The following is a 72,089-nucleotide window of genomic DNA, read 5'->3' on the forward strand; positions in this document are numbered from 1 at the left end:
TACATGGCCATATAAAATTAAAAAAATGCTCCAGCGAACTATAAGCAAACAAATCAATGTTGGCCCTGTTCAAAGGCAGACATATGACTGTTCTCATAATAGTTGGAGGAAACAAAATTATTTTTTATTTTATTGCAGTTTTTACACATTACACATTTTTTATGACGGACATTAACGGTCCCTCACTAAAACAGGCCATGAAAGGATTGAATTATAATAAAATATTGATAAAAGTACTCATTATTCATTAGAAGACACCTAACCCTAAGCAACAAAAATATGTATATTGTAATACATATTTTAACTTTATCATGGTGGTGTCATTTCTAACAGGATCTGAGGGTTAAGATGAGTTTTGGTCCCCAGCGTAGTATAACCTCAATAAAATATTAATCATTATTTCAAGAGCTGCAGCGTTATATATTTTTTTTATGAGGAACTTAACGTTACCTGCGGTCGAGTCGGTCGCTGTGCTGGAGGCTGGACTGCGTGTAGCTGCTGCCAGTAGCTGCTTGTTAGCCTAGCCTAGCTGATTAGCCTCAGGCTAGCTCCGTTCGGTGCGGTTAATTTGAGTTCAGTGGGCAGGATCTCGGTCCGTTGACCCGTTGCGTCATCGCCTCTCCTCCAAATATGGAAAATACACGCCCACTAAAATCCAAGATGGCGCAGTCCTAATGCCCATAGTAGAGGCACAAAACACACTCCCCCAAACCAATGGTTGACGTCACGGGTGCTACGTCCATTCTTTTTACAGTCTATGCTCTCGACATGCCCAAGTTGTGAGCAGCACAGATCCCACATAGTTTGAGACTCAGAGATGTGTCTGGTATCATTGGAAAGGAAACACTCTCAGGATTCTTGTAAAAGTGTCTGTGTGATTCTGTGACTTACTGACAAAGAGTGGCAGAGGTTACAATGATGGGGTTGTTTACTCGCCCATAGGTTAGCCTTTACAATGACATGTGTACAGACATTCAGGGACCTCTCAGCAGGATAGAGACACAATGAGGCCACAGCCACAGGTCTTGGCTTCATGCAGTCCAAATTTGGAGTCAAAAGACCAAAAGATGAATTTTTCAGAATTATTTTTCAACAGGTATGTCCATGCGTTTTCCTCAGGTCCTTTTTGGAGACTCCAAATGGACACTTGGTTACCATGGTTACCAAAGCTGTATAACCACAATCAAACACCTATAACTTCACATCCCCTTTGCCTACAATCAAAATCCTGGTCTCTAATGAAAGCTGACACCATATTATTATTATTATTAATATTATTATTATATATTATATTATTATATATAACCATTTTTTTTGTTTGGCCATATCTATCTATCTATTCATCTATTCATCCATCCATCTATCCATCTATCTATCTGACTGACTGACTAACTAACTGTCCATCTATCTATCTATCTATCTATCTACCTGTTTATTTTGGTATAAGTCATATGTTAAGTCGAAGAAGAACCAACCGTGTACCAAAATGCCGAGTGCGTAATGATATATGGTTCAACTCTTTTACGCACCGGGCGCACGCTGGTTACGCTTGGAGTTTGTTTATGGACAGCCAAACCTGATAGCTTAGTGTCATACACTGTTGGAAACCTCTGACTATTGGCTAAAAGGTTATCAACTTCATTTCACCGAATATTTCCATAGGCTGGAACAGCAGTCAATCAAAGCCATGTCGTCATTGTTGTCGGTCACATGTCCTCATTGGCTTTGGAGACATGTACTGCCTAATCCTAAACACCGATTGGCTTGTGTGTGGTGTCGTCAGAAGCAGGAGAGGCTCACGGTCGTAAACATCTAGTCACGTGTACTCTGAGATGGACGTGCAGGTCAGGAAATGACGTAAACGGACCGTATATGGTTTGTTATTTGTGTTATTACGTTACGTGTTGGACTAAATACATGTTGACATATTGAGGAAAGTATTTTAGTTTTATGGAAACAGATTTCATATTTCACAAGAACGGATACTTGGCGAGCTGTACAGAAAGTCCTGAGTCATAAGATGATCGTTGTGGATAAAGAGAAGACTTTGAAGGTATGTAGCAATATAGCTTTTCTCACTTAGCTGAGTGGCTAGCCGAGCTAATCACTAATACTATTACGGCTGTGAGCAACCATATAAGTCGTGAGTGGTCTTGAATGAATCAGGAGAATCTAAGCTTTCCAACGATGTACGGCATGAATATATATGTTTAAGGGTTGGTGTTTAAAACATTCAGAAGAACGTGTGGCTACCTCCTAACATCCGTCCCGTCCCGCAGACGGAACAGCGTGCGTTAAGATGTTAAACACAAATATTAAAGGTAGGGTTGGTAATGTTGGAAAGCTAGCAAGAGAGCTAGCAAGATTTGAAAATAGCACCTCCTCCTGCCTCCTCTAAGCTCAACCCCGCTGCTCCCCCTCCCGTCAGTGAGTCCGTCCAAGCCACGCCCCCACAAACTGGAACGTGCACACTGCTGCAGGGAGGAGAGAAGAGCTACGAGCTAGCCATTTCCAAGTATTTTGGACAACAACCAAACAGTCTCATGTCTCATTTACCTGTAAGTAAACTATACTATTATGTTTTTTATTTGTTTTATAGCACATCAGTCTGTGCAGATTCAGATCCGGGACCCGGGTCTGAATCTGCTGAATCTCCCCAAGGATACGGCTGGATTCAGACCCATCAGCTAAATTACATTGTAATAATTGTTACGTGTTTTTCACTGACAAACGTGTATTTTATGTTTTTATTAGTCACGTAGCATATCTGCTATGTTTTTTATTGACAATTATGCAGGGTGATGCAGAAGTGTTAGGAAAGTCAATTTGGGCCAATATCTCAATTTTACTATAAAACTTAGACACTTATGCTACTAGGCTAACGCTATGTTTGTTGTTTCATTGTTAGAGGTTACATGATGAGAGCACTGGCTCAGACCCGAGCTACAGTCCTGAACCGAGCACGTCTTCAGCTCCAAGGGGACGCGGTCGTGCTAGAGCCAGAGGAGGCCGTGCTAGAGGGGGTGCAAGGGGCAGAGGCCGAGGAACTTGAGGTCAAGGACGTGGAGCAAGCCGGACTGCGACCGGAGAGCTTTTACAAGATGAGGATATTCAACGAGTGGAGAATCTGCAAGCTCAAAGAATTGCAGATGAGCAGGTAGCCTTTCTAAAATAGCCTCTTTTTTCCTGATCTCAACATTATCAAGAACTGTAAACAATGACCTGCCATTTACTGTGAACACAACACTTCTGAGTTTATTGTCATTCATAAACTGTTAAAGAATATAATACTATAATATAAACACATGAAACTTTTAACTCTGGTCCGGCAACATACCAAAAATATAATAAATGAAATTACAATATTAGTAATAATAAAGGACAAGATGGTGAGAGTCTAATCTTCTTGATGAACTATTTTTTACAGGCTAGAATTGAACGACTGAGATTGGAAGAATCTCATCAGTTGCTTCAGATCAAGAGACCCAACCGAGATAGCAAAATTCTTTTGGCCCATATCTGGCCCACACCTGACATGTTCATCCGGCCCACATACAGCATGGAATGATGGCACTTGGGCGGTCCGCTCATGTTTGCCAAAAGTGGGCCATAACCAAGCCATCACAATGCCAGATGTCAACCAAAAACACACCAAATAAACCAGTTCGGCCAAGACTGGCCCAAATATGTTTCAACAAAGGTGGGCCAAGTATGTTTCCTTATATGTGGGCCTCTTTAGGCTCGCATCCGGATTAGTCATTGCCATACTTGCCATATTTCGGCCAAAGATGGGCCATATTGGTTTTGTGATATTTGGCCCAAATGTATGGGCCAGTTTAGGTTCACGTCTGTTTTGTCCGGGCCAGAAGAATGCCTACAGTGCCGGATCATTGCCTCAAGTGGCCCACATTCGCATGCTATCTGGGAAGCCTCATGTTTGATGTCCCGCAGATGCTCCTCCACCAGGCCCTCCAGCTCCACGTCTACCTACATGGTGTGTGTGCAGGAAGTGCTGTGAGATGCCCACAGATCTAGAAAAAAGTGCTGTGGGCAACAACCTGCTTCCTAACCCTCACCTGGAAGTATACATTTTACATTTTAAATTTGGTCTTTTATTTATATTTTGTCAGTTTTTAATAAAAATTTGAAAATGATGAATGCCTTTCATTTGACTATTTCTGCAACAGAAGCGATATATTTTCTCACCACCACATTAAAAATAAGTGATTACAGAATAATTACAACAAAATTGGTATAACCCTTTTTATTGTTACATAAATAATCTGTACATTTTCAACATGAGTGTATCTACACATTGGAAAAGGTGTTTCCAGGTAAGGTAGACAGGTCAGGCTGTGTAGGGAGTATTTGTCAGCGGTGGTGATCTACTCCTTTGGCAGTGATTTACCTTTAGGAAGAATATCACAATTACACATCTGACAATAATGAATACATTTTTGAGATAATCAAAGAATAAGAATACTTAGAGCTTTATTTCCCATTTATTTTGCACATAATTATGTTAGAACTTCTTCATCAAACTACAATATTGTAAGAAAACTCACCTAGGCCTCTGCTGAGTTGGGTCTGCAAAAGCTGTATGCTTTTGAGCTTAGTGGGGGTAGCATACTAGAGGTGTCAACGAGGGGGGTAGCTGCAGTAATGGCTGGGCTGGGGGAGGGACAGATGTCTGCTCAAACCAGTTGAAGAATTAACATCATCTCATCACGTCATCTCTGTGAAGATTACAAAATTAGAAAATACTGTCAACATACATTTACCCTTCATTCATAGAGGACAAAACACAGAACTTTTTATATGTAGAAATAGTCTTGGGTTTGGCAGTTGGACCAAAGGAGCATAAAGATTGATATAAACTGTTGAGAAGATCCTCAGTTTGTTCCTATCCTCTCTGCATAGCATCTACCAGAGTATAGTCCATAGACAAGCTTGTAGCATGATCAATTACTCCACCAACACCACACACAGTTAGAGGTACAACTTATGCTAGCTGTGTTTTATTTTAGTGTTGATGGTTGTTGTTGTTGATGTTAACAACTCAGTGTGAAGTGCTGGACCTCCTAAGGTGAAGGACAGGTTTTATCCTCAGGCCATCACTAACATTTACTCAATGTCTGTATAATGATATAGCAGATATCACTGATAACACACATATGTACAATAATGCTGTTTTCTGAAGTACCTCAAATGGCACTTTGAGGCACATAAAACAGAAAAAGCTAGATATGAAAGACAGATATTTATATCCCAAAGACATATTCATAGCAGCAGCAGCAGCAAGTTGAACTCACCGGTCGGACAGAGACTCAGAAACAATAGTTGAACTGGAGGGAGAGTAGGTCTCATCAATCCGTGTTTAGACGGCGTCGAGGTTGATCGGTCCTTCACATGGCTATGAAAACATAGATGAGCTACATCACCACAGTTGTAACGTGTAAAAGCCAATAGCCGTAGGTCTTTTTATCACAATAATAATGCAGACACTGAAGACTAGGGTAGAGTAATATCTTTAAAATGAATATACTAGTATAATCTATTCAATACTGGCGTCACCGACCCGTTTTAAACACACAGCAAAGCTAATATTAGCATTACGCTAATACAAGCTACAAAAGTAGCTACGTTAGCATAACTTACATATATATAACAAATCCTCCCCGAAGCAAAACAAATCATTACCTGTCCAACAGACAGAGAGCAACCTCGGCATCACTGTTCAGGTCCTTCAGATCCCTCAGTTGTCTCCACCGCTCAAATGCTACTCCGATGTTGATTCTTGTTTGACCTCTTGCTTTATCCAGAGCCTTTTTATTAGCAGTCCTTTCATCCTCCGGCTTCTCTTTCTTCCCCTTTTCTCTGGACGAGCCGTTACAAGTAGACGTGCAAGTGGTATTTTCTCAGCCATTGCTCTTAAATAAATATTACATCCCTATTCGGTAGTTCTGCAGAGAGGTGTGCTGGTTTTTCTGGCAACAGCGACAGGTGAAGACTGTGCACGCGCCATAGACTGTATATAAGAAATGGACGTAACATCCGTGACGTCACCCATTGGTTTGTGGACTGCTGCTCGGAAGCCAATAGTATCGAATGTAGGCAGCGCCATCTTGAAAATTTCAGGTGCATTCTGGGAAAAAATGAACACGGATTCTACTTATATGGGCATGAGGCGGAGTCATGAACGGACGTATGGGCGGGACCAACGGCGGAGCGGGGAGGCTGCGATTGGTTGCGAGGGCTGGATCTCAAGGACATTGGTCAATCAACCTGTCAATCACAACGTAGCCACGTAGCCTGCTTTATCGTCAAATATAAAATCAGGGAGGCCAAAATTTCACAAATGAGCACCATACTGCATTGAAGAAGGCTTTAAACTAGCGATTAAGACCATAAACACATTTTGAAAACGTTTACTGAGGTTAGAAATCAAGTGAGAAGTTGGTGAATTCTCCACTGACTTGTATAGAGCCGGAAGTCTTTCTGAACACAAAACGATTGCCCCCTGGTGGCCTTTTGATAGAATGCAGCTCTAAATTACTTCCGCATTGGCTTCTTTTCAGAGGACAGGAACTCCCCGCCTGGCACGCGCGCAGTAGGCAGGGAGAGAGGGGGCGGGGCGTAGACTGTATGCGGAAGCAAAACTAGACATGAAGGCACCTGATTGGTTTTTTCTGTTCGCACCGAACGGCTCGGATTGGTCGGGGTTTTATCAGTCCTGTGGCTGCTACAGAGCTCTGATTTTTTCCGTTCCTTTTTCTAAAGACATAATGTATTGATACCTTTCATAATAGAAGGACCATTTCTCCCAGTATAACAAAAAGTGTTTCTGAACAGGATTACCAACCCTACCTTTAAGCATTAAAGCTCAAGTTTTTAGTCACGTTTTACTAAAAATTGTAAAAATTCTCACAACAGTGTTTCTGTTTCCTGACCTTTCCAGGGTGTCCATGGAACCTTTGAAAGTCTTTACCAGTAAATGTTTTTTTTCAAATGTGCTAAATCATATGTCTATGTCTTACCTTTACTAACAGTAAAACTCTAATATGTAGATAATTATCTACTTGCATGAGAAATCTCTCCACATGATTAACTGATTTTAATAAGGTTTAAGATGCATGTTATACATCTAGTTTTAAGAAAGTCTGAAAAAGAACATTTCTGATTATCTGTGACAACAGGTGGCAGGAAGATGCTGAGTTCACGCTCAATACAGATTTTATTGAAAGCACAGGGGAGGATTGGGGCTGGAGAGCAGGGTCCAGTTCTGTCTCCTCATGCTGACGACTCACTTGTCCAGCCTGTCCGGATCACCTAGAGGGAAACTTTTAAAATGACACATATAGGTGCTCAGCAACTTATAGATCAGAGGTCACAAACCTTTATGATACTAAGAGCTATTTGAGGATATGGAGTAATAAAAAGGGCGTTGCTTGATAAAAAGTTCCTAAATAACAAAGTTACACAGTTCACCTTTAATAATAATACCAACAATGAATATAATAAAAGAAATATATATTGTATTTATTTTAGGGATGTCCGATATTGGCTTTTTTGCCGATATCCGATATGCCGATATTGTCCAACTCTCAATTTTCGATACCGATATCAGCCGATACCGATGTCGATATGTGGGTTATTTTTCCTCAAAACTAATTTAGGTAACATCACATATCTCCTGTTGTGGAATTAACACAACATGCTTAATGTTATTGTGATGCCCCACTGTATGCATTCTCGAATGCAACAAGGCTTTCCAAATGTTAACATTGTCGGTGCAAAATAAGAAAAATACTTCAACTTAATTTAGGGAAAAAGTGCCATGTTTATTTATTTTTTTAAATTGTCTCAAACAACAGTTTGGATTACACTCTACCTGAGATAATCTTGACAATGCCCACAACAAATAGGGCAAATTTGACTTCTTCACAAATGAAGATAAAACATACATAAAACATACTTCAGGCTTGAGGTGAAGAACAAAAAATGAAACATTTTAAGGTGTACAAATCTAAGCAGCCTGTGTCCCTAGCCCATTACTTGGGCTAATGCAATCATTGAAATTATAAACTGGGCTCAATCAGCACTGCTCTACATGAGCAACAACAAAGAGATGCAACATTAAGGTAGTGTGCAATAAGAACAAGGAAGGCACAAAGTTTCAGTCCAGACCTTCCAGAGTAGTAAACAAAGTCCTCCTTTAGTATTAGTCCAATGAACGGGGCTAAAAGACTGACTGGCCTTCATAACGGGCCATACCCACAATCATTAAAATATAAACATACACTGGGCCACCCTGCTCTTTCGTATGAGTAACAACAACATGTGCAAATAAAAACAAGAAAGGCACAAAAAATAAAAACAGCTTGAGTCCAGACTAGTAAACATAACCCTCCTTTAAAGTGGAACAAATGAGGCTAAAAGACTGATGCTGACTCGACTATATGACTGGTCTAATTTGAGTTTGTGAGAGGTAGATTTTTCTGAATGAAAATAAGCATCTCAGCATTGTGGCAGTGTATGCGATTTCTCTTCTCGTCTATGACATTGGAGACGGCGCTGAACAGCCGCTCGCTGTCTACGCTGGTACAGGGTGTAGTGAGGTACTTGCGTGCAACTCGGGCAAGTGCAGGGAAGCGGACTTGGGTGGAGCTCCAGTACTTGAAAGGGCATGCTGTCTTGAGGATGGTGGCTTCTCCCAGGTATGCATGCACCTGAATAAAAAGTAAAAACAAAACAGAAAAGTCTACTTACTTTTCTTCAAAGCACAGACAGGCGTATGTTTATTTGATTCACTTTATGAACATTTTCATGTGAAGCACTCAACAAATCTGCTGATAAAGTTTATTATTTACTCACCTGTGATGCTGTTTCGCCTGTAGTTGCTTGTTTGGCGACATCATTCTCTGTGAGGATTTCTTGGTACATGTCCTGCAGGCTCCCAGTTCGGGCCCTCTTAGGTGGGGGGTCCTGGTCCTCCTGGCCTGGATCACCTGCACTGGCACCAGCAGCGTCTTCTTGCTGATCATTGCCCACACTGGCCATTTCATCCACAACTTTCAGCAGCATATTCCGTGCTTCCTCCTTCTTATCCGGGTCAAAATAACGGTCTTTGTAGCGAGCATCAACCATAGTTGCAATTGCATAAAGAGGTTCAGTTTGCACACCATTAAAGCGTTTACTGACAGCTTCCAATAGAGTATGTTTGGCTGTTTGCACACCTTTGTCTGATTCATCCATCTTGGCAAGCAGCCGTGTCAGGGACACCACACCAGGGATGACATCTGCAGCAGTGGCCTCTGCAGAGCTGATGTCCCTGGTTAGCTGCTCAAAGGGTTTCAGGAGGGTGATCATCTTCTCCATAATCCCCCACTGAGTTGCTGTCAATGTTGTGGGGAGTTCATAATCAGCAGCATATGCACTTAAAACCCTCTTCTGCTCCACCAGGCTCTGCATCATATAATAGGTGGAATTCCACCTGGTGGAAACGTCTTGTTGCAGCTTTTTCACGGGCATATTGAGTTCTTTTTGTATGTCTTCAAAACGACTGCAAGCAAGTGGTGAATGCTTGAAGTGTCCCACCACTCGCCTCCCCACAGCCAGAGCATCTGCAATACTGCGCTGAGACAGGGCACCTCCATTCACTGCGAGCTGCAAGGTATGTGCCATGCAGGGCAGACTTGGGACACCAAACTCCGACGTAGCTTTAGCCATGTTGCGTGCGTTGTCTCTGACCACTACGTGCACATTCTCCTTGGGGATTGTCCACGTCTCGAACATCCCTTCAAAAGCAGATGCGATTGCTTCTGCCGTATGAGACCCGCGGCACTCTTGGGAATGAAGCACAGACTTCTTCAGCACAAAGTCTTTATCTAGCCATTGAGCAGTCAAGCTCAACATGCTAACCTGGCAAACGCTTGAAGACCAGATATCTGTTGTGAAGCTAATGGATGTAGCATCAGCAATTAGCTTCTCGACATGACTGTAAACAACACTGTACAACTCGGGTAAACAAACATCTGATAAATACTTGCGATTGGGCATGGTAAAGCGTGGCTCGAGGAACTCCACAAGTTTGGTGAATCCGGCATCTTGCACGATTGAAAAGGGCTGGTTATCCAGTGCAATACACTCAATTATTTTCCGATTGATGGCTTTTGCCCTGGGGTGGTCCGTGGCGTATTTTTGTTTTTTCTCGGTGGACTCTTTGAGCGTCAACTGTGTGTTTTTTTTCAGTGCTGCCTGTCCCTGTTGCTTCTTCTCATTGCTTTGCTGCACAAATGCCGCGTAACTCTCTGAATGATTCATCCTGAGGTGGGAGATTAAATTGGAAGTGTTGAAGGAAGAAATCTTGGTTCCGCCTCGCATAACTGACGCTTTGCAGTCATTGCAAATCACAAGTTTAACGTCCGAAGGAGACACTTGAAAATAATTCCAAACCACAGACATAACGATGAAACCGAGCGAGCAAGTTACCGCAGCCATCCACGCTTGTTTATACGCTTCAAGACGTGATGAGGTCATGATCTGTGCGCCGGTAAACGCTTCAGGAGCGCATAGGCACTATTTCTTATATACAGCCTATGGGTGTAACGCAAGCATTATTTTATCGGTTTTAAAGCAAAACAAATCCGATACCGATATTTACAGATATTACATTTTTATGCTAATATCGGGCCGATAATATCGGTGGGCCGATATTATCGGACATCTCTAATTTATTTATGAGTGCTCTGATCTTGTTTTTGAACATGATTAACGATTTCTGAAATCAGTATCACCAATACAACACAGATCACACATTCTCTGAATTACAAGCTTGCTTTTTGCAGTGTGGCATTAATTAGGCTATTAATTTATTCATCTAAGTTACTCTTGACACTGTATATAAGTATTATTAAATGAAAGATAATACAGAACATTATATATATTCTATATTATATCCCACATTAAACGGACTGAGAGCACAAAACACACTGCAACAGCAGCTAACATTAGCTGCTCTGGTCATCTGTCATAAAGTCATTATACAGTGCCAAAATCCAGGTAAAATATATGTTATACAGTCTATGGGTAAAATAGTACTACGGTTTACTCACCGAAAAAACTGCAACACAGAATCCTTTGTTGGTCGGTTAGTACAATCAACAGCACAACACGCCATATTGCCAGAAAAAAAACTACCCGAAAATAGGCAAACAAACACGGACACCGCAGCGCCTGTCAACTGCTGGATGTAGCCGCGGACCTCTGGGTGTAGCCTAGCCTAGCCTAGCCTAGCCCAGCCGATGCTTTAGCATAGAGCTAACTGCTGGCAACTGTCTGTGAACCTGTCACTCAACGTAACCACGCCCTAATTTATGCCATTTTAAGCCTAAATGACACTTAAACGGTTGTGGTACAAAAAAATTCAACCCCCCCCCCCCCCCCCCCCATAGTGTTAACTGAGCTGGAAACTATCGGTAACGACCAAAAAAATAAAAGGGACCAGGCTTTTAAATATGTTTTTTTAAGCTGTAAAGTCGGCTATTTTAACATGGGGCTCAATGGGAAATTACTCCCTTCTGGTGCCAGCCCCCAGAGGCCGCGGCGGAGACTGCAGCTTTTTGAACGCGGAAGTGGTCTTCACTCGGAGAACCCACAACTCCCCCCTTGGTCCAGACCAGCTGCTCCGTGGCACAGGCAGTGGTCCCTACCAATAGGGTCTCTAAAGATACTGGTCATGACCAGCTGCTCCATGGTGCGTGAAGTGTTCCTCGTGGTCTGTATGTAAAACTGACCACCATTTATCCAGACACTGTCAACATTGGTAAAACTTCTTTCATGACATTTTAATGTGCAATATGCTAGCTCTTATAATCACCCCAGAGGCTTTGCTGTCCCTCATGTTTATAGACTTACACATAATTTGTCATTGTTCACTTTCAGAACAATCGCATTGAGAGGATTTGGCCAGAGGTTTGTACTTTGACACAGTAGTTTTTCCCTCTGTTTGTTTGTATGAAAGCCTTCACTTCACAAGTACAATATGATCAGTTTATGAGCAGCCTCTTTGTGTGAACTATTCAGTATTGTCTTGAGACTACCAGATACACGGTCACCCATAAAGTTGGAATAATTTTGTTTTCAGACACATTCCTCTTTTTATTTTCTATTACACATCAGTAATCATCTTTGACCTGGTGCAATGAGATTGATCAATACAATTTTAGGAATATATACACTTTATCTATCAAGATTAAATCACATTGCCACAATCATTTCATGGAAAGAGGTAAGAAATATTTTTATTCCAACTTTATGGGCAACCATGTATATCAATTTAGAAATTGAACAACAAAATATAATTTCATGCATTGTTTTGTAGGTAAATAATCGAGTCAACTATCCAATCAAAGCCTGCCTGACACATATGATGGATCAAGAACTCATCAATATGAATGACGACCATACAATTCTGTGCGTCATCCTTGGTGTGCCAAGTTGCCAGTGTCGGTATGAACCACTTTGTGGAATCGTGGAATGCCCACAGAGTTCCAGGTGTTAAAATTCTTACACACTTCTCTCTCTCTCTGTGTCTTTCTGTTTGTTTTTGTATGTATGTAATAACAGCATTTAATTAGATTAGACACCTTCATAAAAGATGATGTATTTCTGCCTGTGGTAACATATTTTATAATTGGTATTTTACAGATAGTAAATGATTATTTGCAAAAATATGTGTATATGTGTGGGTAACAACACATAAATTATTAGCCTATATATTTGTGCATAGGAACCATGTAAGTGTCACTACAAATCATGAAACTGACGTACTGTATATAGAGTTTATAGATTGCTAGTTTCGAAGTCTTGTCCATTGTTGGACTTTTATGTATACGGTATGATCAATATCATTTTGTTGTGTCATTTGTGTCGTTCTGGCTTCAGGTGGCTGTCCAGTCAAGCTGACTGAGGACATACTTCCCTGTGTCTCTGAAGCAGCTGACTGGTACGACAATAAGAGATGGTCATCATTGACCAGAGTTTCAGTTTTTTCAGTTTTTGGAACTGATCCTTTTGCCTCTGTAGAAGAGAGAGACAATGCAAAACAGCGTTTGGTGATCTCTCTATACTTTTTGATAACGCAGTAAACAACAACCCTGGACCATTGCAGGATGCTGTACAGCATCTTATCTGTGTTTCAACCTAACATAAGTAACATACAAGATATTACAATACCATTTTTATTCAGGTAGTAGTTGAGATAATGTTAATATTTCCTTAAAACAAAGGTGAAATTGAACTTTGTCCTAAAGGTGGCGTTTGATGATGACTGTTATGTTATTGTCATTACAGCTGAGATGGAAGGTTCTGTGTTGGCCCTGTGCTGCCGCAGCCTTATTGGCTGTGGTCTATTTTAAGACATAGAGGGTTAAATGTTTACAATGGACAAATGTAATTACCAAAGGTATAAGAAGCATTTCCCCCTATTGCTCCTTTGGCTTCAAAAGACACAGACAGACAGCTGGCAGTCACCAGCACATACCTTAGTTCTCATGTCAGGGGTACTGTTGCTTTGATGATTGCCCTGTGACAGTGTAAATCTGCATTGAGGATGAAAAAGAGTTGAAGGCAACAGTAGAATTCGGGACGAGGCACCAAGACAAGCGTTTTAAAAACAATATCCTGGGAAGCACGGAAGAAGAATTGCGGACATGACAATGAACTACTCAGCCTTCAGAAGATGCTTGATGAGAAAACCCATGCACCAGATGAGGTTCTTCAAAAAGTGTTCATGCACCCTAAAGGAGTTCTTCTTTGGTCCAGAAGGAGCATTGATGTTTTCAAGCAGCAATGCATTGAGGAAATTGTTTACTTAGATGCTACAGATAGCATCATGAAGAATAGCAAAAACTCTGCATGGTACTATGTTTATGACTGGTTTCAAGCCGTTGCAGTCCCGACTGCTAGCTGAGGTTAGCTAGTTATTAACAAGCTAGCAAGATAGCTAACCACGTAACTCTACCCCACACTTTCTTAGCTAACGTTAGCTATGTGTTCACTGGTAACGTGACTTATTTCTTTGTACTGTGTCACTGGACACGTGATGTTGGACGGCAAAGGACCCTCACTGTGTTCTACAAAAGACCTGGGCTTTCTAGCAAATTCAGTGGGCAAGTGACATTTGAAAGACAGACGTGTTTCTGACAACTGATTTACTTTAACGGATGGCAAGCGGCATCCAACCTGGCCTTTGCTGCCTGCCCACAGCTCTAGGAGCTTTCTTGTGACTCCAAGAAAGACAAGATGCATATAATCATGAGGAAACATAGACCCCATTCCAATGCCAGTCTCAGTAAGTGGGAAGATGTTTCTGTGATGTTCCTCATCCATCATAAGTCTGAAACTCTCGTCTGTTCTAGTAGGGCTTTTGAAATCTGGAAAGGTCATTCTGCCATCTGTATGAACCCCATGTGTTGTGCACTTATCACTGCCTGCATATCCAGTTTTTTTACACAAAACTCCTGCAGTAACTCCAAAATTTTACATTACTGCTCCCCTGAACTCTTAAAAAGAGGGAGTCCATCAAAATTGAGTTGCAATTTGATCGTATGCCAATCTGAAATTTTCATCCAAGTCTTGTTCAAGAAACTTGACAGAGCATTTACAATCCCAAAGTAAAAGTATGCACCACTTGCAACTTGTTTGTAAGTGTACAGTGGTTTCTGTTGGTATGGAGAAGTGTCTTGGCATCCTTTGGTAGGGATGGGTGATAAGGCCAAAACACTGACAACAAAGCAGTTAGTGCAACCAAAGTTATACCATACTCCATGGCCCAGTTCATCAAGCTAGTAGTTAGAGTTGGCTGTTGAGTTTCGTCGTCACTCTCAAACACATTTTCACAGTCACCCACAGTCTCGGTATAGGCCTCTGCTGTACATTCAGTGGCCATAATTGTCTCCATATCATTTTCAACATGATCACCACACCCTGCAATTTTCTTCCTAGATTGGATGATTTAATGTAGTCAGAGTAACTCTCAGTCATAATGGCCAAAGGGTAGAGGGTACTTGGAAAACTTTAAGAAGACCAGCTGACAGCAGCAGAACTTCAGATGATGACTTTAGTGCAAACACTGAAAATATGCAAAATAGCTGGACACATACATCCCAAACACAGAGCAGTTCTAAAAGCAACGTTTTAGCTAGCTAGATTAAAGTCTTCTGAATTTACAGTCAGTTCTATCCATTTGAATATGTAAACATGTTTTAGATGTGTATCACTCTTTTTGCACTTTTGCAGGTTACTGGCACATACTCTTGTCAGAGGAAGACATTGGCCCATGGTGGTGTTTTTCACCATGCAGCTTACAATGCAATGGTGGTGTGGATGGAGGTGAGTCCAGGATGGACGCAGGGGAAATATTTCAAGAGGCGGCCATTCCTGGAGGAGTTGGGGAAAGCCATGCTAGCGCCCCACATTCAACAACGCCAACACCTTTCCTGTAACACCAGCCTCTGCAGTACTGGTGAGAGAGATACAAGAAGCAAGATCACTTGCTGCAAGAGAGAAAGGTGACAAAAGGAAGAGGTGGAGCCTGTGTGCGCCAAGAGATGTGAAACCAAGCATTACGTTCCATAAATGCAATGCATATGTTTGCAAGGAACATGCAACAACCTGCACATATTGTCCAACATGTGCATGAGAAAAAACACCATTGAAGTTTGAGTTAACCCACTCCACCAAGTTTAGAAGCCTGATTTTGGTATCAGTTTACAGTTTTCTTCAGTTATCAGGCAAAAACACATCTGATAGACTGATGAACATTGTAATGTTATTGTTCTTGTTAGTTGTTCTTTAATGTATTAAGACATCTTGGAATATTGTGAAATTGTCAAGTGTAATTTTGGGATAATTTCCCTTGTACACAAATAAAATATTCTGGAACACGACAGGTGTTACTTTATGTGACTGTATAAAAACTGTAAATGGTTTCAAAACAAATGTCCTTAGTAACTTTGACCCAAAGTATGTGATAAAAAGCATACTATGTTCTTATAATCAAAATATGTATTTTTTACAGTTTTTATGTGTCTTAATGAAACGATCATTTTTGACCTGGAACACAAATGTGTTTAACATGAAATACAACATGAGGGATATTCTTGTGGAGATTTTTTTGGCAGGAAAATCCAATATTCATGTTTATAAGTAAAATAAAGACAGTGTATCACTTAAATAATAAATAAATTGGGTTTTTCCTGATTTCTTCTTTATCTACACCAATACCTGCCCACGTATGTTAGAGTTAAATATGCCACTGGTCCTATGTGACTCTGTGTACCACATGTCTCTAAATAACAATTAATACAACTAACAGTTCATAAAGCCTCTCTGTGAGGCTTCTAGATGTGTATAAGTACATTATTATTTTGTTATGGTTTATACAATGCTGTGAAGATATTCCTTTATTAGTCCCACAATGTCCTCATTGATTTGCAGTATTACAACAGCAAGTGGAGAGTAAAATAGAATAGAAGAGCAGCAATAAGAAAAAGAATAAAGGACAATAATAATCATTACATTATTTACAGCACAACAATAATATTGAATGGTAATATACCAGAGATGATATTCTTATTGCACAGATTAAAATTAAATAAATATATATGTATATTATATGTATATTGCACACAAGTGAAATTAGTAGCATACATGAAATACTAATATTGCAGAGTATTGGATGATAATTTGATGTGACTGAGGAGTTATCATCACTAAGTAAGTCAATAACCATGGCCTGGGTATTCTGAATCTTTATAATTAAAACTTAAAATGAAAGATTCTGACTTTCACATAGACACGTTAGTTTTTTGGGTTTTTTCTAACAGAGTGAGACCTCTTTACTCCCTCACTCCTTCTCTTGTTTGAAGAGCGACATCCTTTTTCCTTGTCCTCTGCTGCCCTCTCCTGGACGCCAACTCACTATCACCGTATTCCAGAATGATCTTGCTAAAACAGTTTATTTAGTTGAATGTGTGTAACCGCCTCACATGAGACATGAGACCTGTTTTAAGCATTTTGGGTTAGGGTTGGGGGGGGGGGGCATAGAGGTTAAGGTCAGGTTACACAAATCTCGCGCGAGTTTCATAAATTGCCCCTTCAAACTAGAGTGCCTCAAACCATCTAATCTAGTAACAAGTCTCCTCTTTTTAGTTTATTTTTAGCTGATCACATTCACATGCATGTGTCAACACACTGTCACCATAAGAATACAAACATTATTATCAAAGCTCATACAAATCTCATTTTCTCAGTTCATATCAATAGTTAGAGTATTTGGCACCTTATTTTGGCTTCAGTTGTACCGGAAGTAGGTTATTATACGTATTATTGTGAGCTTGACTGTGGCTGCAGGTCAGGTCAGTTAGTATCTGAGGAGAGGTGGACACACAGCACAGGGTTCATCATGGCACCACTTGGACTGAAAGCCATTGTTGGAGAAAGTAAGTTATTAACTTATTTATCATTTTATTTTATTAACTCGTGTGTTTATTTGATTTAAACACACGCAGGCTCCTAAACAAATGATGTAATGATTGCTATTCCAAAGCTTATGTAAAGTACTGTATGGGGATGGATAGCTCATTTTCAAATATTTTATATAAGACGTGAACGCCTCTTGGTGTGATGAATGTGTTCGATCATTGATTGATCAACAGAACAATGCAGCTCAGCACTTTCTTAATGAGGGAAGTTCGACGCGTAAAAGACGCACAGACACTTCCCAGCAGCTTTCCAAACACTTTGTCTTTTCACAATGATTATTAGTGAGATGGATTCTATTATGAATGTGTTTGTGGATGTTTAGTTTGACGTTTATTGAGCCGTCAGTGCGGTTGGAGTCCTGGTTTGGTGTAAATCCTGCCTCACTAATCTTTGTCTGTGCGGATTAAGCGCTTTGACATCATTCTCAGAGGAAGTAGTGGAGGACGAGTCGACAGTGACACATTAATAACTAAACCACAGTTAGTTCTATACTGTGTCAGCTTCATATCAGCCTAGATACAATACACAGTCATTATATACACGAGTGTGTTGTAGAGTCCTTAGAATAGAGTCATAAACGCATCCAGGACCGTTTGGTGTCACTGTGAAGCTCTCATGGACACAGAAAAAACAATCCAATCCAATTTATTGAAGCTTGTTTTAAGCATGGGAGAAAACTGATATGAGTAAAAAATATACAATTATAGATATAATACTGTTGATTTTAAATAATAAAATACACTGTTGCCCATAAAGTTGGAATAAAATATTTGTTACTTCTTCTCATGAAATGATTGTGACAATGTGATGTATTCTTGATAGATAAAGTGTATATATTCTCAAAATTGTATTGATCTCATTATACCTGGTCGAAGGTGATTACTGATGTGTAATAGAAAATAAAAAGAGGAATGTGTCTGAAAACAAAATTATTCCAACTTTATGAGCAGCAGTATATATATTTTTATATATTTTTTTATATAAAAGGCTTAGTGAGTCAACTGTATTAATTAATTAATTTATTGATGGTAAATGAATCATTAATACTCATGCTTTCAGTTATAAATCATTACAACTTTTCTGAAAAAAATCCATTGGCAGGTTATTCTCTCTGTATGGTAACTATATAAGTATATATAGGTACACAGAGTAACAGGAGCTCTTACTTAAATAAGAGAAATAAATGAGACCTATCAGATTTCTCAATGTATCATGAAGAGCAACACAGCTAAGTCATATAAAGCAACTGATATACATACATATACATGGCGCCTGTCATGAGTTCACAGAAAGTACTGAGGGACAGCAGAGTATTGGGCCAGGTATTAGGAGCTGTTGTGAATTATTCCATGAGGATGGTGCAACATATCTGAAAGCTGACTTTCCAAGCGTATTATTTACTGATGGAAGCTGTAACTGAAGCCATCCAGTAGGACATGTTTGATGAGCTTCATATCTCCAGATGAGAAATGAAGATCGATAAAATGGTAATTTATTCATAAGAGCTTTTTAAAGTTACATGAGCCAAAGATACTCTCTTCTTACATAGAGAGAAAGACACCATATATTCTGATGAAGAGTGCAGTGATGTGTAGCATAAGTGTAACCTGTCACAAGTCTAACTGCAGAGTGAATCCAGAGGTTTAAGAGTAGATGATGCATATAGACATCATCACCAAAGTTATGGATACAAGAAGTGTCTCCACTACGCCTACAGACGATAAACAAGCTTTATTTCCTAGTTTCGCTCTCAGTAGTTTATCAATTCAAACTAAAATATGAGCATTAAAGATGAGTCTGTCATCTATCCAAAGGCCCAAGTACTTCAATTTTGGGTTAGGGTTACTACAGGTTCAATCAATACCAAAATGTATAAAATAGTCATACATTAAAAATGGTCCTTTGTTCCTCACTATCTATGTAATATAAATAAGTCATCAATTAGGCATTCTAATAATCAATTCTACCATTGTTAGTGTCCATAAGTTTGGTCCAGTAATTTTCTGCAATTTACAGTGTACAGTATTTCAGAGCTCTTATTTCTACACGTATCATGTTCATATAGGCTAGTTACATCTTTACAGACCATTGTATTTCTGGTTTTGGTGTTTGCAAGGTGAAGTTCAATGCTCTTGCCGTCCAGTGAACTGGTCAGTCGTGACTCAGAGGTGTGGTTCAGCTGATCAGAAAAACAGAATATTGAATATTTTGTCAGTGTGTTTCTAATAGCTGACAGAGTTGTTGTCAAGGTAACAGGGACTGTATAGAGGAAGCTGTGTCAAAAATGCTGACCAAATTTGTACCAACTTGGCCTGTAGTGAAGGTGCAGCTGCACTCTTCTAGCATGCAGTAGTGATGGTAGTCAGGTGACGTCTTTATGGCACTGTATCATACTATGATGTTATGATGTGATATGAGAGTATTGTTTTTTGTTAATAATGCCCTTTATCATCAAACAAATGTGCAATTACTCAAATGACCACAAAACAAATGACACACAGTGAATATGGGGTCTTTGGAGTCTTTGGGTGTGAGGGGCATTTGGGGTAATTGTTGACTCAGCCTTGTTGCAGGTGTGTGTCAGCTGCTCCAAAATATGTAGCTTTATAAAACCTTTTAAACAAGTGAGATACTATACAGTCTCTGTCGGCAGATGTTTCACTTTTTAAAGACACATTAACAATGAATATGACTTTAAATTACTCAACACATGCAGCTTATATAATCGTATTAGGGTGTACCCTGACAGAGGGAGATGGTAGCAGGAAGTCCTCCATATTAAATGACTGAATAGGTTGTTTGAACATGTGACTCCAGACACAAAATGATGATGATTCGTTTGTGTCTGAAAACTTTATTTGCTGGTGACTACTAAGTATGACCCAACCCATACTGGATTTTGGGGGCCAATGCCAATACCGATATTAAGGAGGAAGAAAGTTACATATATACCCAACATATACCCTGATCCCAATATATCTGTGATAGGTCAACACGGGCGCATATTATCAGCTGATCACTATATCAGTCTGGTTCTACTACTGTGTGAACTATTCAGTGTTTATTATATAGGGAGTAGTGAATGAATGAATAAGGGAGTGATTTCGGACACAGCTGTGGTGTGGGTTAAAGTTACAACTGCCTTAAAGTTAGGCCACCTTCGTTGTCACGGCTACAGTAATAACCATGGGGTTAGGTTAGAGGATAATCATAGTTACGTTTTTTTTTAAAAACTGCCCCAGGAAAAAAAACAAAAAACAGCGGCCTCCTGTGGCAAAGTCCACTGTGTGGTTATGCATCACTGCTCTGGGTCATAATTACTACAGCCACTAGATGGTGTCTGTTGCTCATATGTAACTATAGATAGTTTTTGGATGACTAACATTACGATCTGTTATGTCGTGTTTCAGGTGGACAGTCTTTCTTTTCCCACCTAGATAATGAAGTGAGGCATTACAAAAAGTACTCATCGTACGTCATACTGTACATGAGCTGATGATTCTACATTTTGACTCACCATAAAGTATTTATCAAACCAGTTGGGCTAGCCATGGACCTTTCTCACTGCAGACCATCATTATGATGGTGACCATCATAAAAAAGCAAAGGTGGAACCGATAACATTCAGTTGACAGCTGTGCTTCTGGCAGGATTGGTTAGAGTAAGTCAAGCAGTTAATATTTTTTTATTCAATGAATCAGAAATGTGGAGAGAAATGTGGCTAAAATGGTTATGTACGGCAGGTGTCCTTTATTGCAACAATCACATATATAACACGACAAAATGTGACCTGAGAAACATGAGAAAGATAAAAATATTCCTCATGAAAGTAGCGTTATAAGTAGGGCTGGGTATTATTTAAAAAATGATGATACCAGTACCAATCCAAGTCATGAGAAAGAACTAAAATTGGTTAGAAACAAAAGAGAAAGGGAAAAGGAAGGTTAAGGAGGGCAATATATGATTAAGGCAAAGTAATACTAAGGGGAAAAAAACAAAAACAACAAAAAAACATAATAATACTGAGAAAGGATTATCAGCCCGATGGTGGGGTGGGAGTGATCCCTGTCGCATTAAGGGAGGAGAAATGGGAAATAAATGGCTCCTAGATTGACAGAATAAACAAATATCTTGTTTGTCATCTCTCAGATATCTTATCTTTTCAAGGTGGATGCAACTCATCACATAGAGATCACATACCCAGTTAATATGTGTAGGTGGGTGACTGGATTTCCAATTTAAGAGAATCAATCTTCTAGCTATTAGAGTACAGAAAGCAAGGGCATTCTCCTGAAGGTTTGAGGAAACTGAGGTCTCTGTTTGCTACGGTTGATAAGCTTACAAACCCCCCTCAACAGATAGCTCCAGAACTCCTTTCCACAGAAAAATGCAATGAATTTGCTTTTTCAGTGAAAAAATCCAGTCCATAAGGTTAAATATCGATACAAATCAACAAAACAATAATATGATGCAATCCCTAAGACCTCCCAGGAATAACTCAACTACAATGTCAGAATTTAAAACAGTTGACCAAAAAACCATAGAGGAAACAGTGCAGCATCTAAAACCATCAACATGCTGTCTTGACACAATGCCATCAGATTTCTTTAAAACTATTGTGAACTCTGTCCAAACTGATTTGTGACAAGTAATAAATAGCTCACTTAAATCAGGTGTGTTTCCTAAACTCCTAAAAGTAGCTGCCATTAAGCCACTCTTAAAAAAGAGAACGCTGGATGCTTCCATGTTAACCAACTACAGACCTATCTCAAATCTTCCTTTTATAGCCAAGATCGTTGAGAAAGTGGTTTTTAATCAACTCAGTAATTTCTTGAACTCCAGTGGCCTTTTTGACAAATTTCAATCAGGTTTCCGACCTAACCACAGTACAGAAACAGCTCTTATTAGAGTGTTAAATGACATACGGTTGAACACTGACTCAGGCAAGGTGTCAGTTCTGGTCCTGTTGGATCTCAGTGCTGCGTTTGACACTGTGGATCACAGTATACTGTTGAACAGGTTGGAAACTTGGGCAGGACTCAGAGGAACAGTCCTAGACTGGTTCAGGTCCTACTTGGAAGAGCGGAGTTATTTTGTGACCATTGGAAGTTATGAATCTGATCGAGTGGCTATGACATGTGGAGTTCCTCAGGGGTCAGTTCTTGGACCCCTTCTGTTCAGTCTATATATGCTGCCCTTGGGTCAAATTCTGCAGAACTCTAATGTAGACTATCACAGTTATGCAGATGACACACAGATATACCTAGCACTGTCCCCAGATGACTACAGTCCAATACAGTCATTGTGTCACTGTTTAGAGCAAGTCACTGATTGGATGAACCAAAATTTCCTTCAATTAAATCAGGACAAAACTGAGGTCATTGTTTTTGGCAATAAAGAGAAGAGGATTGCTGTCAGTAAACATCTCGAGTCACTCTCTCTAAAAACTACGGACCAAGTCCGAAACCTTGGCATGCTGATAGACTCAGATCTGACCTTCAGCAGTCACATCAAATCAATCACCAAAACAGCCTTCTATCAGCTTAAGAACATATCCAGAGTGAAGGGTTTTATGTCTCAAACAGACCAGGAGAAGTTGATTCATGCTTTCATCTCAAGTAGACTCGACTACTGTAACGGTCTTCTGACTGGACTCCCACAAAAAAACATTAAACAGCTGCAGCTCATTCAGAACGCTGCAGCTCCAGTTTTAACCAGAACAAAGAGATCAGAGCACATTACTCCAGTTCTAAAGTCTTTACACTGGCTCCCAGTCAGTTCTAAAGTCTTTACACTGGCTCCCAGTCAGTTCTAAAGTCTTTACACTGGCTCCCAGTCAGTTCTAAAGTCTTTACACTGGCTCCCAGTCAGCTATAGAATAGATTCTAAGTTCTGCTACTGGTCTACAAATCACTGAATGGTTTAGGTCCAGAATACATAAATGACATGTTAGTAAAATATAAACCCAGTAGAGCTCTGAGATCTACTGACTCAGGTCAGATAGTTGAGCCCAGAGTTCAAACTAAACATGGTGAAGCAGCTTTTAGCTGTTATGCTGCACACAACTGGAACAAACTACCAGCAGAACTGAAATCAGCCCCAACTGTGAACACTTTTAAATCCAGGTTAAAAACATTTCTCTTCTCCTGAGTTTATGATTGAGCTCTTTTAAATCACTTTACATTTTAATCTTTCATTTGCACTCTATGTCCTTTTAATGATTTTAAAGCTAATTATTATTTTATGCTGCAATCATTTTATTTATGTCTTTCTAGTTTTCTGTTCTTTGTTTTCATTATGGGGGGTGGGGTGGGGGGTGGGGGGGTGGGGGTTAATTGTATGTTTTAAGTTTCTCAAATTACATGTTGTAGATTGTGTATGAAATGCGCTATATAAATAAAACTGCCTTGCCTTGTCTTTGATAAAAGACAAAAAGTGCAGCTAAATGACCAGGTGCAATTACTAAGCCCAATGCTATTGACAACGAGCTAAAAACAGATTTCCAGAAAACAAATAGCCTTGGACAGAGCCAGAACATATGCAGTAGTGAGGCTGGTGCTTGCCTACATCTATCGTAGGGGGTTTGTCTGTTTTAATCTTCGCTAGTCTAACTTTAGTCCAGTATATGCAGTGTATAATTTAAATTGGATGAGACCATGACAGGCACATACAGAAGAGAATTGGATTCTGCATAAGGCTTCTTTCCGTCTTCATCCTTAAATTTAAGTCCGCCTCCCAAACTTGTCTCTGGTAGTGCATGAGGGAGAAAGACTTGTAATAAGATTATACAGAGCAGACACAGCTCCCTTTTTGTTGATATTGATTTCTAAAATGGTATCAAGGTGTGTTTGAGGGGTGAGTTGAGGGAACTGTGGGAAATTTTTCCTGACAAAATAACGAATTTGAAAGTATCTAAAAAGATGTGTTTTGGGAAGGTTAAACTTTAAAATGTCTCATATATACACAAGTCCTTAAATGTTTTAATTCCTTTTTCAAACCAGAAACTAAAGGCTTTATCACTCAGTGATGGGGGAATGCCAGATTTCTGTTGCAGGGAGAAGAGAGTGGAAATGACTGGAGTTCAAAATGGGATCTGAATTGTTTCCAGATGCGCAAAGACTGATTAACTATTGGATTATAGGACAAGCCTCCCAGAGTTTTTTGGTAGTTGTAAAATGGATTTCCGTATCCTACTGGGACTTTTATTCCAAATAAAGGAAGAAATATTTTGGTTAAGAACTTTAAAAACTGGGACACATTGGAGTAGGTGAGAAATTTGGGCAATATGTTCATCTTTATGGAGTTAATACGACCCGTCAAGGACAGAGGAAAAGTAGACCAGCATTTGTTTTCGATGAGCTAGGACTTAAGCGAGTATTTTGGCATCTACAGGGCAGAGACTTATAGGTCTATAACTACTACAATCCAGCAGATCTGTAATGAAAATGAATCAAGTGACAGCATATCTGTATTAGATTCTGACTGGTAAAGGGCAAAGTAGTAGTCCGAAAAGCAGCTGTTTATGTCGGTTGGATTAGTGAGGATGTCACCCATTGGAGAATTAATTTGAAAGATCAGATTTTGAGCCTTCTGTTGCCTCAGCTGCAAGGCTAATAATTTCCTCGGTTTTCCCCCAAATTCTGTTTTGTTTTGTCTTGCAAAGTAACTGGACAGCTTGATTAGTGGACACAGGTTGAATTTGGTGTGTAAGGCAAGTCTCTTTTTGTATAGTTGTGGATCTGGGGAGTCTGCATATTTTTTGTCTAAACTGAGTATATCAGAGGAAAGTTTCAGAAGTTTGGACATCCATTGCTTTGAAATGTAGGAGGTGTGAGAGATGATCTGGCCTCGGATATACCAATCCAAATACCCTTAAAGTGATACTGATACCAACTGAGTATTTCATTCAATAATATCATTTGAATAGAAGCATTTAATTGAATGAAATGCCACCACAGACTGGTTGAAGCTGCTGTGGCAGTGGGCCAATTACATGTCGCAATAAACTGTGAGCAAATCCATACAGATAGTCATATTTTCTAGCTCTGGCTGCAAAAAGGATTGATTGTAGGTATCGTTTGATGGGACATTTCAATACTACTTGGTATCAACTTATTTCAGTCAATACCTTAAAGGTATCAAATACTGAAACCCAGTCCTAGTAATAAGTTTGTCTTGTTAAAGTTTTCTGGCACACAAAAATGCAGGTTAATCAAGGTGTGAGGAAGCATTTCACAAAGTTATACACAATGTTTACCAATGATAGCTTTAAAAAAATGAAGTTACATATGAAGCTCTGCATTATTTCTTTCTGAATCCAGTTGACATGTATAAATTAGAGTGATGAGTTCAGTGTAATCAGTTAAAAAGAGTTTGACACAGTATTATAAAGCTGTAGATGTATGATTGTGCCGTGTTACAGTGATTCTCATATTGATATTAAGATCTAACAGCAGCCTGTTGTTGTTTATCCAGCCTGTGAAAGCTGGCTGTCAGGTGGCATCCAATTCTTCCATGGACACTTCCACTTAATCCTGTTGAGTAATTGGATAAACAGGATCATTCACTGATGAATGCATAATGGGCCCGCTTGACTGGCTTTCCTCAGACAGCAGGACCCAACTGATTGGAGGACCATGGACCTCAATATGATCCAACTTCAGAAATAGATGTTTTGTGAAAAATCATCATATAAACCTCTTTTTATATCTGTGACGTACTGTGCAGCAAAAAATGGGAAATCTATCAGTCAAATTTGCTACTTTTTCCTTTGTTGCTGTATTTCTTTGACGTGCACTGTACTCGACTAGGGAACACAACTGAGAACTCCAATCTCATATTCTCATAGTTATCCTGCTGCCATAACTTTATGTAAATGTGCTTATGACAACCCTTCAAACATCCCCATCGCCCTGCATCACAAACAGGACATGTTGAATTATTTTGTAAGCGTAAGTCTGTGTATTTATCTGTGTGTGTGTTTGTTTGTGTGTGTGTGTGTGTGTGTGAGTGATGTTGCTTCCCCCGTGATGCCATGTCCGCTGACACAGAAACTGCCCAGAAATAGCGGTGGGGAGCGGTGCATGGGATAAGAGGATTGGGAGCAGATTAGAGGCAGTGATTGCAGTGGGCCCGCCCCTCCCAGCGCTGAGTCTGACAGACCGGATGCTTAAACCCCCAGTGAGGGAAAAAATGGGACGCTGGTCATCAGCACAAGTGACAGGAGTTGTGAAACACTTGATACACACGTTGCTTTCTTAAGCCCTTCATTATTGATTATATTATAAAGTATAGTGTTATTTTGCTGCCATGTTGCTCCATATCCAGCTGTGCAGTCAGCTGTGTGGGATTTGGTCAGTAAACATGTCTTGAGATTGATTTTGTGTTTGTTTTTTTCCCTGTGTGTACAGCATGTTTTATGGTCAATGCTGTCACATTGAGAGTTTATTAGGTTCCCTTGCTTCACTTAACCTTACACTTGAGTTCTTAAAAGTTATTTCATTGTTTTCTCTGTGGCTGGATTTCTGATCAAAGTCACTGTTTTTCCTCTTGCAGATGATATTTGGTTACATATTTCATATTTAATTTTTTTTCTTTTAGCAATATAGAGAGTTGTATCATCGTCATATCATATACTTATTTCACCTTTATTTCTGGGTAGTTCTCACCCTGAAAAACCTTTCTGTATTTGGCTGTTTTCATCCTTCCCTCATCTCTAAACAGTCCTCCCATGTCTTCCACTGAGGAACAATCCAATTACATGATGCCGCCCCCACCATGCTTCACTGGTGATGAGCAGTACCAGGTGATTGCGTCTGAATGTTCTGTCCAAAAAGGTCAAATTTTGTCCCTGACTGGACAAAATTTGTCCTCATGCTCTCAGAGTCACATGAGTCCATTGCTGCTATAATGTGGCTTCCATTAAATCCCACTACCATAAAGTCCTGATTAGTGCTTCTCAGATGATTTCCATTGGCCTTCTGAAGCTCTGGTGCAGTGTCCATTGGACATTTCAACTGACCACCTTCTGTAGAGGTTTGAACAATCAGATGTCAGTCTGCCTCTGGGATGCATTTCCACTTCCTAATGCACAAAGTGGCTACAGTAGGTGTAGATGGGGTCACTGTGAAAAAACCCCATATCCATAATTCTAATGAGTTTTGGATGCTTTAAATGTTCTGGTTAGAATTAAAGGGTGGTTGACTTGAACTTTTGCTTTAAAGGCATCCCAGCTCCAGATTTAGTTTTTAAATCTGGCTTTTTATATAACGTTACTTCCTTTCCTCTAAAAGCTGTTAAAAATATAAATGACATGTTATGGGGCGTTTGTGGCTCAGGAGGTTGAGGGGTTGTCAACTAATCGGAAGATCAGCTGTTTGATTCCTGGCTCCTCCAGTCCACATGTCTGTGCGTCCTTAGGCAAGATACCTAACCCCAAATTGGCTGCGCCAATGGAGTGTGAATGTGTAAGTAAACATTAGTTAGCAGATTTTGTTTGAATGGGTACTGAGATTGATTGAAGCTGAGATGCTGAAAACCCATGAATCCACGTCAGTTCTTACATTTACCCACTGCTTACCCACAGTTTGCACACTCACCAGCAATGCCTCTCCACAAACAATACATTGGAATATCAGTGTCAGTCAGTATATTGACTGTGTCGCTGACTGAAACAGTTGGCTGTAGTCGAATTATTCTGTATTCTCTGTGGATCATTCATTGTCAAATGCTCACAAAGCTGGCAGATCAAGACAGTACAATGTTGAAATTCTGACAGCTGGCACACCGTCAGCAGATAAACAGATCAGGCTTCTCATAGATACAGATCCAATCACTCTGATGGACTTTATTATTGTGATATTATTATGATGAATACAAAATACTAAATTGCCAGGTAGAAAGGTGTTGCCGGTAGCTCTTTTAAATCTATCATCAACCTGGTCAAATAACAGATACAGTTAGAGACTAGTTGGTGAATGTAGTGAAGCATTTAGCAGCTACAGAGTCACATATTTCTTTCAGGAGTTGTTGGTGTCCATAAGAAAGCTAGGGGCAGAGTGAATATTGGACTTTGATTCATTTGGTGACACAAACATGGCCTCAAAATGTTGATCATGACAAGACTGCTGTATTCTATTCTATTATAATTTCATACTTTTTCTTTTTTGTGTATATTAGTCTCCAATTGTTTTACTTTATTGGTCATCAGTCGTCTGTGAAACACTGAATATATATAAATTCAGCATTAAAAAAACAAGTAAATAGAATAAACTATTAAAAAATAATAGGAAAAAATTAACAATAATAATTATTATACTAATAAGATAAGAATGATAGGCAAGGAACCTTTGCTGCATGTCATTCCCCTCTCTCTGTCTCCCTGTTTCCTCTCAGCACCTATGCCATCTACTTTCAAATAAAGGCAAAAATGCTCAAAAACATACAAAACCATATGTCAATAATCCCATTACTAATAACACTCCAATTAAAATTGTGATTTTTCCATACTTTTACAATTTTACATTTCTTTCCAGAAAGTTATCAATAAATGTGAAAGTTCATTGAAAAACAGCTGTTAACTCCCACTCACACCTCACCAGCATATATTTTCACTCAGAAATCTGATTTTAAGTGTAAATGTTAACAACTGTGTATCTTACAGAACCTTGGAAGTCTGGTTAACACTCGACAATAATGCTTAAATATCAAGTTTGCATTTCCAATTTTCATTGTTATTTACATGCATAAGGCAGTAGTGTTGAGGCATACTGTGAAATCTGGATCTTATGTTATTATCTTTACTGAAATGTATTCCTATCTGTCCTCCTTTACAGAGATAATGAACAATGTCATCAAGAAGGCGAGAGAAAAAGGAAAATGGAAGGTATGGTCCTTTTGTGTTGCCCATGATACAGTATAATACTATACCCAATGATGTGAGGATAGTCTCTGGATAACACTTGACTTGGCTGTCCTCTGTCTGCCTGTGTTTGTAGGTGCTGGTGGTTGATAAACTGAGTATGAGGATGATTTCTTCCTGCTGTAAGATGACAGACATCATGTCAGAGGGAATCACCAGTAAGTACAACTGCCTAGGCCTCCTTACTTCACTTCAGTTATAGACTGATGTTCATCAAATTTAGTGCTGGTAAATTGAATCCAGTTGAGTCTAAACTGATCCATGTGTGCTTATGAAGCTGAGATGTTTAGAAATGTTGAGGGAAAAAAGTATATTTATATTTATGAGCATGTTACTTTAACAGATCATCTATGTTACACCCACACAGGCGATTTGAATGATTGAGACTGATTAGATCGATTGACTAACTGTTACATTTTCCTCATCTATTAGAGCAGGGCTAAAGACAACTTTATCATTCTTTCAAATCCATGGAGTACACTGACATCTGGTACAGTAATTACCAACAGACACTGTGGAGATTTCTTGTTTTCTTGTTTGCATTCAGTGTTACTCACTAAAAACACGGTGTGTGTATGACTGAAGTCTAAAAAGGTGTTGAATGCATTTCTTTCCACATTAAAACATTTTTAAATTAGATTTAGGCAAGGCAAGTCAGCTTTATTTATACAGTGCATGTCATACACAGGAGCAACTCAGTGTGCTTTACATAAAAACATGATAAACAGTAAAAATGGGAACCATGGATGGATGGATGGATGGATGGATGGATGGATGGATGGATGGATAGATAGATAGATAGATAGATAGATAGATAGATAGATAGGTAGATAGATAGATAGATAGATGGACGGACGGACGGACGGACGGACGGACGGACGGACGGACGGACGGACGGACGGACGGACGGACGGACGGACGGACAGACAGACAGACAGACAGACAGACAGACAGACAGACAGACAGACAGACAGACAGACAGACAGACAGATAGATAGATAGATAGATAGCTGGATGGATGGATGGATGGATGGATGGATGGATGGATAGATAGATAGATAGATAGATAGATAGATAGATAGATAGATAGACTCAGCTCAATAAAAGCATAAAAAAGCAGACAATGTAAAGACAGTAAAAAGAGATGTAAGAGTAATAGGCAAATAGATAGATAAAAAAAACAAAAAAACATGTATTGTCTACAAATAAATAAGGATACTAAAATTTGTTACAAAAACACATGACCTAATAAAGTTCAAGTTGAAATAAAAACCATTGTAGGCCTACTGGTTAAAAGTTCAAATTAAGAATAAACCCAGTGCATCATAAAAGCTTTAAAATCATTAAAAGGACATACAGTACATACATACACACTTCACCATGTTTAGTTTGAACTCTGGGCTCAACTATCTGACCTGAGTCAGTAGATCTCAGAGCTCTGGGCTCAACTATCTGACCTGAGTCAGTAGATCTCAGAGCTCTGGGCTCAACTATCTGACCTGAGTCAGTAGATCTCAGAGCTCTGGGCTCAACTATCTGACCTGAGTCAGTAGATCTCAGAGCTCTGGGCTCAACTATCTGACCTGAGTCAGTAGATCTCAGAGCTCTACTGGGTTTATATTCTACTAACATGTCATTCATGTATTCAGGACCTAAACCATTCAGTGATTTACACTAATATAGTGCCTGTTCAAAATGTTCCTATTGGAATGAACTGATTGCTTATTAATTTACAAATACATGATATATATGTCTATATGCTAGAGTTCATCTTTATAAAAGGCAGCAGTTGCAAGTTTTTAAATTTTAATTTAAAGTCTAAATAATGACTTTTGTGAGATGAATATGAAGTATACTCACATGATATTGCACTTTAAGAGACTTCCACATTGTCCTCAGTCTCAAGTCAGTTAACAAGTGAATGCATCATGAGGTAACAGAGAGACAGTTGCATTCCATTGTACAAAGATTCTGTATAAACATTTAATTCACTGATGTTCTTATAAATAGATTATTGCTGATTACTGTTTTCTTTTGCTCTCCAGTTGTAGAAGACATAGGCAAGCGGCGTGAGCCTCTGCCCAGCATGGAAGCCATCTACCTGATAACCCCCTCAGACGAGGTCAATGTCACAGATATCACTCTCACTTTGCAATTGTGTCCATAAATTTGAAAAAAAAAATTGGATAATCATCTGATGAGTATTGGACATTTGTAAAACATCTGTAGTTGTTGGTTTTATTCACCATTTCTTTCCATGAATAACTGATTCCTTTTCACATCAGTCAATGAGTCAACACATTGTTCTCTCCTGTGTTCTCTTAGTCTGTTGAGGGTCTGATTGATGACTTCAGAGACCCGCAGTCTCCCAGGTACCGAGCAGCTCACGTCTTCTTCACTGACAGTGAGTAACTGCCATCCAAGACCACAAAATATAGATATGATATAGATATAAATATAGATATATACGAACATTTGTCCCTAAACATTCACATCCTTTGAAATACACACTAGCTGATGTTTGTACTGCACATAGTTTACTGAGCAGCTGCTGAAGGAATAATTATACTAGTGAAATAAACTTAGTATAAATGTGAGGTAATAACTTGATCCCTGCTTCATTATAACCTCAGATACTACTTTACTGTCACAAGCTGTAGAGTATTTACACCAATACATCACCTAAAGATGATACATCCTGCCCAAAAAGTACATTTGTTCAGTCTCTCTGACAGAACTATTTGTACAAATGCTCAAACAACCGTGTCCATGGGGTCCACATGGACATGCTGGCTGGGAGCCTCTCTGGCTGTGAAATGCACACAACTTCCACATGTATGTCACATTGTATAGACTCTCTCTTGTGGACTCTAAGCCCAAATTCATTTTATTATTCCAGACTGGACATGAGACAATGTTTTCCCTTAAATATGTGACCTTTAAAACCCTAATTTATTCAGCCAATTAAGTGAATTTATACATATTGAAACAGTCAGTATTGATGTAATATTGTATCTAAATCATGTTTTTGTGTGATTGTTTGCAGCAATCCCAGACTCGTTGTTTGGACTGTTGACCAAATCCCGCGCTTCCAAAGCCATGAAGGCCTTGACTGAGATCCACGTCGCCTTTCTGCCCTATGAATCTCAAGTAAGACACTGTCCACATTGAGATTAGACTGTTTATCATGATCTGCCTCAGGTATGATAGATGAGGTCTGGAAGGATTTCACTCAACCGTGTCATTAGTACGGTTGAGTTTGGAGTTCAGAGATGAAACTCACAGCCTTCCCCTTCATTATCAGTCCACATCTTCTCCTCTAACTTCACTAATACAAACACAACAGCAGGTTTGTACAGAAGCTTATTTGTGTACTTCCCGAAATCTGAGATAAGAACATATGTGTCTGTGTCTCAGTGTGGAGGCAGGAAGTGGTTTGTTTGTACTAATTTGCATGTTTTATTTTGTTTGCTTAACTGTACACAAACAAATATGTCAAAAACACAATGTATAGTTTAAAAAGGAGTGTGGGATGTAATTGTTTCTCTATAAAAGACCAGCTGGCTCTCTATCTATCTGCCTAGTAGGTGTGTTTCTGAAGGAGGCAGGAGATGTAGTAGTTAATTCTGTCAAATCACAAATATAATCTAGGTTGTGTTGTAGAAAAATTCATTTTATCATCTCCTAAACAAAATGAGAAAGTGTTGCAGCAGTAGGAGGGACAACGAGGCTCGCTGTTTTGTGTTGGATCAGCTTTAGTCTTCAATCCTCTGCTGTTGTCCTGTAGTTTTAATCCTGAGGAGGAAGGGGGGGGACTCGCCACACTGACCCCACCTCCTCTGATCTCTTTACCTGATTGGCTAACCAGACTTAACATTCATTCCCTGTAGCCAATGGGAGTGCAGATAAGGTGTGTGTGACAAGAGAAAGCACAGGGATTGTTATCATGTGATGGAGTCAGTAACAGATGGGCGCATGTGTGTGTGTGCATGTTTGTAAGATTGTGTGTGTGTGTGGAAAAGGGATCAATGTGTGTTGTTTTTTGTAAAGGAATTTTTTAGTTACTATATTAAATTTCAACATGTTCAGGTTTTCTCATAAGCCTTTATAGGACACTCATTGAAATACTTGGAAACCCCATATTTCAACCTTAGAGAGTTATTGGGGGATATTTCATGACTTTGTTTTTCAAAATGTTTCATTTTTATGTTGAAAAATCAAAAACAATTAAGTTACCATATATGGTTCCTCACTGGTCTATAGGGTAAAACTTATATTATAAAATATATTATAAAAAATATAAAGAGAAACACATATCAGCTTTTTCTTGAAATACTGATACTGGTACTGAAAATTCATATAATTGTTATTTTATTCAATCAATTATTAGTGATATTTTTTTATGATTGAATTATAAGAAAAAATAAGTACCACCCCTACTTTCATTTGTCAATATTCTTTGTTTTCAGTGGATCAACTGTTGGGCTTGATATTGACGCAGAAACTTGGGAGGAAATGTTCCTAAATGAATGTTACTTTAAGTTTAATACATGTTTCTTATATACATACATTATACATATGAATAATAAGAAGTGAAAAATAGCATTATAAGTATTAGTGACAAGACTTCTTTTCTTATAATTCAATCAGAAAAACTAAATAAAGTATTGAATTACTAAATCAATTTGAACAGTAATTTTAAGTTTAATAATCACAGTTATAGATGCATCGGTTGTATGTCCTACGCAATCCTATGCAAAAAACACATATCTCAATATTTAGCACAACTATTCAACCATAGAAAGTGAGAGTTTCACACATTTAGCATTGTTAGTTTCAATGTTCTGATCATATATGTGGGAGTAGCTAGGGGGCACACTACCATACTTAACAAATTCTTGAAGAACACTCAAGTTTGAAAAGCTCTGAGCCACTGCTGATTGGTCAGAGGCCATGAAGTCACTAGCTGTGACTTAACCTGATCTTTGCTGATTGGCAATCAACATGATTCTATAACCTCACAGAGAGGCATGATGACCACATATAGTTTTTTGCCCAATAAAGAGATAAAAGTTTTTCCTCATAAATGTTCATGTTTGCATACAATATAAAATAAAAGCCCATTTATAATAAAGCATATGCATTCAAACCCAGTCCATCCACATGTGTGATCTGTCCATTGTGAAACAGGTGTAGCGTTATAAAAGATTGGACCATACGTTGTCTCTGTGTCCAGGTCTTCTCCCTGGATAGAGTGGATGCCTTTCAGGACTTCTACAGCCCCTTCAAGGCTGACGTGAAGAACAACATGCTGGAGTCTTGTGCTGAGCAGATCGCTACCCTCTGTGCCACTCTCAAAGAGTATCCTGGAGTCCGATACAGAGCGTGAGATTCATATTTTACTCCTTCTAACACCTCATCAATGCCACTGGGCTATCATCATTTCATCATCCCTTCATACAGATGTTTCACCTTCAAACCATCTCGATGAGTATAAGCCCTATACTTACCTGGTAGGCTTTTAATGTGAAAGAAAGGAAGTGTTGAGTTTCATTGGTGGTAGCAGTCTAAAAAATGAAAGTGAAAGCAACAGGATGAAATGAGTGAAGCTAAGCTATTTAAAAAAAGAGCAACTGAAGGACTTAGAGAGTGTGGCATGACTCTGTTGTTGCACTGATAGAAATGAATTCACTCAAAACTAAATTGATCCTGTGATCCGTTACTATACGGGTCATTCCAGACCTTTATTAGTGTCTGCTTTATTAGTTTGTGCTGGATACTATTTAAATATTTTAGGGTTATTAGCCAATAATGTTATAAAAAGACACACATAGCATCTTGAAAACATATTCAAAGCAAATTCAAAAACTCAATTAATGAATACATTTCCTGTTTTTCTGAATTAACGAGATCACTTAAAACAACAGACGCTTTAGTTTAATCTGTTTTTTTTTTCTTTGTTTTGGGTTTGAGACACTGGGAGACACTCTACTGTTTTTAAGTCACATAGATGGTAATGTCATTAGTTAGTTGACTTAGGCACCTTAGGACTTTGCGGTTGTTCAGACGGAAAGCTCTTTGGGATCTGCTGGATATTACGAATAAATCATTCAGAAAAACAGGAACTTTTTTTTTTTTCATGTGAATGTAAAGTAATACCCTTCCGTAGGTATCTGAGTGTTCCCACAGAACGCACAATTAGCCTACACACAAAGGCAAAAACGCCAGTAGATGTGACATTAGAAATAGAATTAGCACTTTGAGATTGCTTTTATGAAAAGTGCATTACAAATAAAATGTATTATTATTATTATTATTAGAATCAGCTGGTCTTATGTGACTCTGTATTTGTGTGTCTTGGTTCAGGGAGTACAAAGACTGTTCGGTTCTGGCCCAAATGCTTCAGGAGAAGCTGGATGGTTACAAGGCTGATGACCCCACCATGGGAGAGGTACACTGAAAATAAACCATGTTTAAACTGGTTATAACCACAGAAAAGTGCAGAATTTAAACGGCAAGATGAGCAATTCAAATATATATATGTAACCCTAACCCATATATATATATATATATATATATATATATATATATATATATATATTAAGTAGTGTTTAATTATTTGGTACAAAGTTTTTATGGTTGCACCACTTAGAAATTTTTGCCATGATATTCTCTCAAAATGGATTAAAAGCAGAAATGTGATGCTGAGTCCACAAAGTTATTCATACGTTTATTTTCACATTTGAACCCTTTGACTAAACCACATTGACCCTTGTATGTATGTATGCATTTCATGTATCTCTTGAAACATCCATCTGATTGACTCCACACTGGACACGTCCAATAATGATCAACCAAGGGAGTGCAGTGTCAAATTTGGTGCAATTTGGACATGCAATACTTTAAATATGAATAAACTTTCAAACCACCAGCGATCAGTGGACTGCAGAGCTCTGCTGACTCCAGAATTTCAATCAAGAATGGACACTCTGACCTTATGTCTAGATAGAAAGTGTAGGGTTAGCAGCATGTTTAGCAGATCAGCAGTGAGTGACTATACAGGAGGCGTTCAGGTACACGGTGGAGCATAGGTCACCTGCGTTTTAGAACTTAGAGAAATGGAACTGACAAGTTGACAGGCAGAGGCAAGGATCTGAAATGAAATGTAAGTGTGTTCATTGATGTCTCCTTTGGATGCCTTCAGGGTCCAGACAAGTCTCGCACTCAGCTGCTGATCCTGGACCGCGGGTTTGATCCAGTGACTCCTCTCCTGCATGAGCTCACGCTGCAGGCCATGGCCTACGACCTGCTGGGCATCGAGAACGACGTGTACAGGTAGACAAGCACGAATGTTACTGAAGGAGGTCAAACAGCTGTCATGTTTCCAATTTATTTTGTTGTTTGATTGTGAGTGGCACTCAGTGTTTGTTTTCTAATTCATCTATTCTATTCTATTCTATTTATTTCAGTGTAGTCAGCCAATACAACCTAGATGTCATGCTTAATTCCTACACAGTGAAAAAAGATCATAATGTCATGTTTAAAATATAATTTCTTCTTAAAATGATAAAAAATGCTTCAATTAAAAAATGCAATGTATCGTAAATGTAAAAACTACACATAAACTGCACCATCATAAGAAGTTTTTCAATCTCAATCCGTACAACAGTTGATTTTTTATTTTGTATTTCAAAAGTAGTAGTAAAGACACACACACACACACACACACACACACACACACTCTAAACTCCGTAAACATGTCTGACCCCCCCCCCCCCCCCCTCAGTTTTGAGACCAGCGGGATGGGGGAGACGAGGACGAAGGAAGTATTGCTGGATGAGGATGACGACCTGTGGCTGAGTCTGAGACACAAACACATCGCAGAGGTGTCGACGTGAGTGGCTTCAACTCACACCCACACACTCACACACACACACACACACACACACACACACACACACACGCACAGCATATGTACAATATGTGGAATTAAGAAAACAAAGATGCACCTTCCTCTATCACATACTGTACCTACACCTTTGTCATATGTAGCAAAAAGAGACCTTACTCTGTTTTCATTCATCAAACACACTTCCTATTTCCTGACTTTTATTTTGACATCTCCTGTCTTCCTGTCCAGAGCCGTGACTCGCTCTCTGAAAGAATTCTCTGCCAGCAAAAAGATGAACACTGGAGAAAAGGTAGAGGACACACTGTATCGCTGAGCTCTGGTTTCAGGATGTGTTACTGTGTTACAGCTTTCACCTCTGTCCTTCACACACTCACACAGCGGTAGAAGAACAAGTCCTGTAACTTTACTGTGATGCACATTACTGGAACACATTTACAGTCAAATATACTATAAGTGAATGACTTAACCCTTACATACTATTCAGGGTCTAATTTGGCCCAGTTTTACATTTAAGAGAAGAACAAACACCTTAAAAACCTTGTCTTTTAGCCAGAAATGTGATTTGTCTGGTATACACTGTAGGATATTTTATTCTAGTTCATTTAAAATCATATTTTAAACTTTTTTAAAAACTTTTTTTTTAAACATTCAGATGAAAAGCTGCATTTTGATTTGAGGTCAATTAGTGTTTTTTGCCCTATGGACAAAGACAGACACTCATGACAAATACGATACAGTAAGTCTTGACTGCTTGTAAATATTATTGTCAACAGTAAAGTCTTAAGTACAAATACCATTTAAGAATGAATGTATTCCTGCATGAGGCCTAATATCTTTCTGATCTAACTTCCTGAATGTGAGCACCAGCCAAACAGTCTTCCAAGCAGTTGTCAGGACTTGTATTCACCAGTCATGATCACTGCATCAATATTTGAGCAGAGGTGGAGCTGATTGAACTACTTACTTCTTATATTGGTAGTCACATTCAAACATAAAAACATGTGTCTAGAAGTGAATGTAAAAAACCTTATTTTGCAGTTGCAAATTCAACCTGTTCTTACTTAAATCGAAATAGTCTACAAATAAGTGTCTGTAGAAATAAAGGAATAATATATAATGTGAAACAGAAGAAAACTTAAAAAAAAACTTGTTAGAGGGAAATACAAATAAATGAACTCTAAAGGCTAAAATAGAAAGAGAAAGATGTTTTTCACTGAACGATACATCATGTTGTGGAATATAATTACATTTTTTTATATTTTACTGTACATCTGCAAAATATGCTAAGACTGTAGCTTTCAGGTGATTTATATCATCTCATCTGTCTTCCAGACCACCATGAAGGAACTGTCTCAGATGCTGAAGAAGATGCCTCAGTATCAGAAAGAGCTCAGCAAGGTAAGAGCTGCAGTGTTCCTGTACAGTCTAACACCTCAGGTTACTGTATGTAATGCACTTTGATGAGTGTTTTCATCCAAAGTAGATCAGGTTAAAGATACAACTTGATTCAATCTGTCCACTAGGTCTGGGCGATGTGGGCAAAATCAAATATCACAATATTTTTGACCCAATACCTCAATATGGATATTGTGACTATTGGTGCTTTCACATAATATTTATATAGTGACAGTTTTGATAAATAATCATCAGTAATGTGGATATAATGAGTATGTAAGTATGTAAATGCAAAAAATAGAATAGCTAGAACAGTCTGGTAAATTCATAAAATGACATAATTCGTATCACGATATCCAAAATCTATCTAGCCTCATATCATGATATCGATATAATATTGATACATAGCCCAGCCCTACTGTCCACTCACATGTATACATATATGGATACATGTGCTTGCATGTGTGGAGGCGTGGATAATCAGGTTTGAATCTGTCTTAATAAACTGTCTTTCAGCAAAATCTATCTCTAACACTTTATTTTCTGGAGCTCAACTTTATTTTGAATATTTCCCATCCGGCAAATATTACTGATTGTTCTCTGTGTGAAAAACACAGTAACAGCATGTGTCTTCTCTGACCTCAGTACTCAACCCATCTCCACCTGGCTGAGGACTGTATGAACCGCTACCAGGGAACTGTGGACAAACTCTGTCGTGTAGAGCAGGTAAACCAGACGGACGACTTCCCTCATCTGCAAAGTTAGATGAAAAATGTGATGATGTCATTTAACCTACCCTTAGCAAAAAGTAGTATACTTGAAGGTCATTTCATTAAGTATGCTGGACTGTAAGTATATCAAGTATACTACGGACCATGTACTTGTAGTGTACTATACTAATTTAAATTTAATACCTCTTTGGACTAAATTGGAACATTTTAAGTTTACAAAAGTACACTTTCAAGTATACATCAAGTACACTCATCTATATACCACTAGTGTACTAGGTATATACTTCTAGTCCACATTTTAGTTTATTGCAGTATACTTAAAGTATAGCACAAGTCCACTCTTCTATATAGTGCCATTGTACTAGTTCTATACTATATGATGTTGAACATGTAAGTTTATAACAGGGTAATACCTCAAAGCTAAAAACATTTTTATTCTGCTAAATGAAATGTAAGCACGAGTCAATGACTTGACCTTATTCTGTACTTGGATCAAGATATACTAAGTATTAGTACTTTGTGGCAGAAAGAAGTAAAAAGTATACTAAAGTACAAGTATAAGCTTTCTAAGTGTAAGTCTTAGTATTAATGTACTTAGTCTTAGACTTTTCTTTATACTTTTCAGTATAAGCCAAGTATACTTCACTATACTATTCTTAAGTATATAAAATATAGTATATACAAAGTAAACTAGTATACTGCCTCAGTTTTAGTATAAAATAAGTATACGTGTAGTACATTTGAATAAACTACTTTTTGCTAAGGGTAACTAGCCTCACTGTGTCCAAAGCTCACCTCTTTCCTCTAACACCTGAGCTGATTCCCTCGCTCTCTCCTCCTGTCTGTTAAGGATCTGGCGATGAGCACAGATGCAGAGGGAGAGAAGATCAAGGATCCAATGAGACTGATTGTACCCGTTCTACTGGACACCAACGTCAGCGTGTCTGACAAGATCCGCATCATCCTGCTCTACATCTTCCTGAAGAATGGTCAGATATCCACTGTTTATTTTCTATTTATTCGTTTAGTGCATCCTGTCAATTCTCCTTCACATCAGTAATGACTTTGGGAAAATCCTGCTGAATGATGAGTAAAGCACTGTTGTGGTATTTTACTGTAATTCTGAATTGAATCTCAGGTATTTATACTGTATATTCATGTTTTATTATTTGGTTTCTTTAGTGCTCCTAACCCTAATCCTAACCCTAACTTTCCCTCATATCTACATGTATGACAGCATATGTGTGAATGTGCAGTCTGTCATGCATGTGTGTGTGTGTGTGTGTGTGTGTGTGTGTGTGTGTGTTGCATGTATGGATTGTAAAGATCTGCTGCATGTGTTTGTGAGTCAGGTGTGTCTGAGGAGAACCTGTGTAAGCTGCTTCAGCATGCCAACATCCCACCAGAGGACAGTGACATCATTTCCAACATGGCTCACCTGGGTGTGCCCATTATCTCTGAGGTGAGCCGTCTTGGCCCAGGACCCGAGTATGTCCTCCTGAACTCCTCCATAGTGTTTACTGTTGTAATTTTTTGTAGCTTTGGAGGGCACGTTATAGAAACAAAGAAAAAATGTTTAGTGAGGGTCAACACTGGATGCTACGCTAGACCCTCCCATCCTGACTCAAAGCTTTCAAACTCCAAGCATCCACTCGTACACATCTGCTTCATACCTCAAGAGAATAGCTTTTTTAACCCTTGCATACTGTTTGGGTCAAATTTGACAGCTGTAACAACACCCTAAATGTCTTTTATATTGAAATTTGATGACTTTTCCTCAAGTGGCTCAAAATGCACGAAAATTAAAATATATTAAAATGTTATATTTTTGTATAGGTGCCACAAACCTGAGCTGTATCTATGTCCATGTGTTTTAGTGAAATGAATAGTTAATAGTTTTAATAAGATAGTAGTTATGAGGATTTCTTTTTATGATGTAGCAGTGAAGACTGATGGCTCTAATGGTTCTACAATAAACCCCACACTTCCATAAAGTTATAAAATACATTATTGCTATTTTATATTTTCATGTCTTAGGTAAAATAGGACATGATATTGTGTGATAGGAGCTGTTTTTGGTGTAAAAGCTAAAAACTACACTCTCTCTGCTCTCTGAAACATGAATCAAGGTTTAATCACATTTATTGATCAGTCAGATCAACTATTGATGCTTTCTAAACACATCTGTGCTTCAACATTTGGTATAAACACTTTTTATGAGGGGAACAAACCACAAGTGTGTAGAATATGAACAGTTTGTAAGAGGAAAAAACTACTTTAAAGCTGAGTGTTAGAAAGTGAAAGCATTATTGATGAGTGTGTCTCCACAGGTCACCGTCAAGAAAGCCAAGAAGCCCGACCGCAAGGAGCGAATCAGTGAGCAGACCTACCAGCTCTCCAGGTGGACTCCTCTGGTCAAGGATCTCATGGAGGTACTTCTCCTCTCCTGTTACCTTGACCTGCATTCAGTGCAGTACGACTACACACTTCTACTGACATGAGACAGCTTACTCAAATGCTACAGGATAGCAGGATATGCATGTTGACAAGGTTTTAATAATGTTACAAGTAGTGATAATTCTTCTAAACTATGTAATGTCTTTCTCACATTTATTGGAGTGATTTCAAAATATATAAAGTATAGACATTTAGGTGGAAACTTTCCATGGGAATTAACAGGAATATACAGTTAACAGAAGATTTCGTTTTTTCTGTTGTTGTATCAGTTTTCTGTACTGTATTTGTTGTAGCATGTTTCCATCTATCAGACCGGTAAAAACATTTTGACTTCCTCCAGTTTCACACAAAAGTCAGATTTCACACACAAGCTGGTAAAATGCAGCAGAAGGAATAAACTCAGAAATCCTCTTCAAAATACAAGGATGCTGCTCCAGATAGGATTTAAATGACAGGAGGAGTGAGTCCTGAGTGAAAGTGGAATTAATTGGCAGTGAAAAATGAATATGACCAACATATTTGCTCCAGACAGGATTCAAATGACTGACCAGCACATCATGTTGGAATTACCCTACTTCCCCCAGAGACATCGATGTAGTCCCTATAAACTGAGCCTAAATTCACCTCTCATGTAAACTTTGGCAACTTTTGTTACTACAGGACGCCATTGAGGACAAACTTGACATCAAGCAGTACCCGTACATTTCCCAGCGACAAGCTAGTTCCAAAGCCAGCGCTCCAACAAGGTTAGTCACTTTATGTGTATTACTCTAAACTTTAAGTAGCAAATGACTTGAATAAGAGTTTAACATTATTGACTGCACTGGTAAAAAAAAAGCAACTATCTTTCAATATTTTGTGTATCTATGTGTTTGTAATGTAGCAGTGCTCGCTATGGTAACTGGCACAAGAACAGGGGACCCACGGAGATGAAGACGGGCCCCAGGATCATCGTCTTCATCATCGGAGGAGTCACCTACAGCGAGATGCGCTGTGTGTATGAGGTCACTCAGGCCAACGGCAAGTGGGAGGCCGTCATTGGTGAGTCCATTGCTGTCCTGTTAGAAGTCTTTAAAGGGTTAACTGGTTGATGACTTACACACATAAACAGCTGATATGTGTAGCTGTGGAGCAGCTTTAACCCTGATGACGTGAGCTGGAGCTTGATTTTTATTAGAAAGTGGAGGAGTGGAATTTAAAAGTGGATAGGAGGGTTTTTTAAAGATGCTGTCGAGCTGCAGTATGAAAAATGTACGATCCGGGGTTTGTAGCTTGAGGTTTTTCTAAAACTTTATTTCAATTTCAACATTTTCATTTGATTTTTTTCACAAGTTGGTAGGTAGGTACCTATATTGATCCCCTAGAGAGAAATTGAAAAAATGACACCACAGTATCTGTATAAGGGTGAAAGTGATTTTTTTTAATATATATATATACAATCATATATATATATATATATTCCTGGTAAACAGTAAGGACAGCCTCAGTCTTATTAGTGGTAGTGGGAGGTACTGGGAGGGTTAGGGTTGAGCTGATGGCTGATGGTATGAATGGTATAGTATCTTACTTTACTCTCAGCTTAATATTCATGGGGCTTAACACTAATATAGTATTACAGGGTCAGGACATCATTTGTATTTCATATATACACAGAATATACATAATATAGGTTTCAACTGGTAAAGTATTGATCATCTTTATGATCATTTGTAATAAAAATACATAAATTGGGGACACTAAGATTTCCAAATGTTTACTGTATAGCCAATGTATGAATTAAACTTTATTTTTCAAATGTATTTGAACATAAAGAATGATCATTTTAACCCTTACATACTGTTCAGGGTCAAACTGACCTGAACAGTATGCTGTAGAGCTGTGAAAACAATGTAATGTGTTTTTATTAGCCAGACTTTTCCTAATGTGAACCTGAATATACCAAACAAATTCATCATATTTTTATTTTTGTGCAGCTGATACACATTTTATATATGCAAATGTCCAGATTTGATTTTTTTAAATGAAAAAGTCAGCATTCAAACATGTTGTATTCATCATAGTCTATAAAATGTTCATATCATAAAATAGTGATTGTGAATATCTTTTTTTCTCCATAGATAAACACTCTGTTCACTCACATTAATCAAACATGTATTAATGACTGATGGGGAATTTATGAATGTGAATTGGTGTAGAGACTAATTATGAGTCACAATATGAACAGTATGTAAGGGTTAACAGAAGATTTAGTGAGAGAAAGACAATCACATTAAAAGACACTTTTACCTTCATATACTCAGCTGTAGATAAATTCAAAGTAAACAAACATTACAATTTAACATGACAGACTTCTGTCTTCTATTCTATTCCCTCTTATCTAATACTCATTACTTAATTCATATAGAGGCTTGACAATAGCATGTTTTTGTGAATATATCCTGGTATAGATAGATAAAAGCTGGGTAATTCCTCCTGAGGGTTTGGATCTTGCTGATGTGTCTGTTTGGAAATCTTATATTTATGTTCCTGTGCTGCTTATTCAGCAGAGCCGGCCTTCTGTGTAACAGCATTAATCACGTTCTGTGTGAGAGCTGATACGTTGTTGTGACTCTCAGGGAACGGATGCAGTGTCAGATACAGGAAGAAGGAGGGAGAACGACTGAATCTGCTAAATCTATCAGCAGGTTGACTTTCATGAGGCCTACAGTCAGCATTAGTGTGCAGAATTTTGTAACTTTCTTATGATACGAGTTTTCTGAAGTCATCCTTTTTCACTGTGATGCTGTGTATCTTATAAGCTTTCATTCAGAGCTCCAGGATTCAGTCAGAGTTCAGCTTTCAGGCTTTTGTCCTCTGTAGGTGGCACCCACATTCTCACCCCAACTAAGTACCTAAAGGAACTACAGCACCCAGACTTCCTGGACCCCAACGCCCCACCAGAGGGCACTGAGGAGCCACCGGCAGAGTGAAAACATGTTGAGAAGTAAATACTCAAGTCATGATGTGATTTGTGAATCCTAGTTTCCCTGTGTCAACCTAATCATCCTCCATCTTTACCCACTTTTGAGCCATTTAAGTATTTGTTGTTTTTTCATTGACACTCAAATGCTGATTTATCTGACTGTGTTCCCCCTGTCAGTGTTTTTGGTAGACTGTCTTGTTGGTGAACTGACCTGTAACTTGTGCATTCTACACTATGAAAGAAGTTGGACAGCAGCATCTTTCTGGTGTGTAGAGTGGAACAACACCATGAATGCCAGCAGTGAGAGACGGTCTGAAAGCGAGCTCTGTTATCTACATTTGTACAATCCATCATCATACATTTATTGCAGTGCCATATTGTATGCAGTGCTGTAATATTTTCACAGCACCTATTTTTGGAAAAAGACTTGTTGAAGATGCAACACACTTTCACATTCGTCTCTCACAACCTTGAGATACTATGAATCTAAGAGGAAGCAAGTTCTCAACCCTGATCCCTTTTCTCTCCCAAAAGTGAAACAATAGTATTAAAGTAGAACAATAAATCCCTCTTTGTATGAGGAGCTGTTAGGGACATTATTCAGTATCTCACATACACATATGCTACTCATTCAAATACTACACTGAAAACCACACACACACATACAAGAGAAATGCTTTTACATACACAATTAAAACACTCTCATTAAAACTCTTGGAAGTTTTCACACATACTAGTAAAATGTGCTCATATACACTGTCAAATGTGTGTTATGAAATCTTTTTATATAAACTATTTAAAAGCATTTACAGCTACTATTGAAAAAAACTATTTTGTATTATGGCATGGCAGTATTCAAGTTCAAGTTCCAGTCATTCCAACCATATATATTAATTACATACACCAGAACAAAATTGCGTTTCTCAGGACCAAACACAAAACACACAAGTGCTATATAAATGTCCACTGTGAAAAATATCTATCCTCGTCATGTTTTGGCTGGTCATTTTTCTGTCAGTCTGTGGTTTTGTATTGTACCTTTGTGTTCCCTCCAATTTGTGATTTGTTTCCTTACAAAATCACTGTTGTTTGTCTTTCTTGTGTTGTTTCTCTTTTCTATTCCCAAATCATTTTTCTTCTATGTGTAGCCACATCCTCACACAGAGAAATGGAACTGTACTTGTGCCTCTAAATGTGTTGCTAGGTTCTGAATATCTTTGCTGGAGATGTCTCATTGCTGATCTGTTGGTGAAGGGCTTGAGTGTTTTTTCTTCTTCAGTCTTAATAATTACAGTTGACAGCACAGTACAGTTATGCACATTGTACTTCTGTCAGCATAATAGTTGAATAGCCAAGACACCAAAATGATCCATGTGATAGGAGACCTTTTGCTGTGCACTTCCAGGACCACATAATCATTGTTGGTAGCACATAACAAACATTAATCTGTACCATGAAAAGCAAACGAACAAAATGTGAGCTCAGTCACTACAATCCTAAAAGAAACACATAATGGTAGATATTTTTATTTTAAATCTAGATTTTATGATACTATCTAGATCCTGAAAGAGAATATTAAAACTTAAGACCTTTAAAACAAAATGTACTTACTGGAAAAACTGAACATCTGACTCCTTACAGGGTATTTTTGTACAACCAAAACCTTTGTTAATTAACTTTATTTAACTGAAAACACACTGAAACACACTTATACTGAATCTGGGGTTACACCATGGTTACGTTTCCTAACCAATGTTGTCTCTATGGTAGCGACTTGTTAATCACAATGTAACCATGCCCTAAAGCATACTGTTTTATCGTCAAATATAAATTAAATGGGACCTTAACATCGTGCTGTATTGAAGAAATCTTGAAACTAACGATTGAGATTATAAACTCATTAGCAAAGTATTTACTGAAGGAATAAATTGAGTGTGAAGTAGGGATATTGTACCATAGACTTAATAAAATGAGACTTCTTTTTAGAGCCAGTAGAGTCTCCCCCTGCTGGCCATTAGAGATAATGCAGGGTTAAGGCACTTCCCCAAGGGCTTCACTTGTCAGACCTGGAACTACCTGCTTGGTGTAGACAGAGCAGGATATGGTGTGTGGCCTTTATGGGTGCATGCAAGAGCAAACATCTATATCAGCCTTGCAAATTACACATGATTGAATTTGATATGGTGCTAATAATAAATCCATACAAAAATAAAAATAAAACCACATGTATTTTCATTGAAATGCTTGTAGAACATTATAATAGATCATGTGTCACTCTTTGGTCAATTCTATCTTCTTTTCATTAGAATGTTAAATGTTAATTGAATCAAGAACCCATCAAAGGAGGTTCTACTTCACCTCCAAATTCAGCTTTACATGGTGACCTATGTTTAATCTCCCACTTAGTTCATTTAAATCTGTTAAATAGTGTTTGGTAGATGGCACAATTAGACAAACAAACAAACAAACAGACAACCCCCCTGGCAGAGATAATTACATGGATTAATGGTAAAGGCATTGATGGTAGACAATGAAGGTAGGTGTGGAGCTGGGGTGGCAGTAGTGTCTGGATTGTAAATTTGGAAGAAGGCAGCAAATAACCACTTGTTTAGTTTAAAAAAAGCAGGCATCTCTGTTTTCCCTGATCTCAAGACCTCAGTCATAAAAAGCCAGAATTATCCATCAAGAAAGCTTCAGCTCTACAGACAGTTGATGGAGTCTGCTTAGCTTTTAGAAGAGAATGTTGGAGTGGTCATAAACCTTGGACACATGGATGAGTTTGGAGATCATGACCATTAGGAACCTGTCAGTGAAACATGAGGCAATCCTTCACACATTATTATCATGTATTTACAGTATTTCACTTGTGTCTTTCAGGTTCAACTCAAATCATCACCCCTCCTCGCCTTCTAAAAACCCTCAAAGATCTGGAGAAAGAAGAGCAGACCAGCTAAGAAGCTCCTGTAGTGCGCTCCACCCCCTCTACCCCTCTAAGCCTACATACACACAGCAGCAATACAGTCCAAGCTATAACTAGCCCCTTCCCCAAGCATGACACATCACATATAGACTTGATGTTGTGTACAATTAAGTTCACTAACAAACCAAACTGTGTTCTGAGTCACAGTGTGTTGAATCTAATGAGTGTGTCGATGTTGGTCAGAATTTATCGGAAGAGATTGGATTTGTGTTGAATGTTGTCTGTAATGTGTTCATTTCTGTGTGTGGATTAGTTGTAGATGACATGGTGAGATTCAGGGACTTCAGGTTTTAAATATAAGCTAGTTAAAGTGTATATTGGGACTCCAGTGTTTAACTTATAACGGAACAAATTCCATTAAAGGCTCATGGATTTAACTAATTTTCTGTGTATACACTTCTATAATAATCTCTCCCTCTTCAATTACCCATACTCTCCTTTCATTTTATTTCATTTTGTTGGAGCATGCCAGTTTTATTATAGTGCTTTCCACTCCATACTGTGCAAATAATAACATTTCTGATCTTGGAAATGCTTATGCAAGGCTACTCTGATGGTATATTTAGCTGTAGATTCAGCATTTGACAGATAAATATACAGTATAGTTGAGTTTTCTCTTTCCTTTGTATTGTCTCAATACACAGCAGTGTTTTCGGCAGTGTGTTTATGTCCTGTAGAGGTTCACAGTGTCCTTTTTCTTCCCAGTGTTTGACCATAATGTTGTCATTTGTCATTATTGTGTAGTGATTCTCTGTGACTAGTGATCCACTGTGTATGAAGAGAGATATCAGTATTATCACAAGTCTGTGCTTTTATTTCCACACTCGTGAAAAGTACTTGCTGCAAGATCTGTGTTAAGCTAATAAAGTGGCTTCCATTAAACTGTGTCGTTAACATAATTTCTTTACTGCTCCTTTCTGAAATGTAAGATAAGATGAATGTGTATTTAAAACAAACTCCCTACTTTAGTTTCTGAGGACTGTTGATGTGTTCCTCCATCTTTAACATCTGTATCATACTCAGAGTGGATTAACCTTTACATGCTGTTATTTTACATCATTATTGCTATGTTATATTTTCATGTCTTAGGTAAAATAGGACATGATATTGTGTGATAGGAGCTGTTTTTGATGTAAAAGCTAAAAACTACACTATCTCTGCTCTCTGAAACATGAATCAAGGTTTAATCACATTTATTGATCAGTCAGATCAACTATTGATGCACACACACATCTGTGCTTCAAAATGTGGTAAATACTTTTTTATGAGGGGATTCATACTGCCAGAGTGAACAGTAGGTAACAGTTTCAATGACCTGAAAAAGCTTAGTTTTCTTAGGTTTGAATACATGTCAGAACCGCTTTGTTGAATACCATAGGAGAAAGATTCATGGACATCACTACAGGGATTAGCAAGTCTGCAATATTGTGCTGCACATTATAACATTTGTTATTTCTATATGACCTTCATGTTTTGTTAAGTTTATATGTAAAATGTGTTTAGGTTTAGGTTTAGACAAGAACATTAAAATGTTTAGTGAAGCTAATGTGAACTACTTCATATAGTAGTTTCATTTGCAACAATATACTTCAGAGGTTTATCTATACATTGAGTGTGCACAGTAACAAAGGCTTGATTACAAATGCACAAAGTGGACAAATACTGTCAGGCCTCTGAACCTCTTGGGCACTAAAAGCCCTAGTTTGGCAATCATCCATCCAGCCACTTTCTGCTGCTTATGCAGGTCTGGGTTGCATAGCAAGAGGCTATGTAGGGTGTCCAAGATGTCCTTCTTCAAAGCACTGAGATCACATGATTTTCCCAGCCTAAATCCCTCCAGCAGGTTTTGGGTCTATCCAGGGGTCTCCTACCAGTTGGAAATACCTGGAAAACCTCCAGAGGGAGATATTCTAATGAGTTGCCCAAACCATGTGGTGGTTCAACTCTGATCTCCTTCTGGATTTCCAGGCTGTCTCTGTACAAATGTTGTACCACACAGTTTTGGTGAAGAGGAAATCTGTAAGCAAAGTTCTCAGTTTATACTTTCATAATAATTAATTAAGTCGCCCATAAAGTTGGAATCATTTTGTTTTCAGACACATTCCTCTTTTCATTTTCTATTTATACACATCAGTAATCACCCTTGACCAGGTATAATGAGATCAATACAATTTTGAGAATATATACACTTTATCCATCAAGAATACATCACATTGTCACAATCATTTCATGGAAAGAGGTAAAGTAGTATTAAAGCAGTAAAAATGATAAATAGCTCTACTTTTCAGGTTTCTTTGTTTTGTTTATTTGTATTCATTAACATTGAACTTTCCATTGCAACATCTGCATCATTAGAGAAGATCTGTAATTCCTCATAAAGCCACTAGAAGGAGCTTTTGCCAAACCCTGATGGAAGCTGTTGAAAGCGTGGAACAGATGAAGCACTTCCATTATAAGAGCTTTGAAGCATGTGAACTCAGAGACGAAAAGACTATTTTTAGTCATTTTCTTTAAAAGCTGCATTGAGGTTTTGATCAACATGATTTTTTTTTCTGGTTAAGGGAAACAGCTAGAAGGAAAAAACTGTGAGCTGTCTGGAGGTCTCATCAGTACAGGAGGAGAAGTCAACAACAGAAATCCTCACTGGCTTGTATTCTACCTGCACAGTAAACGCAGTAACACACAAACTTGTACATTTCCCTGCAGAAATCTGTTGGGAATAGTGCTCTGCTATCCATCTGCATGCTCCATTTATACAACGCTGTAGTGCAATCAAGGCCGCAGGCTAAGAGAGATGGTATAAGATGATCTGAGTCATTTCAACACTATGGAAACCAGTATTTTCAAGAGATAAAGCTTACAATAGATGATGTCCACCTCTGCTGAGGTAGCACAACACAGGCTTATATAAGCACAACACCTTGTCAATTATATACACAAGGAATTCCACAATGCTCAAGTTTCAGTCTTTATTCTCCATGTCCCATCTAAGTGCAGAGTGCTGTAGGTACACCACAGAGGCCTTTTTTTCCTCTCCCACAGCCATATTTCTCCTTAACAAATGAGCTATATATAAGTGGGAGGGAAAGGTTAAGATACAGTGAGGATACTGATGTTAAATGGAGGAGTCAGGTGGTGTTCCAGTCTAATATCTAACTCCTTTGGTCATGGATTGGTCTTTTAAATCTGTTTTTTTATGAGAGTAAGTCAAGGAATGTACCAAAAGACATAAACATAATGTGTCTGTAGTGATAAAGTGGATCATTCCTTTATGGTAACAGTCCATTTCTTTAAGGTGTTCTATTATATGGGGTCAAATAAGTAAGATGACATTAAATGATATCTAGTCTGTGGTTTGTCACCCTTTGTAAAACCTCAGCATGAAACACAAAGGTACTGAGAAAAAAACACTTGCAAACACAAGGCAGCTTTAAAAGCAGGGGTGAAATTGTATTTGCACTCGTGTTTCACATGCAGTTCTCTGCTTTAGTCTGTACTCAAAATGTTCAGAAAGCTTAATTGTCTTTAATTTCGATGTGTTATTGCGCTCCAATTTTATTAAGACACTTTTTTTCATACAACCACAAATCCCCCCCCCCCCCCACATTTGTAAACTTGAGTTTCTTTTATATTTTTTCACAGGTCTACCGCCTGTTACAAATAGACTGACTTAAGCAGTGATCATTACATACTGTTCAGGGTCAAATTTGACCATTTGAGAGCTGTGAAAACACCATCTATACATGTCAATAAAATGTTCTCCTGGACCATAAACCAGTGAATGTCTGTCTAAAGATTAATCAAACATTTATTAATGACTAATGAATGTGAATTGGTGTAGAGACTAATTATGAGCCAGAATATGAACAGTATATAAAGGGTTAAATTCTACTGACATTTTATTGCAGATATAAAATGATTTCTGGCTACAGTAAATAAAGATAAATATGAATCTTTTTCTGTCCTTATAACCTGTCATTACTTTTATAAATCAGAATACAATATAAACATCTCTGCTGCAGATTCCTCTGTGTTAGTATGAATGTAGCATTTGGCGAAATCAGCAAAGTCCACTAATGGAAAAAGGAATGTAAGCCAACTCAATATAAATGAGATTGTCCTCCTGCTTTAAAGCAGAGCAATAGCTCAGTGTATGTGTCGCATTTTAAAGAAGTGAGTGAGCAGAGGCACAACTGTTAAAGTTACTAATGCAGTGAAGCTTTTATTGCATCCAGTAACATTATTTTAATTGGAGCCTCACTGTGCTTTCAATGCAGAAATCATACTACAGTATATTGAGAGCCTGTAGATGATAGCTGATAACTGATAACTGATAAACAATAAACCTTCAGCTTCCAGCCCCTGGAGCAGCTGTCCATTTTGATAAGTCAATAATCCAACATGAACTCACTCACATTCTACACTATACTACAGTACAGTATGTTAGCTGTCTCTATACTATCTCTAGAAATTCTCAACTATTACATAATAACAAAACACTTTAACTCTATCATATAATTGCTTTATTGTTGATCTTGGAATAAGATCATCTTTATGTCTGACTGGATAGGGCCACTTCAGCTGCATACTATAAACATAGCAGTGAGACTGTCCACGTCCATCCAGGAATGCAACTAAAGATCAATAAATACCCTAAGTGCCCATCAATTAATCTGTCCTTCATAGTCTACCAGAGATAAAGGTGATATTTGATTTGATTTTATCTGACCACAGTCAGATATACTCAACTGACAACTATATAAAAACAGATAAATGTGAAACCACATCAGTCAGAAAAAAGGGTTCTCACAACCTCCTGCTGTTCAGAGGAAGCATCTGACTCATATATATTTTACCTCTGACATTCATACAGTACCATCCACAAGGTGAAGTTTTTAATTTTTTAAAATTTTTGGTGCATTACATTCCTTCATTTTCCTTCCTTCTCTTTTTCTTCCATTCTTTATATGGTCAGGCTTAGGCTAACCCAAGGCCAGGGTATGCTTGAAACAAACATTTTATAATGTGATGTTTGAACACATCTGAAGACACTTGAAGGCGAGTTAAAAGCTGTCCATCATATAGCTGTCCACCCTAACCCTAACCTTCCAGTTATCCTGTCTATTGTCCAACTTTTGTCCTCTCAGGTCAATTTTACCTGGTTTGACATTTTATTAAGTGTACACCCAATTCTGTGTTAGACTTTATTCCACCTTATTACCATTACCATATTTTTTTTGATGGTGAACAATGGTCAACAGGCCTCATTTGAATTAAATCATACCTCAAATTTGACCAGAAGACAACATGAGGGTTAAAAGAATTGTATATGCAGTCAATGTAATATATGATATACTGACATTGACGAGGGAGGCACTGTTTGACCATCAAACCAAGCAACTCTAATCCTGACCCTAACAACATTTGATCAGCATTCTTCAAATAATGTTTGATGGATTTACATATTGGTGTATCAATATTTCCATCTTCCATCTGCATACCATCCGACTGCCAAATTGTTTTTTATTTGTTTATAATTTGTAGACAATAAATATGATGTGTGAACTGACTGTACATGTGAGGCAGTGGGACTTAGCTGAATATAACAATGTTGTGTTTAGTGTGTCAATTCATTTAATTCTGTGAGAGATGTGAATCTGCAGGGGTCTCCGCACTTCCTCTGTTTCTGGAATGCTGAAGGCTGAATATCTGAGGTGTTTGGTGGCACTTTACAACCTCACCAAGAAACTGCACTTTTCAGCTTTTCACTCAGGCTCCGTAATACAAAACCCTCTCTGAACTAAGCATTATGGTTATTATGAGCAGAATAAGCCTGAGGTTATGGAAGTCAGATGCTGTCTCATGGTTCATTTCAGTGCTTACTGAATTTGTCTGTGGTTTAGAGGGAGTGTATAGTGATGGGAATCTTCACAATACCTGAATATAATAAGTCCCAAACCATTATGATAAGGCAACTTAACTTGTGTGGTATGAAAGGATAATGATGTTTTTTTACTGTCAACAAAATTCTATGAAAGTACCTAAATCAACATCTTTCAACAGATTCTGATGTTTCTACCCTGTCTGTAGCTTTCTGCTTCAAGCCCATCATTCCCACTGAAGATGTATCTCTTTAAAACCAGCTCAGAAATATATGCCCAGCCAACATGTTCATGTGGGCCCCATAATAGTTAAATGTGGGCTGCAATATGGATCCCATGCGGGTTTGTCCACAGTTTCCATGGTGGCCACCTGTGTATACCCATACAAGTGGGTTCTGACTGGGTTTCAGGTGGGGCCCAACTGGTCAAGACCCATGTAAGCACCATATGTTTGCCCATATGAGGTCTAAGTGGGATCAGAATGGACCTCAAAAGGGGCCCATGTTACTGAAGCATAAAATGTCTATGTTTATGCCCATGTCCGCGTATCCCACTTACATCCCTTATGGGGCTCATACAGTCAGCCCGCATGGGCTTCATATGTGGGGCCAATGTTACTGAAACCATGTGGGACCTGCAAAATTTTCCCTGTTCAAGCCCATGCCCACTAAGTACCCACGTAGCCCACATTTACATGGACATGCTGGCTGGTCATGGTTTCATGTTTTTATAAAAAAGCCTCAGTAGCTTTCAGTCACTGTGGTTTTAGCAAACATATTAGTACATTTGTTAGGGGCTATTGTCAGTGGCGGATTAATCTGCATTCTTTGCTTTAGTGATTTATATTTGGCAGCAGGTAAAATAAAAAAATGAATAAAAAAACTCCTTCAAATCAGTGCTTGCATTAGTTTTCTCAGACTTGTTTTTATTCTGTCTTTTTCAGGAAATCTGTTGGGGGGTTGGGGAGGGGGAAGGGGGGTATTCAGAAGTATTTCATCCTTTTTTCTTTTTTTTTACCTTTCTTGTTCCTTAAGAAAAAAGGAGAACCAATACACGAATAAGTGACTTGTTCTGACGGACATTTCTGTGTTGCGACAGCTGTGATAGGACATGGGGAAGGGCGAAACACACAAGAGATGTTTAGCAGTTACATCAGCCACAAAGGGATTACATAATTGCAAAATGTTCTAACCTCTCACCATGTAGTGTATTTACACCTCTATAAATATATGTGCAGCCTTTTCTGTACAAGATATACTGTATCATCATCGAACAGTTTGCATTTACAAAAAAACCAAAACATAGTCTCATTTACACAGCTTTAAATTCTACAGTATTTTCCACACCAACTCTTCATCCTTGAATCCAGACACTTAAAGAAGCAGTATACAACACTCAGGCCCAGTAGATGTCAGCAAATTTGCTATGTAACGATATAGTGGAGTAATGGCGTCCTGAGCAGAGAATGAAGTCACACTCCCTCTTTGATTGTTGTAATCTAGCCTCTCTGTTCTTTGACATGCATGTGAGTGTGCATGTGAGCGTGCATGTACTGGGTCACTTATTACAGCTAAACAGTACATTTTTTGCAAACATTTGAGGTGAAAAATAGGCAATGCAGTAACAGAATATCAATCCATATTTGATCAGCACTGCCTAGCTGAGTTTCATAAACTGTTGGTTCAGAATATACTTTATTTATTTTTTTCAACTTTGAGTAAATGACATGCTTTTATTTTGGTTTGAGATGCTGGTGCTAAAGTGCGACATCTTGTGGGGCTGAGTTTTTGTGTATTGCACCTTTAAATGTTGCATTACTCATTCATGTTTATCCCTAAACTCGTGCATTTTTTCTAGCAATCACTATTATCTCACTGCAGTGGGATTATGTCATTAGATTACAAAAATATAATATTACCACAATAAATAGAATCAGCCCAAAATACATTATCTCAAAGCATCTGGATTACTTGGCTCTACTGTATTACTTTGGATTATGATTGCAGTTATGTTAAAGGATAATAAAATATGTCTCAGCCTTATGGAGTGAATAAAGTTGTTTTTTTAAAGGGAACAGACCATATGAAAGCCACATACACCACTGACTGTCCTGCTTTTTTCACAGACACTGTAGTTCACTAAACTCTGCTGAAAACACCAACATGATTTCGCAAACAAATAAATAAAACAATGTATGAATAAATGCTTTTAAAGGGGCACCCCAAGTGATCATAAATTTGGTAGGTTCAGAGAAGATTTAAAATGATAAGTACAGACTGTGTGTGACTAAGCCAGAATCATAAATGAAGCCTGCTGTTTGACGTTTCTCTAACAGCACATGTAAACTTGTGGCTTAATTATTTACTAGCAAATACAACAACTGAAATGGCTTTATATAGAATTTCTAGGTGAGGTCAAAGGTCAAAGCTAGTGCAAACATAGCAGGGAAGACTTTTGGAAGAAGACATACTTAGCTTAACAAATGCCTTTCACAACAACTTGGTTTTGATTAACAAGACAAGCAGAGAAAGAATACAAAAATATATATTTTTTTCAAATTAAATATGAAATGCCAGCAATATATATTTTGTTACCTACACATAATTTAATATTACAGCTGTAGCTTGGGGCGTATTGCCTGATCTATATTCATTTCAGTGGAATATGAAAAAAAGTCAGAATAAACCCTGGTGATTTTTAGTTGCTATTTAAAGGTGCAGTGTGTAGAATTTAGTGGCATCTTGTGGCACTGACTTGGCAGACATTGAATATGATATGTATGAGTATGTTTTAATTAGTGTATAATCACCTGAAAATAACAAAGGGTTGTGTTTTCATTACCGTAGAATGAACCCTTTATATCTACATAGGGAGCAGGTCCTTTTCAATGTAGGCCTCCATGTTGCACCACCATGTTTTCTATAGTAGCCCAGAACGGACAAACCAAACACTGGTTCTAGAGAGTTCATGTTTTTTTATGAGTTTCGCAGCCACCACAGGTTCACCTACACACTTGGAACAGGAGGTGAAGGGAAGGGGGATTCAGCTGGTTGCAATACGCAACCTCACTACAAGACGCCACTTAATACTACACACTGGTCCTTTAAAGTTTTCTTACTTTTCAAATGCTGCATGTCTATATGGGAAAAATACTGTAAATCAAGTTTTGTGCACCTTTAAGACTTAATCATTATTATAAATTGCTACTGAATGCTCATGACTTTTAACATAATTTCTAAAATGAAGTCATGTATAATTTGGAGAAATTGAGACTGAATGCTCATGACTTTTAACATAATTTCTAAAATGAAGTCATGTATAATTTGGAGAAATTGAGACTGAGGAAATATTAGTGAACAAGGCACAACATTAGACAAAAATACTGTACATATTACAGCAGGTGGGCACGATAATTTAAATATAATACATGAATGTAATGTAAACAGCAGCTGTATTTCATGATTCATTAAGACAGATTTACTCACTGCTCACAGTCAGTGCATATTATGGCTTTCTGATCTGTTCATTTGAGAATAAAATCCACTGTTTTGGCTGTAAAAAAACCCCTCTAAATGAGGGCTTGATTTTCTGTTTCTGCCTCTCACAGTGTGTACACATGCTTTTAATTACAACAGGATACTCTGATCAGTGATCAGTGTTTCCTGTACAGTGCATCAGCAGTTCAATGATTCATTACTGAGTCTCAGTCTTCATCAGTATCCCACAGAGTGCAGGATATAGATATGCTAATTCATATAGGAACTTCATTGATCTCTGCTATGCAGGTGTTTGGAGGTGGTTTTGTATAGAGCATGGTACATCCTGTATGTCAAGCTATGGGGGAAAGACATGAAATAAAATGATGTGTGATGTGATGTAAACTAGGATTATAATCTTGGAAAATATTAAATAAATGCTCTTCTACTGTAAACTATTTATTATAAAAAGTTATATAGTCTTTTCATGTAGGGGTTATAAGCAGTCTACAGTATATACAAGCTATCATTCCATTAATGTTTGTATCATAGCTATTTAATATGTGTGGCAATCCTATTAAAATACTGAAGAGGTGTTACAAAATGTACATACTGAAAACAAATGTGATGGTTTAACAGATATATGCTCTGAAAAGAAAAGCACCATTGTTGGTCAACATGAAGATGTTCATGTGTGGATCTGTGGGGAGAGAGGATTTAATGAAGCTCCAAAATGACACAACGGTGAATAGTAAGTTGTTAAGTTTCAATTCAGTAAATTATCTTAATAAATTCTTCTAAGGCAAATTAATGAGACATAGCGTTCTGTATTTTGTCAATTCATTTAGCTATGATATGCTGGTTGAAATAGGAATTATGGGCTTTTTATTCATGATATATTGGGATTATTATGCCAAACATGAGTCAAATGATATTTGCAAAAACTTCTTTGTGTTTTCTTTTTTTTCAGTTGGTGGAGCCACCTCTTTAATCAATCAGCTGCAGTTTGGATTTCACTGAAAAATCCTTCTGTTTTAATGAAATGATGTAGTTATCTTGCTTAATTATCACCAGACCAGAGCCCATTAAAAATGAGCATTGGAACAAAAGGGAACTTACATTATAAAGTCTCCCAGTAAAGATGGAGTGAAAACATCCTGTTGGTAAATTTTTTATCCAGGTTAGCTTGTTAGCCCAGCTAAAGTTTTAAACTCAAATTAGCCATGTAGCTAGCTAAGCTAGTTGGTAAGCCTACAGAACTTCCACTTACATGATTGAAAATAAAACGCAATGTTGCATTTTTATTTTAGCTAATTTCTTGAAACTTTTGCTAAGTTAGCAAGTTGTCTAACTCATTTAAGGGAATGTTGTAGTTTATTACAACTTTGTTTTTTTATTTTACTAGATTTAGCCATTGTTTCTCTCAGTTATAATAATATTTTACTCACCAAATCGGTTGCTGAAGTGAAGTCAAGCATTTAGCCATATTATGAATACCACATTTTTAGAGGTAAAAGTGAATTGAAATGTTAAACTGCTGGGATCTTTTCAACCTTCAGCTTGTGTTTCTACCCTAGTTGTTGTAGCAAACCCCTGTATTAGTACTAATGGGTACTAATTACATGACATTCAGGGTTTTAATACTAATAAAATCATTCACAAATTGCATTTGACCCAGATGTGACTTTTATGGCTAGTATTAATCGAACAAATATTAATACAATATCCCTTTCTGAATTGACATTGCACAAAACTCTCAAGAGTGCAATCAACAAATAGCAGACACATCTTTCAAATGATTCTTTCCCTGAAATTAAAATGAGGGCCATGATTAGATGACGATATCATGTGGAGTTTATTCAGTTCCTTCCTAGCCAAGCCAAGTGTCTCCTTAAGCCAAACTGCTTAAAGTCCTCATACTAGAGTCCTGGTTCAACCACCAGGAAGTCAATGTGGTCCTTTTCTTTGGTCTTGAAGGCCTCTGCAATGATCCGGGCGACGTCCTTGTGCTCCCGACCTCTCAGGGAGATGCCATTAACCTCCAGGATGACCTGACCCACCTTCAGCTGGCCGCAGTTATGAGCTGAGCCTCCTTTCTGTCAACAGAAAAATGGTGATTTGAATAATTGAGATGGCTGAAGCTTCATATATTAGCTTTAGATAAACTTTTAATTATATTTTTGCACTCAGGAAGGACTGGGCACTTCTGCTAACATTTGCTGATTAGTATTAAACACAAAATACAGCTAAAGCTATGGGAATATTATTTTTGCAGAAAATTGGTCCTAAAAAAGTATTAAACAAATTCAGATTTCAACCAAAGGATGATACTAGAGTAGAAGGTGATTCGCAAATTGATTATGATTCCTTCTCTGTGTGAGTGATGGTAGACTGAACATCGGCTGAATGATTTTGATATTGTAAGACTTGGTTAGGCCTAATAATAAATAATTATGTTTGGGAAACTATTTTTGCCATAAACTTACTAAATAACACCAAACTCAATAGTCTAACGTGTTATTTATTCAGCTGCAATTTTTGTGTAGTATGACCCTAATATATAGACAAATAATGTCTAAGAATTGTTTTTTGAATTTTAGAACAGAATGTAAAAAAATAAGTTTTTTTATGTTATGGCAAAGATGTATTCAGTTGCAAAGATACCTACTGAAGTTAGTATGCTAATGTTTGGCCTGTACTGTCTTGTAATACCACTTTTCAGGGGGTGATAGAGAGTGCCACATAACTTGGAATCTAGAAGCTAGAAACTTTTTTTGGCTTATGCACCAGCCGAGCAATTCTGACAGGACTGAATGGGAGCCATCTTTGGTCCAGTATCCAGCCCTTATGATATATCTATCATCCATCACCCTGAGTGCCCTGGCGGTAATGATGAAGCCATGCTGAATGCTGTTGACATTTCCACAGTGGGAAAATTGTTTATATGTCACTTTATTAAGTTATCAATTTTTTTCGGGCAAGAAAGTAACCATGTAGACTCTTAAATATGTGAGTTTAAGCAAATAACACCTATTTGGAAAATTGTACCTAGTGTTGGAGCAGCTGGCTGCTGCTGGAGATGGTGGCTAGGGAGAGATCAGCTGTTCATATCAGCTGATCCGATAAAATGCACTGGGACAGCAGCTATGTGAAAGCTGGCATGAGCCACTTGGCATTACATTATAGTAAGCTGGGTCGATATTGAAATATCATATAAATAAATTAGATCTCTATTACACATATCTGGATTTATGTGTTGTAAAATGGCATGAAATTTATGAAAAATGATGCTGTGGCAGAAAAAGTGCTACCATCAGTGAGTTCTGTGACATTTTATGATTTACACCTACACTATGGAGATGTGTGTAACTATTTACTTGTTACTTATAGTTATGTTGTAACTTATGTCTATGGTGCAACTGCTTTCTAATCTGTAATTTACCATCGACTTTCATGTCTCTGTAGGATTTAGGTGTCATAGCACTGATTCACAGTAATCTCAGGATGGGAGGTGGAAGGTAGGTATGGTTCCAACTACTTGTATCAGGTGGCCAATTCTTACACATTATACCTTTAATGGATGGATTAAATGACTCTGTAATGTGAAATAAGTTCAGCACCTTTCGTCTCAGCTCAGTTTTTTTTTTTCTTTTATCTCTTTTAGCGCACTACAAAGTTCTGCTGTCATTAACCAGTGGGAAAACACTGATATACCCAATGTACACTACCTGTCCAGCCCCAACTAGAACAGCAAAAATTAACAACTACCTGGTGTAGAAAGAATACCAACCAACAGCTATGAAATCCAATTTTTTCCTAAAGAGCTGGTGGAGACCAAACCAGAGTTAAAAGGAGAGTGAGTGTTCATCGATTCTGAACAAATGCTTATGCTATTGTGTAGCAGACACTGTTGCTCAGTATCTACTGGATGTGAAGTTAGGCCGTTGTTTGCTGTTTTTAGCTTGTTTCAATGTCCCAAAAAGTGGTCACAAAATAAAAGAAAATCAAATTGATTTTATTTCAAAATAAAATGTTAATGAAATAAATGTGATGACTGAGGCAGCTCTTGTTTGTATTAAAGTGTAAATGACAGTCTGAGGGACTGAAACATTGCGGCTCAATAAAACTATATCAATGAGTGACACTGTGCGGGAGCCTTTTTTCATTTTTGGTTGCACATTCATCCTACTAAGATGTGCAGAAATGTCTTCATTTTTAAAATACAATTTTAATAAATAATTTAATGTCCCACTTCCCACTTGAATAGAACATATTGGATCTCCTTACATTCATGTATTTTGGATCAATTTAGAATTTCATCTAGTTTAACTGTTGCCTGTTCCCTAACTTGGCATTTTTGGTCAGCTGTTGAATGAAATGAAGAGTCTGAGTTTATAACTGTACATGTGTGTGTATGTGTGGCAGCCCAAGAGCCACTGGGTTAATTCATCCATCCATTCACTGATATTCCTTCCACTCAGTACAAACAGGATGACTGCCAATATTGAGTGATTATATGTAATCCTGGGCCCTAAACATCTTTATTTGACATTCACCTAGAAAGTAGCAGTTGACAACATCACTGCAGGGCATGCAGGCCAATAATAATGGCTTTTGATGCTGCAGACTGGTAAAGAAAGTCAGAGTGGGGCAATGAATCAGACACACACTCTACTACATCTACAACCATCATTTATATGCCTGTTAGAAAGCATTTACCCCCAGCTGCTCATATGCAATGGTTCCTAGTGATCCAAGGTGAAAGACTGAGTTCATTAAAGAGTTTCAAGCACCTCAATCAGAGACATTAGTGTTTTCAGTTCAGTTACAACTGTTACACTAACACATTCCTGACATATTTCAAAAGGAATGATTGCTCAGGTCTTAAAAAGAGTCAAGGCTATGGGATTAAGTGGTTAATATGAGTTCTTTGTCTTTGTTCTTTGTGTGTGTGTGTTTACAAGAGCAGGAAACTGGAGCATTTTATATGCCCATCAAGCTTGATTTTCAAATGCAGACTTTGTTTTTTCCTGACAGCTACACACTGACAGTTTGGGTAAAGCATCAAACCACCTGTCAACTCTACTCTAGGAATGTTTATGAAGAGGCAAACGGACTCGACCAGCTGCTCCAACCTAGCTACACCAGCCTCGATTACACACTAAAAAACGAGGATGTTAATAAGCATACATATTTTCTGTGTTGTGTTCAAATTTCCAAAGGATGTTACATTTTTCAAAGAGCCTGCAGGAAAGCAACCTTCCAAACTATACTTAGCTTTCCAAAGCCTAAATAGTGACTATATTTTGGATATTAAGGCAAGACAGGAAGCAGAGGGAGGCCTCACAGTATCGCAGGAAGAGTGGGACAGGATCAAGTTCCTCTTCCTCGAGGAAATTCAGCTACAATAATGTGACTATTCTTTTGTACTCCAGCGCAAAAGACTAACTATTCAAATCAGACTGCCTGGTGGTGTGCATATATGTGAATACAAGTATGTTTATATGTGTGTACTATGTGTGTACTGTGAACTGTTGGGATAAGGAAGGGTTTGGGTATCTATCACTCAGATCCTCCCCATGTTATGTGTTTTGAGCCCAGCTGGTGCATGATCATTGTTTGGTATAATGAAGGAAAAGTGAATGAAGTAAATTACAAAAAAAAAAAATTAAGTCACTGAAACCAGCATAAAGTGGCTTTCCTATCGTGGGAGTCAAATTCTAAACTTCTCTGAGCTACTTTTATGAAGTTTCAACATTGTAGTTGAAGCCAAAAGTGTGACACTCTTGAAGTTCAACCGAAATAACAAAAGCAGTCAAAGAAATCACTGACAGAGCCAGTTTCAAAAGGATTGTTAAAATGTCTTTTTGAAAAGAAGATGAGGAAGAAAGCAAGTAGAGTAGTCTTTAGCAGTCTTTAAAGACAATCCTTCTTTAGCCTCTGACTGGGCAGTGTGTGTGTGTGTGTGTGTGTGTGTGTGTGTGTGTGTGTGTGTGTGTGTGTGTGTGTGTGTGTGTGTGTGTGTGTTGTGTGTGTGTGTGTGTGTGTGTGTGTGTGCGTGCATGTGTGTTGGATTGACTGAGCCAAGACATAATAGATACACTTGTGCTGGTATCTGTAGCTTACAAACCAAGGACATGCAGCCATTTGTTAACAGTGGTGTTGAAGAATACAGTACTTAGCATCTAAACTGATTGATCTCTATGTTAGCAGAGATGTTCAATGTACTACAGCTGACTGGCCAACAAACTGACATCAGCAGTTTTGCCGCTTGATGTTTGTTTGGTTGTTAGTTTAGCGTGTCTTTAAAGATAAGCAAGAGAGCTAAAGTCTCTTTTTGTGTTATGCCACACATGCTGATCGTCAGTGTCCATCAGCCAATGGCCAGATTTGCATGTGGGGGAGACGTAGATGCACCTGCCATATAAAATTGACCAAACCCCCCCCCAAAACATCTCAACATTTAACCCTTACATACAGTTTGGATCAAATTTGACCCACTTTGACATTTAACAGCTGAACAGCTTCACTCTGAAGTTTGATGACTTTTCCTAAAATGGCCCAAAATGCACAAAAATTAAAATATTTTTCAATGTGCTACAAATCTTTATCCATTGAGTCTATTCTGGGTTAAATTATCTCCATATCTATTGCCATGTGTTTTAGTGAAATGAATAGTTAATAGTTTTAATAATTTCCATAAAGTTCTGCTCATTTTCACTTTACATAAAATTTGCATTTTATTGCAATGTTATATTTTCATGTCTTATGAATAGGGCTGTTTTTAATGTAAAAGCTAAAAACTACACTCTCTCTGCTCTCTGAAACATGAATCAAGGTTTAATCACATTTATTGATCAGTCAGATCAACTATTGATGCTTTCTAAACACATCTGTGCTTCAACATTTGGTATAAACACTTTTTATGAGGAGGTGTAGAATATGAACAGTATGTAAAGGTTGAGGAAACAGAGATCCATCATAGCCTATTAGCTATGTTGCAGCATCCACTTTAAAATAACTCTGACCTGCCAGAATATAAAGTGCACCAGAAAACACCGGTTATAAGGCAGGAGTTGCACACTAACCCCAGAAAAGCTTGTTGGGCTAGTGTGCATCACATCATGGACTCCCAGTTTGGCCATTACGCAAAATAGCTTCTAGCCAAGTGCTGTTCCTGGGGGCTTCCAATGAACAAACATATTCCTGGTTATTAGCACGTTAGCCGTGAGCAGGTCCAGCACAGAAATTCACCAGCTAGCCCTGTGAGTTGTTCCTACATCATAATAATGCTTTTAGCATGGCCTAATTTGTGGAGATGCATGGATAAACTTCACTGTGCTGCTTTTGGGCCTTTTTTGCAAGTATGGTTAAAATTAAGTGATCCATGCAAATGTCTACATGTAGATTCAGACTGGTTAATGGTGAATAGGGGGGGCACTGTCCTGAAACTGAAACATATGATGTCCAAATCACTACCTTTTAGATACACCTTTTTTATCCATGGGCACAGGACAGGCACAGCAAACATTGGCTTAACAGAGATAACCCAATTTAGATGGAATCACACACTTATTTTGAAACTCCTTCATCTCCAACAATGACTGGGGTCAGCCATTCAGAGCAGAGAAAATGAGCGTTATTAGATCACAATCACGTTGATATGATGGGAATATAATTGGCTTAAACTCGCATGTATTAATGTGGCAATGTCACACTGATTATAGAGGACGTGTGTGTTTGGCAAGCCGCTAAATGACTGTGAGGGTCATCAGTGAACTGACTGACAGTCAATGTCATCCACTATCCTGAGAGCCATGGAGATGGGTGAAAGCAGCCATTGTTATGGAAATCACTGCACAGTCACGAAAACTCTTCAAGGATGGCCTGCTTCATGAAAGAGACTGAGGGGAGGGTGGGTGGTAAAGGGGGGGCGAGGGGGTCTGAGGCTATGTGTCATTCAGTGATTAGCTGATGTTATCGCCTCTCACCCTCGGCTCATATAAAACACTATGGAAATGTACAGTTGTGCTGTGATGTGTTCTTACTTTGTACGACTTAACAAAATGTGAAAGGTGTCAGAGGGAGCTATCGGCAGCAGGACTGGTATTTGCAGATGGCTTTAGAATGCTGTCTGTGCAAAACAAATGCAAGCTCCTAATCTGATGCTGAGTGAAGAGTTTCAGAGTTTCTATTAAAGTTAAAAAGGGGCAATGTTAATACACTGGAGTTCCAGAAATAAATTCTAGTCACACACAGCATATACTCAAAGAAAAGACACTGAGCATTGGCATACAATATGGACTCCTGACAATACAAACCCCCACTCAATTCCTCTTGTGTCTCTGTCTCACCTGTATAGTCACAATGCGTGGCAGAGGCTGGCGTGTGTTGGCTCCTCCCTCTATAGCGATACCAAGGGTGTTGGCATTTTTCATGACTCGAACCAGTGTAGCAATGGGTGCAGGGACCGGTGAGCCAGTCTGCTGAATATCAGATAGGGACACAAAGTCAAGAAGTGTCAGGAGACTGAAAGTTAAGATGAAATGTTACACTGACAGTAGCGCAAACCTTTTGTAGATCTAGATCAGACCTGCAAAACTGGTGCCTTTCAAGGACGTAGACATGAATTGATTTGATCCAAATGAATGAATAAAAGAACAATGTTGAAACCTGCTGCAAGGGCCCCTTTTACACTCATTATTTCATGATTTCCACAGTCTGACCATGCCTACCAAAGCTATAAAGCCTGTGGATATATTGGATCAAACATTATTCCAAAAATCATTCAAACCAACTTCAGACACCTGTGAGGTCACAAAAATATCTTTGAAGGTAGAACGCTCTGCTGGGTAACTGTTAATGGATAAGAGTTTGATTTTTTTACCCTCTATCTACATTACTTGGTAATATTGGTCACAAATGGAGTCAGCAATGACCTGTGTAACTGCATATGTCTGAGCTTTACCTGGAAAAATCAGTCACACCTGCCCTAAATGCAGGATCCTGCTTGACAATGTGTTTAGATAAGGGGTACGCCTTTTTGTTTTCAGTTGCTGCAACTTGAAATAATGCTTTTTAAAAAAAAAACTTAGCTATAGTAATACAGAGCCAAAGGGACTACAACCTTGTTCAAAATCTCACTGACATTTGTAATAATGCAAACCCAAACTCCAACTAAAATATTACTACCCTCCCCCGCTGTATTCCCTTACCCAGTCACCTTTTATCCTAACCCTAACCACTCAGCGCTTTTTCACTATACAGTTCCAGCACGACTCGACCTTTTCCATTACTATAGTACCTATACAACGTGGGCGGGGTCATCATAGAACGGCTCTGCGAAACGAGCCAGGTCGAGTCGAACTAGAACTGCACCATTAGGGACTTGTGCCTATACCTAACCACAAGATTTAATCCTAATTACTGATATATAAAGCTATAACCCTAACCACAACCCCAATCAGGATAATTGGTGTAGTATAATTTTCCTTAACCATGCCTAGTGGATTTCTCCTTGACCTTTGACCTCTCCCAAGGGCCCTTATGTAAGGAGTTATATCAGCTATAATTTGGTTTGTCACTCTTTGTTTGGTACTAGTTATAATCCTCCTGTTTTATTTTTATCTTTTCAATTATATGTATTTCTCTTCAGAATATTATTTGTTTAGGATTTTAGGACTGCTGTTATATCTCAGTTATAAGTAACACAACAACCAACCTGTGCCTGTGCATTGTATGTTTTGTCCCTAACTTAACCCTAACTAAAAACCCAGCTATCTTTTTTTTCTTGGATTTTAATAAACAGTGTTTCTCATAAACCCACAAATCAAAGGTTAAACATCCCAGCTCAAACGATGTGTGTAATGTCTGTAATAAAAGCAGGACTGAGAGGACTGGAAGGTGTAAAAGGTTTCAAGTTATCTAAAGGCACTTTACACATAGAGCAGGTCTAGACCGTGCTCTTTAATTTAATCTAAAGAGACCCAACATTCCCCCATGAGCAAGCACTTGGCGACAGGCATCAAGTGGTTGAATGATAAAGAAGACAGGGACACTCCAATACCCCATAGGATGGGTGCTGGATCAAAAAATATCTTTGAACCAAGAGATCTGCAGACCAAATAGTTACTCTTTGAAGGGCTTTTCTTTTTGTGGATCTCTCTGTTCACATCTTGAGGCGGGAACAGAAGCTGGAGAGGGACACTTTAGGGTTTCAGGGGGAGAGAGTGTTGGTGTTACCATGCCAGCTTTTAGAGTAATTCCTCAAATTAGTGGTGTCTAGACACACATTAACCCCTCCAGCAGCAAATCTATCATCTGCTTGGATCGGCACATCCTCACTACTTCTGCTGTGTGTGTGGTGCTTTTAGTGTGTGCTAGGAGCAACAAATGATGTGATGGTGTCAGTATTTGTGGCACTACAAGGACAGTGTTTCAATGAAGTGGTTCACGAAGAAAACGGAGGAGAGAAATGGCAGGGCAGCAACCAGAGGTGTTTTAATCCTGGTTCAGGCCAAAAGACAAAAGAAATGATCCACCTTTCCTGGTGATACCCAAATTATAGCAGCAATGTTTCGGTTTTTGGAGGGAACTTCTATACCTATACCTTGACACATTTCTGTACAGATTAGTGGTTACATATCAAAGACACAAAACACCCACTTCTTTGCCCATCTCTCTCCATATTGGAAGAAGTGATAGTGCAATCACTCTAGCAGTCATGGTCAAGTGTCATTGATCTATAACCTACTTAAAACTAAATGAGAAGGATCCTCAGAGAATAAGAGACTTGATTGGTGTAATGACCTGAATATAGAGATAACAAAAGATGAATGAAAGCAGATATGCCACGAATCCCAGGTTCAAACTATTAACACAAGATTTAGACTCTTGCAGTCTATCCCTACTACACCATTATGATGCCAACAGGCTAGATCTGTAGTCATCAACCCTGCCAAGCAGTGGCGTGCACAGTGTCATTTTGGGGGGCAGGTGCTCAGTGAAAAATAAGGGCACTTTGTGCGGCATGTGGAACTGCCGGCTGCCTTATTATAGCAGTGTGAGATTTAAAAAAACAAAAAAACATTACAGGCACATGTTGAATGTAATTGCATATTTATTCATGTCAATCTGTTAATAAAATTACTTGACCTTTCAATTGGACTATAGCACTGATCAGTCAATCACTGTTGTCTTATTTCTCTGGAATATACACATGGAGAGGTTTTTAGCAAGTTAGGCAGCTACAATGATAGATCAGTGTACTGCTTGCAAAATAAGAAATATATGTTTTTTCCCGTCAGAACAAAAGAAATGCACAAAGTGTAATTTTGAAGTGAGGAGTGAAGAGTGAGCATTACCATTCTCTAAAGCAGCAATGTGTAGCTCCCTTTCTTTTTCCTTTCTTACCCTCTCCTTTCTAGGCATTATGCTGGAATTAGTAAATAAAAAGAGACCAAAAGTATGAATACGACTTCTTGATGACATTACCACAAGGCAGAAGGCTACTTTTTCTGCAGGCAATTGGGAATTGCCTGTTTGTCATTTAGCAAATAAATTACCGCAAATGTTAATTATGTAGCCTAATGTAAATTGGGAGGAGGGGGGGATTATTATCCCATGCTTTTAATCGTTGAGCATTTATAGATGATCATGTCAACATGGGCCATATACAGTACACTGTTAAAAAAAAACAAAAAAAACAGAACTTTCAAAAGGGCACTTGCTTGGTCCAGAGGGCAAAGGGCAGGTGTTATAGCACCACCTAGTGTATATCTGTCCACACCACTGCTGCCAAGAATACACAGTATTGGGCAATCTGGTAATTTAGCTGAAACTATTTGTGTCAAGTACATCTCTACAAAATGTTGTTATTTTTGGGTAAATCTAGAAACAGTGAACCAAAGTGCCATTTTTTCAGCTTTGCATTGCATTTCACACATGGTCACCAACTCTGCTTCTGAAGAGCTACTGCCCTCCATGTTTTAGGTATCTCCCAATTCTAACACACTTGATTCTAATTAGTAATTTAGAGCAGGGTTGGTGACCACTAATGTAAATGGTAAATAGACTTATATAAAACTTTTATAGTCTTTCTGACCACTCAAAGCACTTTTACACTACATGTCACATTCACCCATTCACACACATTCATACACTCAATCAATCAATCAATCAATCTTTATTTGTATAGCGCCAAATCACAACAAAGTTATCTCAAGGCACTTCACACACAGAGCAGGTTCTAAACCGAACTCTTCAGGTTTTAACTTTAAAGAGACCCAACATATAAGAAAAAACACTGAAGGCAGGGACTACCACATATGATGTCAACCTGCTCATCAGGAGGAAATTAACATTTACACCCATTCATACACCATTGGTGCAGCCATAGGGGAAGGGTTTAAGTAGCCACGGACACAAGAACATGTGGACTGGATAAGCTGGGAATCGAACAGCCAATCTTCTGATTTGTGGACGACCGCTCTAATTCCTGAGCCATAGCCGCCCCTAATGTGTGAAATGCAATACAGAAAAGGGCACTCTGGTCCACCATTTACAGGTTTGCCCAAAAATCTAAGAATTTTGGAGATGTAATCAACACATTATCACTAACAGTTTCAGCTAAATTACCAGATTGCCCAAAACTGTCTATCCTTGGTCTGTCCCCAAACACCAAGAATGCTGGAGTTCAATACAATAAGAAATACATTATTGCTGTATTTGCTGTCGCAAGCATCTATCATTTTGAAAAACCTAGAAACCCTTATTCAGTAAGTGGCCAGGGAATTCCCATAAATGTGTAGTTGATGAATAAGTTGTAACATATTTTCTGTATTTTTTGTGTTTTTCACCACTACAGTAAATGACTGCATGTTTTTTGTTGCAGGATTTTTCACTTGATGTGACTTTGCTGTTTGTATGAAGAGTTCTGAGAAGATCTTTTGGAGCACACTTTGGTGGTTTTTGAAATGGAAAACATTTTTAGTGCTTGGATCACTTCTCAGAGGTGGGTTCTTGTTTCTTAAATATACATTCTGTTTTTTTGCCATTTGCCATTGCAGCATCATGGCTATGATGTCATTTTCCATCAACTTTGAAGCATGTAAGGACTGCACTCACACAGAACCTGAGCGATGATTGTACCCACTCAGTAAACAATGTCGAGGCTTCATACTTGCAGGTTTTTAATTTTTTTTTAATTAAATCGGTGCCAAATAATTGCTTGTAATGTTGTGAATATTCAGGCCTTGATGCTTAAACATCTGTGTGCTGCATCTCTTTTATAATGGGCTTTAATTTTTGGAGTTTGTACAAATTATTCCTCTTGATTTCTCATTGTTATGTCCTCGCATGCTCTAATTGGATCATGACTATGCAAACTGGCCCAGCCTTTTTTTGTAATTTATACTATTACATTTAATTTTCTCTTTCCCATGTGAAAGAAATTAAGGTTTTAATACAATGTGTGGGGGTAAACAAGTTAACTCAGGTCTGTAAATTACATCCACACACCACGCTCTATCAAACTGTTTTTTTCCTAATACATCAAATGAAGCACTAATTACGAGTTTATATCATTGTTAAAATCACATCTCATCTTGCATTGATGTGATTGGTTTCCCACAACACAGTCTTCTCCTTGCATGCAAATAAGCTGAGTGTACTTCATCTTAATCCTGTTTCTTCATCTGTTGCTTTGATTGGACCCCTGCCAGTGCCACAGTGATGCGCTAAATTGTTTGAGACCCTTAATCTGGCTCTGTTTTATTAGCTACATTGTTGCATCAGCTGTGCTTCTGTGCCTGTAACAAACAGAAGCAGTGGTACAAGTTATGTGTTCTAACTGAATTCTGTAAAGGAAATGGAAATCAAAACAGAATCAGCAGTGATCCAGAGACCTGAATACATAATCAAATAAACAGGAAGTCACAGGGAGACAAGGAAAAAGCTTAACTTGGAGCTACACTGTGAAATGAGTATTTATGTGAAGCCCTCACCCGTCTGGTGGTGGCCCCTGGAGGAGGTGCGTGGGTGCCTTGCTGCTCTGGATGGCCCTGTTGGTTCTTGTTGGGTCGAGGGCTGCCATCCTTACTGAGGCCTCCCGCCTCGGCTATATCCACCCCGCTGTCCTCACTCAGAGTCTGGCCACTGTCTGACAGCTGGGACAGAGTGGCCCCTGTATGGGAGACCATGTAGTTAATATACAAACAGATGATGCATACTGTACAGTTTAAACTGACCAAGAAACAGGCATTTATTTCTAATCTCTGCTATTATAAGTGCAGTATATCTTATTTTACTAAGGAGTAGGACTGTCACAATAATTACGTTATTGACCTATCGTACAATCACGTAATTATTAACATCATCAGTATTGCCACACTTCACATTAGCAGCTAAGAGGCTATTCATGTCACATTGGCTAAACAAGTAGTGTCCTCCATTCCTCACTGTGTACGTCCTGAGTGGAGACTGCAGTAACCACCCCTAACCCAATAACTCTGTCCCCAACCATAATGACAGTCTGTGTTTATACACAAGTACTTCCCACCCCCCTTACATTATTATACTATTATATTATCATTATATCAGTGGTATAAAATGATCTTCAAATGACAATAATATTGTTTATCGCGATTATTTCTGAGACAATATATCGACCAACAGAAGTTATAATGACAGTTTTCATACGGAGCCTCCCTGTTTCTGATCTGTTCCTCTTTAAATTTGCAGTTGATGCTTTTTTGCTGCTTGTTTGTTTCAAACTGTTCACAATATAGTCATAGGTATAAGTTTGGTAACAGAACCTAACCCTAACCTC

The 72,089-nt window shown here is 38.4% G+C and overlaps 3 protein-coding genes and 1 long non-coding RNA gene across 5 annotated transcripts in view; 1 reads left to right on the forward strand and 3 right to left on the reverse strand.

The window, feature by feature from the left end:
• Window positions 1-4,367: 4,367 nt before the first annotated feature.
• Window positions 4,368-5,350, reverse strand: LOC128365336 (uncharacterized). Its single transcript, XR_008321803.1, has 3 exons — window positions 5,313-5,350; window positions 4,566-4,736; window positions 4,368-4,408 (listed from the first exon to the last, which is right to left on the reverse strand). It is a non-coding gene; the product is annotated as an uncharacterized LOC128365336 (long non-coding RNA).
• A 2,200-nt stretch (window positions 5,351-7,550) lies between these two features.
• On the reverse strand, window positions 7,551-10,441 carry LOC128364808 (zinc finger BED domain-containing protein 4-like). The gene is made up of 2 exons (XM_053325423.1): window positions 8,875-10,441; window positions 7,551-8,729 (listed from the first exon to the last, which is right to left on the reverse strand). The coding sequence occupies exons 1-2, from the start codon at window positions 10,381-10,383 to the stop codon at window positions 8,469-8,471; spliced, it is 1,770 nt and encodes a 589-aa protein (XP_053181398.1). The 5' UTR covers window positions 10,384-10,441; the 3' UTR covers window positions 7,551-8,468.
• An 18,945-nt stretch (window positions 10,442-29,386) lies between these two features.
• Window positions 29,387-47,878, forward strand: stxbp1b (syntaxin binding protein 1b). 2 transcript variants are annotated; one of them, XM_053325004.1, is made up of 18 exons: window positions 29,387-29,431; window positions 29,544-29,625; window positions 31,513-31,589; window positions 31,793-31,871; window positions 32,514-32,617; window positions 34,704-34,852; window positions 35,834-35,918; window positions 36,672-36,802; window positions 37,254-37,361; window positions 37,608-37,668; window positions 38,712-38,777; window positions 39,420-39,500; window positions 40,356-40,494; window positions 40,858-40,967; window positions 41,836-41,937; window positions 42,623-42,708; window positions 42,849-43,003; window positions 47,802-47,878. In XM_053325004.1, the coding sequence occupies exons 1-18, from the start codon at window positions 29,387-29,389 to the stop codon at window positions 47,876-47,878; spliced, it is 1,737 nt and encodes a 578-aa protein (XP_053180979.1). The 2 variants fall into 2 exon arrangements, with proteins under 2 accessions (XP_053180979.1, XP_053180978.1); XM_053325003.1 differs by lacking the exon at window positions 47,802-47,878 and adding an exon at window positions 44,822-44,931.
• An 11,303-nt stretch (window positions 47,879-59,181) lies between these two features.
• Window positions 59,182-72,089, reverse strand: part of LOC128365010 (whirlin-like) — a 125,741-nt gene continuing 112,833 nt past the window's right edge. The window contains exons 10-12 of the mRNA XM_053325624.1: window positions 71,266-71,444; window positions 65,617-65,745; window positions 59,182-59,358 (exon numbers count right to left, since the gene is read on the reverse strand). Coding sequence (XP_053181599.1) covers window positions 59,182-59,358; window positions 65,617-65,745; window positions 71,266-71,444 — 485 coding nt within the window. The remainder of the gene's footprint in view (window positions 59,359-65,616; window positions 65,746-71,265; window positions 71,445-72,089) is intronic.

Source organism: Scomber japonicus, chromosome 9 (assembly GCF_027409825.1).
Source record: "Scomber japonicus isolate fScoJap1 chromosome 9, fScoJap1.pri, whole genome shotgun sequence".
Lineage (NCBI taxonomy): Eukaryota > Metazoa > Chordata > Actinopteri > Scombriformes > Scombridae > Scomber > Scomber japonicus.

Excerpts from the sequence above, each read along its gene's own strand:
- LOC128364808 (XM_053325423.1), bottom strand. The coding sequence starts at position 10,383 with ATGCGAGGCGGAACCAAGATTTCTTCCTTCAACACTTCCAATTTAATC. Across the intron at positions 8,730-8,874 it reads CAGGCGAAACAGCATCACAG|GTGCATGCATACCTGGGAGA; the intron begins GTGAGTAAATAA and ends CTTTTTATTCAG.
- stxbp1b (XM_053325003.1), top strand. The coding sequence starts at position 29,387 with ATGAACAATGTCATCAAGAAGGCGAGAGAAAAAGGAAAATGGAAG. Across the intron at positions 36,803-37,253 it reads ATCGAGAACGACGTGTACAG|TTTTGAGACCAGCGGGATGG; the intron begins GTAGACAAGCAC and ends CCCCCCCCTCAG. Across the intron at positions 40,495-40,857 it reads CTACATCTTCCTGAAGAATG|GTGTGTCTGAGGAGAACCTG; the intron begins GTCAGATATCCA and ends TTTGTGAGTCAG.